The sequence below is a fragment of the Tachyglossus aculeatus genome, chromosome X4, assembly GCF_015852505.1.
Source record: "Tachyglossus aculeatus isolate mTacAcu1 chromosome X4, mTacAcu1.pri, whole genome shotgun sequence".
Taxonomy (NCBI): domain Eukaryota; kingdom Metazoa; phylum Chordata; class Mammalia; order Monotremata; family Tachyglossidae; genus Tachyglossus; species Tachyglossus aculeatus.
Window position 1 is genome coordinate 23,429,866 of NC_052098.1, and position 72,089 is coordinate 23,501,954.

The window sequence follows — 72,089 nt, forward strand, 5'->3', positions numbered from 1 at the left end:
GTGCTTTTTCTATTAGGCCACACTGTTTCTCAGTGTTTCTTCTCAGACTGCCTTTCTCTAGCAGCAATTATTCGATTTTCATCTTGGCACTTCATTGTTATTTGAGCTCTGCCAGAAAAAAAGAATAGGTCATTGAGTCAGTGAGCCCAGAAAAGTAGATTTAAGATATTTCTCGTCATGGAAGGAAAGAGACATCATGGATGTTTTTCCCTGAATTTTGATAACTCGTTCTTGATCACCAAGTCTAGAGTGGAGCAATCATGACAGGATCGTGCAAGTCAAGTTCTGAATAGACTACCATAAAGAATAAAAGCCTGAGAGACTCAGGTTGAGGGTTAGAATGAGGGAACTGCAAAGGTTTTGGAGGGATCACTTAATCATCCCCAAAACATTGAGATGCTGAGCTAGTCTTTAAGTCAAAAAGGGTGATGGACTGGGATATTTTTTGCTACTGGAATTTGACTTGAGGAAGTACAAGCAGTAGTTGTACCACTGGATTACTTCATCCTTTCCCATCATTTATCTTGCCTTTTAAGGTGGGGAGGGAGGAAGGAGAGAGAGACAGAAGATGACACCACTGATGGTTCAGTTTCCTTCCCTCCAGTCAAGTGGGGGGAGCTGCTTTGTCGAATTAGGAACCAAAAATAGCTGCTCCACGCTGTGAAAACATTTGGAACCTTGGGAAGGCTGTGCTCTTTCTGACTGATAGACTCTTGATGGGGCTGCCTCAGAAATGAAAAGCCTGAGAATGACTCTATCCTAATAATGACCCAATTCTAAAAGCCCTCACTTGATCCCATGGCTCCCTCCAGTGATCACCCCATCTCCCTTCTGCGATTCCCCTCCAAGCTCCTTTAAGGGAGGTGTCTACGGCCGCTGTCTCCATTTTCTTTCCTCCAATTCTGTCCTTGATTCCCTCCAATCTGTCTTCTGCCCCCTTCACTCCACAGAGGCTGCCCTCTCAAAGGTCACGAGCAGCCTCTACTCCATCCTAATCCTCCTCAACCTCTCGGCTGCCTTCAACATTGTCAACCACTCCCTTCTCCTGGAAACATTCTCCAACTTTGGATTCATTGACACTGTCCTCTCCTGGATCTCCTCCTATCTCTCTGGCCACTCATTCTCAGTCTCCTTCTTGGACTACTCTGGATCTTACCCCTTAGCTGTGGATTTTCCCTCAAGGTTCAGTTCTGGGTCCTCTTCTATTCTTCCACTCCCATAGGGAACATATTCACTCCCATCACTTCAACTACCATCTCTATGAGGAGAATTCCCAAATCTGCATCTCCATCTCTGATCTCTCTCCTTCTCTGCAGTCTCGTTTCTCCTCCTGCCTTCAGCACATCTCTACTTGGATGTCCTGTCGACATCTCAGATGTACCATATCCAAAACAGAACTCCTCATATTCCCACCCGAACCCTATCCTCCCACTGACATTCCCATAACTGTAGAGAGCACCACCATCCTCCCTGTCTCACAAGCCCATAACCTTGGCATTATCCTGGACTCTTCTCTCTCATTCAACCCACATATTCAATCTATCATCAAATCCTATCGGTCCAGCCTTCACAACATCACTAAAATCTGCCATTTCCCCTCTATCCGAACTGGATTTATCCTATCTCGCCTCGATTACTGAATCAGTCTCCTTGCTGACCTCTCTGCCCCCTGTCTCTTCCCAGTCCAGTCCGTTTTTCACTCTGCTGTCTGGACCATTTTACTGCAAAACCATTCATTCAGCCCACGTTTCCCCATTCCTCAAGAGCCTCCAGTGCCCATCCACTTCGACATCAAACAGAAACTCCTCACCATAGGCTTTAAAACATTTAATCACCTTGACCCCTTCTACATTTACCTCTTTGATTTCATACTACAACTCAGCCCATACCCTTCACTCCTCCAAAGGCAACCTACTCCCTGTACTTCAATCTCATCTGTCTCACTGTTGACCTCTCACCCATTTCCTGCCTCTGTCCTGAAACTCCCTCCGTCTTCATATCCGACAGACGTTCACTCTTCTCACCTTCAAAGTCTTATTAAAAACCCATCTCCTCTGAGAGGTCTTTCAAGGCCAAACCCTCCTTTTCCCCTTTTCTCACTCCCTTCTGCATCACCCTTGCACTAGGATTTTCATGGTTTATTTACCCCTCATATGCATAGCCATATTTTAATTACCTTATCCATAACATCCATCCATCAATCAGTCATATTTATTGAGCACTTACTGTGTATAGAGTACTGTATTAAGTATTTGGGAGAGTACCATACAACAGAGTTGGTAGACATGTTCCCTGCCCACAAAGAGCTTGCAGTCAACTTGTTGCCAACTTGTACTTCCCAAGCGCTTAGTACAGTGCTCTGCACACAGTAAGCGCTTAATAAATACGATTGATTAATGATTAATGATTAAAGGAGAAGACAGGTATTACTATGAATAAATGATTTATGGGTATGTATGCAATTTGGTGGGGCTGAGAGTTGGGTGAATGTCAAGTGCAAAGGTGACACAGATATTGTTTTGCTATTGTTGTCTTTTTTGTGTTATTTTGTTGTATTTATCATATCAGCTGTTGCTTCCCCTCCTTTGCACCACAGTCCCCACATCCTTAGATTGTGAGCCCCTGTGTGTTCATTTGTCCTTTCACCTAGTGCGCAGTACAGTGCTCTGTGTACAACAGGCACTTATTAAATACAATTGAATGGATGGATGAGTAAATGAATGAATTAATGAAAGAATGAACTAATGAATTAATGAAGAAGAGGGCTGCTTTTGTGGGTGGAAAATGTCAATGCTGAATCCACCATTGTGATCCCTCCCATTCATCCACAAAGGGTGCCCTTTGCCATGTGGCATTATCTGCTGTTTTCAGCATCTGGGCTGTTCTCACTCTTGCCTCCATGTGTCATAATCTTCTGGAAACCTTTGCTCAAAAAGAGACCCTTCTTTCAAATTGCAGTGTGCCATGCCGGGCTTTATGTCACAATTATCTACTGCTCTTCAGTTGATATGCCATATCTTTTGAAGCTGTGCTTTATGGGATCCTTAAAATGTTTTCCCTCTGTTTCTCATTTGCAGTTGCCAGTTTTAGCTCACCATTCAGCATCCTTTTAGGTATGCATGTGCCATCCAGTAATGCTGTTTTGAGGTGAGCGTAGCTTCAATGCCAGGAGCCTAATTTTGTTCTAGATTTCATTGGTTTGACTTTGAAAATGGTCCAAAAGTTATGCTGATAAAACTGCTCAAGGATTCAAATGTGATGCCTGTGGGAAATCCACAACTTTTACCCAGAGCAAAGTTTAACAGCACTGCAGTTCTGTAAACCTTCATTTTGTTCTGAAGAGTAAAGTCTTGCTGCCACCATAACTCCTCTGGTGGTCTTCCAAAGGACATGCTGGTTTTGATTTTGCTTCTATTCCCTTCTCTAGCAATCAGTCCATCATATTATTTGAGAGCATGCTATGTGCAGAGCGCTGTACTAAACATTTGGGAGAGTACAGTACAACAGAATTAGCAGACATGGTCCCTGCCCATAATGAGCTAACAATACCACTGCATTATTGATCAATTTGCTGCCTGGGTTTTGGAATTTTGTTGTTGTGTGGCTAGATCCATGTTGTCAATGAAGACCTTTGGTTATATGTAGGATTTCCATGGAGTAAGTTGATTCAGTACTCATTTTTCTTCAGACTTAGTTTCAGTCCATAGTGCTAGAATGATTCCACACAGCAATGGACATTAATTTGCCTATCTTCTTGGATATGTGCCTCTAGAGCACTTTCATCTGCATATAGAAATTCTTGAATGTCTGTGTTTAGGGCGCTGGATGATGCTCATAGCCTGCTGGATGATGCTCATAGCCTGCTGACTTGGAAGAGTTTTAGGGAGGATCATAAGCATATCCTGATGCTTGCATCCAGGTTCCTTGTTGAATCTTCCAGCATAGTTGCATAGGATACATTGAACTGATCCGGGCTTACACATTTCCCTGCCCACCATGAGCTTTTCCCTGGTGAAAAGCCTCTGGTATGGCCCAGAGGAGGAGGCAGTCATTAATGTAAATAAGTAATTGATAATGTATCATTTCAAGATATGTCCATTAGTGCTGTGGGGTTGAGGGTGGGGCAAATATTGAATGCCCAAAGGTCACAGGTCCAAGTGCATAGACGATGCAGAAGGGACGGTGAGCTGGAGAAAGGAGGGGTTAATCAGGGAAGACTGTGAGCCCCACGTGGGACAACCTGATTCCCTTGTATCCCCCCAGTGCTTAGAACAGTGCTTGACACATAGTAAGCGCTTAATGAATACCATCATTATTATTATTATTAGTCTCCAGTTCTGCTTTATCTCCATTAGCTATGAGGAAAGGCTTAGGTAGGGCAACTAGAGCATCCAAATTTAATAAGAAAATGCCAGAGTTTGGATCTGTCTTGGCTTTACTAAAAGTGTCCTCTCCTGGTTCTTCTCTTATCTCCCTGGCCTCTCCTTCTCAGTCTCTTTTGCAGCAGGCCTCTTTCCCTCTAACTTTAGGTATTCCTTAAGGCTCAGTTCTGGGTCCCGTTCTACTTACCATCTACACCCACTGTCTTGGAGAAGCAGCGTGGCTCAGTGGAAAGAGCCCGGGCTTTGGAGTCAGAGGTCATGGGTTCAAATCCCGGCCCCACCAATTGTCAGCTGTGTGGCTTTGGGCAAGTCACTTAACTTCTCTGGGCCTCAGTGCCCTCATTTGTAAAATAGGGATTAAGACTGTGAGCCCCATGTGGGACAACCTGATCACCTTGTATCCCCCCAAGTGCTTAGAACAGTGCTTTGCACATAGTAAGTGCTTAATAAATGCTGTCATCATTATTATTACTGAAGAACATGTTTGCCTCCAAAGTTTCAACTACCATCTCTACATGGGTGATTGCCCCAAACTCTTCAGCCCTGACCTCTCTCCTCCTTTGCAGTCTCACCTTTTCTCCTGCCTTCAGGACATCTATACTTGGATGTCCTACTGACATCTCCAAATGAACCTGTCTACAATAAAACTCATCATCTTCCCACCCAAACCCTGTCTTCCTTACCATCATCCTCCCTTTCTCACAGGCTCATAACCCTGACATTATCCTCGACTCATCTCTCTGATTCAACCCCCATATTCCATCTCCAGAGAGATCAGCAAGGAGACTGATTCAGTAATCGAGGTGAGATAGGATAAATCCAGTTTGGATAGAAGGGAAAGGGCAGGTTTTAGTGATGTTGTGAAGGCTGGACCGATAGGATTTGATGATAGATTGAATATGTGGGTTGAATGGCTGAAATCCTGTCAGTTCTACCTAGAATGCTTCCTTTCCTTCTCCATGTAAACTGCTAGTATGTTAATACAAGCACTTATTACTGGAGCAACCTCCTGGCTGATCTCCCTGACTCCTGTCTTTCCCCACTCCAGTTCATACTTTCACTCTGATGCCAGGATCATTTTTCTACAAAACCGTGCAATTCATATCTCCCCAATCCTGAGAAGCCTCCAACAGTTGCCCATCCATTGCTGCATCAAACAGAAATGCCTTACCATCAACGTTAAGGCACTTAGAGTGCATTCAAGGAAGCAGCATGACCTAGTGGAAAGAGCATGGCCTGTAAGTCAAAACACCTGGGTTCCAATCCCAGCTCTGCCACTTCCCTGCCATGTGACTTTGGGGAAGTCATTTAACTTCATTTTGACTACATTTTTTCATCTGTAAAATGAGAAATAAATCTGCCTCCCTCCAATTTGGAATATGCGCTCTATGTGGGACAACAGCTATGTCCAACCTGATTATCTTGTATCTACCCCAGTGCTTCATACAGTGTCTGGCACATACTAAGTGCTTCACAAGTACTGTAAAACACACAACTCCCCCCCCCCCGAAAAAAAAACAACCCAAACTCAGTCAGCTCTTCCCCTCCTACCTCACCTTGCTCATTGCCTAGTGATAATAATGATAATAATGATGATAATAATAACGATAATAATAAGTGGGACTCTGACTGGTATCTGGCTTAGACATCTCCAGATAGATATTTTGTTAGTTCTGATCTTTAACCTTTCTTCTGGAAGAGAGTGATGAGATGTTTGAGAAAGTTGAGGTTCTATGGCATCATCTCAGTGTTCGTACATTGAGAAGATGTTATGGTTGAGTGAACAGAGGGCAGCTTGCTGCAAAGACTATGTCCACTGTGTCAAGTTGTCTTAGAACAGTGCTTTGCACATAGTAAGTGCTTAACAAATACCATCCTTATTATTATTATCTGAAGTACACTGTTCCTGTTTAGATTATCTAGTCCAAATAGATCAATGCCTTTTATCCATGTTTGGTCATCATTACCACTTTGATCATTAATATAGTTTATAATTGGTTTGTCAGCTGTCAGTACTCCTGTGATGAATATCTGAATATTTGTTGAAATATTCATTTCCTTCTTCAAAGTTTGTCATTGGGTGCCATATGCCACATGGTGACAAAACCATTTTTCATTCAGGAGCAGGTTGTAGCATCATCAGATAGCCACTTATACCTATGGGTAGATTTGGAAGTCCAAACACTAGAGATTGTCTGATCACAAAATCAACCCTTGATAGTTATCATTCTGAAGAGGCTAAGCCAATGAATTCAGTCAATGAATCAATTTTATTTATTCAGAGCTTGCTCTATGCAAAGAACTGTACTAAGTACATGGGAGAGGACAATGGAGATAGTATAAACGATCCTTTTCCTCAAAGAATATATTCCTTACAATATAGTGGGGAAGAAGGGCACTAAAATAAATTACAAGTTAGGGAAAACAATAGAGTACACAGATAAATACATAAGTGCTACTGAGTGGTGGTGCGTACTCAAGGACTTAGGTGATACAGCCAAACCAAAGTAAGTAGATGGGGGGAAAATGGAGTAGGGAGATGCAAATTAATCAGGAAAAGCCTCCTGGAGGAGATGTGATTTCAGGAGGAGTTTGAAGCTAGAGGGAATAGTGGTCTGCCACATGTGAAAGGGAGAGAGCAAGGGGTCAGTGCTGAAAGAGATGATAGCGGGTCACAGTGAGGAATGAAGCATGTAAATTGGTTTGTAGAAGGTGACCGTTGTGAGGTGTCCTTCGTTGGATAGTCTAGTTTCATTTAGAGAAGCAGCGTGGCTTAGTGGAAAAGAGCACAGGCTTGGGAGTCAGAGGTCACGGATTCTAATCCCCGCTCCGCCACATATCAGCTGTGTGACTTTGGACAAGTCACTTAACTTCTCTGTGCCTCAGTTACCTCACCTGAAAAATGGGGATTGAGACTGTGAGCCCCACGTGGGACAACCTCATTGCCTTGTATCTACCCCAGCACTTAGAACAGTGCTTGGCACATAGTAAGCACTTAACAAATACCATCATTATTATTATTACTATTTAGGGAAGCAAAATGGCCTAGTGGAAAGAGCATGGGCCTGGGACTCAGAGGACCTGGGTTCTAATCCCATCTCCACCATGTACCTGTTGTGTGACTTTGGGCAAGTCACTTAACTTCTCTGTGCCTCAGTTCCCTCATCTGCAAAATGGGGATTCAAGCAGCACAGCTTAGTGGAAAGAGCACGGGTTTGGGAGTCAGAGATGGTGAGTTCTAATCCCGCCTCTGCCAGTTGTCAGCTGTGCGACTCTGGGCAAGTCACTTTTAGACTGTGAGCCCACTGTTGGGTAGGGACTGTCTCTACATGTTGCCAACTTGTACTTCCCAAGCGCTTAGTACAGTGCTCTGCACACAGTAAGCGCTCAATAAATACGATTGATTGATTGATTGATTCCCCTCCCCACAGCACCTGTATATATGTATATATGTTTGTACATATTTGTTACTCTATTTTATTTGTACATATTCTATTTATTTTATTTTGTTAATATGTTTTGTTTTGTTCTCTGTCTCCCCCTTCTAGACTGTAAACCCACTGTTGGGTAGGGACCATCTCTATATGTTGCCAATTTGTACTTCCCAAGTGCTTAGTACAGTGCTCTGCACAGTTAAGTGCTCAATAAATACGATTGAATGAATGAATGAATGAATTTGGATACCGCAATTGCTTCCCAGACTGAGCCCCCTTTTTCCTCTCTTCCTCCCCTCTCCATTGCCCCCCCGCCCTACAGCACTTGTATATATTTATACATTTTTATTTGTACATATTTATTACTCTTTATTTTTCTTGCCCATATTTACTGCTCTATTTTATTAATGATGTGCATATAGCCATAATTCTATTTATTCTGATGGTTTTGACACCGGTCTACATGTTTTGTTTTGTTGTCTGTCTCCCCCTTCTCGACTGTGAGCCCGTTGTTGGGTAGGGACCGTCTCTATATGTTGCCGACCTGTACTTCCCAAACGCTTAGTACAGTGCTCTGCACACAGTAAGCGCTCAATAAATACAATTGAATGAATGAATGAATGAACATGGTCCATTACATTGAAAACAATTTCCTTGCTGATTACATCATCCTTTTTATCTGAATACTCAAAATTAACCATTTCTCTGTGCCTGATGTGTCATCCATGTTTATATGTAGCTTCCTAAATTGAAGAGTATAAACCCTAGGTGTTTATATTGAAGCAGTAATTATCACTGATGATACCTAAGCCATTTAAACATACTTCCCCAAAATGCGTGTTTAACATTACATAAAGAGCCAAGCAACATTCTTAGCAAAATGGGGGAAATGTGGTTTACGTCACTAAAAAGTAGGAAAGTAGAAACCAATCACGTGGTAAAGCAGCCAGGTCATCTAAGTGATTTTTTATTAATTCTACTGTGCTTGACATAAATAGGACATAGAGGAGAACATGGATTCTTGAGGTCTTGTTGATGTAATCTGAATTTTACTCTGCACTGCTTATGCACGGTTGCCTGAAGGAATCCTGCAATTCTGAAGTAAACACAGGACCTATACAGACCTATAGAGACAGGACCTGTACAGAAGCAGCGTGGCTCAGTGGGAAGAGCATGGGCTTGGGAGTCAGAGGTCATGGGTTCTAATCCCGGCTCCACCACTTACCGGCTGTGTGACTTAGGGCAAGTTACTTAACTTCTCTGTGCCTCAGTTACCTCATCTGTAAAATGGGGATTAAGATTGTGAGCCCCACATGGGACAACCTGATCACCTTGTATCCCCCCAGTGCTTAGAACAGTGCTTTGCACATAGTAAATGCTTAACAAATGTCATTATTATTATTATTATTACCTGAAAGCTTTATTACCAAAAATTTCTGGAAGCAGCAGAGTCTAGTGGATAAAGCATGGGCCTGGGACTCAAAAGGACTGTGAGCCCCACGTGGGACATGGCTCAGCACTTAGAACAGTGCTTGGCACATAGTAAGCGCTTAACAAATACCATAATTTAAAAAATCCTGATTAATTTGTACATACCCCAGCACTTAGAACAATGCTTATTCATCCCCCCTCCCAGTCCCACAGCAGTTTTGTTCATATCCGTAATTCATTCATTCATATTAATGTCTGTCTCCCCCGCGAGACCATAAACTCATTGTGGGCAGGGCATGTGTTTGTTATATTGTACTCTCCGAAGCACTTGGTACAGTGCTCTGCACACAGTGTTCAATACATACAATTGTGATTCTACCAGTGATCCCTTTTCATTTGCTACCCTGTTTAATCACAAGCATTTTTGTTGTAGCTAGAAATGCTTCATTTTTACACTGCCATCCAGATTACTGAGCCATTTCAAGACTATAAGCCAGATAAGGGAAGAAGGTAAACAATGGAAGTCTTACTTAAATCACCTCAATATGTATCTTACTTTTTAACCACCTGAGTGATAGTCATGGATAAGCTACCCCAAACCAGATATTATTTCTCTCTAGTACAGCTTTTACAAAGGACACTGTGTTAGAACGATTTCTGGCTATACTGCCATCCCCCTGGGCTGTAAACTCATTTTGGGCAGGGAATGTGCCTGCCTACTCTGCTGTATTGGACTCTCCTAAACGCTTAATACTCTGCCGTAGAGGACTCTCAATAAACACTTGAAAGCAGTGTGGTCCAGTGGAAAGAGCATAGGCCTGGGAATCACAGGACTTGGGTTCTAATCCCATTGAATTTTGTGATCAATTTCTTTAGTGCCGATGTCATCCTCTAAACTGTATGCTTGTTGCGGGCAGGGAAATTGTCTGGTGTTATATCGTACTCTCCCAGTGCTTGGCACACAGTAAGTGCTCAGTAAATACGATTGAATGAACTTGAATGGAAATTATGCTGGGCCTAGTGGATAGAGCATGGGCCCGGGAGTCTGAAAGTCCTGGCTTCTAATCTCAGCTCTGGTGCTTGTTTGCTGTGTGACTTTGGGCAAGTCACTTAACTTCTCTGTGCCTCCATTATCTCACCTGTAAAATGGGGATGAAGACTGTGAGGCCCATGTGGGACAGGAACTGTGTCCAACCTGATTAGCCTGTATTAATTCATTCAATGGTATTTATTGAGCGCTTACTGTGTGCAGAGCACTGTACTAAGCATGGCTCAGGGGAAAGAGCCTGGGCTTGGGAGTCAGAAGTCGTGAATTTGAATCCCGGCTCTGCCATTTGCTAGCTGTGTGACTTTGGGCCAGTCACTTCACTTCCCTGTGCCTCAGTTCCCTCATCTGTAAAATGGGGATTAAGTCTGTGAGCCCCACGTGGGACAACATGTTGACCTTGTATCTACCTCAGCGCTTAGAACAGTGCTTGGCACATAGTAAGCGCTTAACAAATGCCATTATTATTATTATTATTATTACTAAGCGCTTGGGAAGTACAAATCGGCAACATATAGAAACGGTCCCTGTTTACTCCCCAGCGCTTAGTAGACTGGTTGGCATGTAGCAAGTGCTTACCACATATCATAAAAAAAAACAAATTAAGCCTGCTTATGGATCCTGAAGTCAGTATTTCTGCCCGATTGAAACAAAATTGCAGGCTTTTTATACTCTAAACTTTCATTGCCCATATGTAGCTCGTACCCAGCGTGGCCCCAGGGCAGTCAGTCCCCAGAGGCCACTAAAATGCTACCCGGATTAAGGAAATGCATCCAAAGCCCAGCACTCCACAGAACCAGTTATCAATCAAGTGAATTCCTGGACCAGTGAGGAGGCAAGCAGTGAAAATGTACATCAACACCCACAGAACAGAATTTTCCAGCCCTCGCCATTTGAATTGCCATAAAACTACAGATTGCCAATCCCCATCTCATTTCTAGTTAGTACCATTAAGGATTATGCAGGTTCCGGGGAAAATTTTTCAAAATGTCAGCAGGATTGCTCCATGCAGATGCATTCTTGGAATCTTATCACAAATTTCATAAATATTTTCACTTGTATAACTGTTTCCATGGCAATAGATTTTCATAAACTCATCCTACAGCTATCTTCTTGTAGAGCTGTTTTTTTAGCTGCTGTGCCTCAGTTTTACAGTTATGATTCTGGCTTCTGTAACTGTTGCACTGAAGTGCATTACTTCTTGAAGGATATCACTTTTCATATTTACTTGTGTTCTTCAAATTCCAAAAAATCTCCCCCACACAGGGACAAATTAAAAAGAAAACCCCATTACTGCAAAACATCAGTTGTCAATTCATATTTAAAGGCAAAACCATCAAAAAATGCAAACACTGACATGTTTATTATGAAGCTCGCTTCCCATATTGCATAGATGTTACAGCATTAAATGCTTTATAAATTTAGACTGATGCACCTATCCTTTGCCATATATATTGCATTACAGCCAACAGTACCCAGCGGTGACACAGACTAACCAGGTCTGCTAGTAATTCAAAATAGCTCCAAAATAGCTGTTTGTTTCAAATCCACCTCATCCAGCTATTATGAAGAGACTTTTCCACACTCCCTTTTACTCCTTTTCTTTGCCTATTCCCTGGGAGTAACTCTAATGTGGCATGCCAAGGCCAAGAGCTATCAACAAGAGGCAGAAAGAAAAAATACAAGGGCCATGGGTAATCCATAAACTATATCATTTGTCTCTGGGTAAGAGAGTGAGGATCAATGAATACTAAATGAGACCTTGACTTATGAATGTCCTGACTGATGTGTTTAACATCAGCTTATTCAGCACTTAATGAGTTCTGTTCTAATTTCACTTTGTGAACTCAAGTGGAGAGAGGGCAAGAAAATCAGTTCTCCCCACTCAGTCATACAGTTATAAGCCCCCACTAGAAGACAGTATCATTTGGGCAATGATCTGGGTGAAAAATGTCTGATGGTAAAACTGTTGCTTAGTAGCAATAGCTCCAGTGCATCTTTGAGCAACTCTGGCATTGTTCCCTCTGGAGAATTTGACCAGGTGCTGAGGGTCAGGGCTGGCTTCAGACATTTAACCACCCTGATCCAGGATAAAAATGACCAGCCTAGCACATTCCCCTGCATGATGACATTATGTTGCTCTGTGTATAACAGGGTGTGGTAATACCATTATGTCACCTTCCACAGGCCGGCGACATAAGTGTAATGACATCATACATGCAACATTTTTCAGGATGTTGTTTCTCTGCCACCAACCCTGGAGCCCTGACATCTCCTGGTCGTCCTTCAACCAGATGCCCCAGACAGCTCAGCTTTGTTACACCAATTTACACCCTGCTTATGGATCCTTTTTTTTAATGGTATTAAGCGCTTACTCTGTACCAGTAACTGTACTAATCACTGGGGTAGATATAAGCTAATCAGGTTGGACACAGTCCATTTCCCAGGTAGGGCTCAGTCTTAATCTCCATTTTACAGATGAGGTAATTGAGGCACAGAGGAGTTAAGTGACTTGTACAAGGTCACACCACAGGGAAGTGGCAGAGCTGGGATTGGAACCCAGCTCCTCTGACTCTCGGTCCTGTGCTCTTTCCACTAAGCCATGCTGCTTCTCACTTCCCACTTCTGCCCCACTGCCATCCCTGAGAAACAGAGAAGCACAGTCATATGGGAGACAGGTTTTGTGGGGCCAACTGGGGAAGAACATGGCTTCCATGGAGGGTCGGTTGATTTCCCTCCCTCCAACCCTAGACTAAGCGTACAGAAAAAGGAGAATCTAGGTCAGGAGATGAAAAATATTGAGGAAAGTTTGTTTTCTTGTGCAAAAAGAAATCTATCAATCAAGTTTTGATTGCATGCCTACTGTTTACAGAACATTTTTCTAAGCATGTTGGAGGTTGAAATTAACTATAACAATGATGGTATGTTGGCCTAAGGTGACCCTTGGGTACCAACCATCTCAAGGTCAACTGCTATCTCGTGGTTGCCAGAGCCGGCAGGCGGAACTTGGAAGGGAGGGTGGGATACCGGCCCCACAATCCAAACTGCTAGATTGGCAGCCCAAATCGGGAATACAGGAGGTGTCCCTCTCCTCGGGAGGAGGGGGAGGGCAGAGATTGGGTAAACAAAGGCCGGAAAGCAGGTGATAAATAGCTGCGGCCTGGTCCTCTAGGCAGGGGAGTGAGGCTGGCAGCGGCTGGCTGCAGGGTGCCTCTGTCCAGAGCGTGGGAAGCCCGCTCTGCCTGCCCCAAGGGAGGAGCCCCGGGATGGGCAAGGGTCCCGTCCCGCTGGACACTCGTGGGGCTGGAAGCCAGGCGCTTCGCCGTGGGTATTTAACGAATGAATGGATTCCTCCCTAATAGAAAATCCTCGTGGATGGGAGCTAGGGGCTTCCCGCATGGGTGTGGAACTCAAGTGGATTCCTCCCGAGTGGGAAGTGCACATGAGTGCAAACAGACTGTAAGGGAATTCAGCCCGGGTGGGACCTGGGGGTTCTGCCACACGCGAGTAATGTATACGTGTGTTCCTCCCATTAGGGAAACTCTAGTATTACTGATTACATTATTTCCCGAAAGAGAAGTTCAATCCATTGCACCTAAAGAATTACATAATTCAATTCACCTCGTGGAATAAATTTTATATAACGCTCAGGCTTTCTGTCCCACGCGCCTCTCTCTCTCTCTCTCTCTCTCTCTCCTCGCCGATTAATCAATCAATCAATGGTATTTATTGAGCGCTTACTGTGTGCAGAGCACTGTACTAAGCACTTGGGAAGTACAAGTTGGCAACATATAGAGACAGTCCCTACCCAACAGTGGGCTCACAGTCTAAAAGGGGGAGACAGAGAACAAAACCAAACATACTAACAAAATAAAATAAAGATTACTGAACGAACCCGTCCCTGGACAACGGGTGACAGGAGCCCAGGCTTGGGAGTCAGAGTTCATGGGTTCTAATCCTGACTCCGCCACTTTTCAGCTCTGTGACTTTGGGCAAGTCACTTCACTTCTCTGGACCTCAGTTACCTCTTCTAAAATGGGAATTAAGACTGTGAGCCCCATGTGGGACAATATGATCACCTTGTATCCACCCCAGCGCTTAGAACAGTGCTTTGCACATAGTAAGCGCTTAACAAATGTCATCATTACAAGTGCTTAGTACAGTGCTCTGCACACAGTAAGCGCTCAATAAATACGATTGAATGAATGAATATGTGTTAAATGCTTACTATGTGCCCGACACTGTACTAAAGCACCCGAGTGGATACAAGTAAATCAAATTGGACTCAGTCTCTGTCCCAAATGGGGCTCACAGTCACAGTTCTTACCCTCAAAAAGCTTCCAGTTCAGTGGGGGAAACTGAATAACACAAGGCAATCGTATAGAGAGAAGGGGAAAGACACAAAAGTTCCACTGTTGATGGAAGGAAGTATAAAAGGTTAAGTAGACAAATAAGTGTAGGTTACTATAAGCCATAATCACGCATCCAGGTTCAGGGTAGATGTATAAACTTAATTGCTAAGGGTAGCTGTTGGATCGACAAAGCCTGAGAAGTTAGTGTTTAATCAGAAAATGTCTTTCAAACATGTTCTGTAGGACAATCATATCATTAACATAATAAGATGCATTACCTTAATTTTTCAAATGAGGGAATTCAGTCATTGAGTAGCCAGTTTACTGCCTTTCCCCAGAGTTGTTCTTACATTCTAAGTCTATAATATTTTGATTTTTTAAATGGTATTTGTTAAGCACTTACTATGTGCCAGGCACTGTTCTAAGCGCTGGGGTAGATACAAGGTAGTCAGGTTGGACACAGTCCATGTCCCACATGGGGCTTCCAGTCTTAATCCCCATTTTACAGATGAGGTAACTGAGGCTTGGAAAAGTTAAGTGGGTTGCCCAAGGTCAAACAGCAGGCAAATGGCGGAGCCAATACTAGAACTCCAGGTCCTTCCAGGCCTGTGCTGCACCCACTAGGCCATGGTCCCTCAAGATTTTTCAAGAATATGCCAACTACAGGAATGGGAGAATGTGGAGGCAGAAGTACCTTTCTAAACAATATGATTAAAATGTCAAAATGTTGTGGTCCATTCGAATTTAAATGCAGCTGGGATAAGCACCCATGAAGTTAGATGGAAGAGAGTGGGGCATAAATCATATTTCTTTCTTCATATCGTCAGGATGGGCCATCTCCTTTGAACAGATTGATGGGGATTAGAAACTGAACAGCTCTGTTCCACCAATTGAGGATTATTTTAAAAATCTAACAAACTTTTGTGGGGTTTTCTCCAAGCTTCATCATTTTTACACCTATTGAGCTATTGGACACTTCAACTCCTGTGAGAGTTTTCTTTACCCCGATGCTTTTAGAGACCCTTTCCTATAATACTCAATATGATTGCAGCCTCTTGACTAGTTTCAGCTAGTTCCTTTCTCTTTGGCACACTTTCTAGAAGGTTTATGCTAATTTTTTTTCCTTACAAAGGAACCACTTTAGCTCTGCCTGCACTAAGGTCTCCCAGAAAGTTGTAAGCAGATCTAAAAATATTGAAGCTGATTAGAGACCTTAAATCAGTTTAACTCACAAACCACCTAGTTATTAATGCATTCAATCATATTTATTTAGCACCTACTGTGTGCAGAGCACTGTACTAAGCGCTTGATCAAATCACTTGCTCAGAATATTATTTGGGTCAAAGCTAAAGTTGCAAATTCCTTTCTTATTTTGCTAAACCATTTAGAATGTGCCACTATTCAAAGGGCTATGAATATTTCATTTACACTCTGCCTTTCTGCTGTCAGGTCTAGTCTTCTCATGATTGTGAGTTAGGCTAAGTGCTCCTCCATGTCATGAGAATATTGTGGTTTTACAACGATATTAATATAATAAAAAGGCTGGCCTATAATTGCCTTTCATCTCAGAACTGGAAGCATTTTATTTCATTGTCATGAGAGTGACATCATTGTGTGCCCTACCTCATAATTCTTGGATAGACACAGACCCGTTCCAATCAAAAGGAGTTTGACTGGCTTGAAGACGGTGAGATCAGGACCTAAGTAGTCTGTTCTATAATAAGAGAAAATAGCAAGATTTATTGGCATCAATTCCAGCGTTCCACTAGTGTGGTGAAATTCAATCTATCTAAAGAGAAAGACATTTACAGATCAGCCTCTTGGCCAGAGATTCTCTTTAACATTTCTGTCCTTCCATATGTCATTCTCTCTTTTAGTTCTTCCCAAAGAAACCACATTCCAACTTCTATCCTTTCTTTCCCTCAGAAAAGCATCTTGAAGAAGTTCAAAAAGTGGTCCTATCACTGTGCTTTTTCCACGTGGCTATTTAGAAAAATAGTATTATCAGAGGAAAAAATTGAAGATGTGGTATTTAGGCTCAATTTCTGGTGTGCTCAGTAACTGACTGGGTGACCCTGAACAATCACCTATTTCAATATCTCACTTTTTTTCAACTACATCTTTTAAAAAAATGACTGAATCTGAATTAGGAAGATATGGAAGGAGTACCTAGTGGAAGCACAGAACTATGGCAAAGGATCTCACTCAGAGTGTAAGTCCAGATTTAGAACAGCCCAGATAATTTCAAATAAAGAAAGGCCTCCAAGAACAGCACTCCTTGACTACCACCAATCTTGACCTCAGCAGTTATTTTGAGGGCTAGTAAATGAATGTTGTTAACTCACAGTGATGGCCTGCTGTGTGGAAATACTGTCATAAGCACTTGGAAGAATACGATTCCTATAGGTTTCACTGTCAAGTCGTTTTAATCCCTTGCTGATTTTCCACTAAGCCTTCTTCAGTTCTATCATATTTGATTTGAAGTAAAGACCTTGAAACTGAACATAACTAGAGCAATTTCCCCCTTGGCCATTTCACCCTTTGTACCACCAGCAGATAGTTTTTTTAATCATACACCTTCAAAAGTGGTTCAAGAGATATGGTCCCTGCCCACAGGGTGTTTGCAATCTGATGACTTGAACTAGTTTGACTCTTGACTGTGAGCCCCACGTGGGACAGGGACTCTCATCCTATCCTGACTGGATTTCGGCATCAGCCTCCTCTCTGATCTCCCATCCTCCTGTCTCTCCCCACTTCAGTCTATACTTCACACTGCTGCCCGGATTATCTTTGTACAGAAACACTCTAGGCATGTCACTCCCCTCCTCAAAAATCTCCAGTGGCTGCCTGTCAACCTACAAATCAAGCAAAAACTCCTCACTCTCGGCTTCAAGACTCTCCATCACCTCGCCCCCCCTACCTCACCTGCCTTCTCTCCTTCTCCAGCCCAGCCTGCACCCTCCACTCCTCTGCCGCCAACCTCCTCACTGTACCTCGTTCTCGCTTTGTCCCGCTGTCGACCCCGAGGCCCATGTCCTCCCCCTGGCCTGGAATGCCCTCCCTCCTCACATCCGCCAAGCTAGCTCTCTTCCTCTCTTCAAAGCCCTACTGAGAGCTCACCTCCTCCAGGAGGCCTTCCCAAACTGAGCCCCTTTTTTCCTTTCCTCCCCATCCCCCCTGCCCTACCTCCTTCCCCTCCCCAGAGCACCTGTATATATGTTTGTACAGATTTATTATTCTATTTATTTTACTTGTACATATTTACTATTCTATTTATTTTGTTAATGATGTGCATCTAGCTTTATTTTTATTTATTCTGGTGAGTTAACACCTGTCCACATGTTTTTTTTGTTGTCTGTCTCCCCCTTCTAGACTGTGAGTCCGTTGTTGGGTAGGGACCGTCTCTATATGTTGCCAAATTGTACTTCCCAAGCGCTTAGTACAGTGCTCTGCACACAGTAAGAGCTCAATAAATACGATTGAATGAATGAATGAATGAATGAATGATTAGCTTGTACCTACCCCGGAACTTAGAATAATGCTTGACACATAATAAACGCTTAAAAGATGCTATTATTATTATTATCATTATTACTACTCAAAGGTCAAGACTGTACGTGCCTTATGGGCAGGGAATGTGTCTGCTAATTCTGTGGTACTCTCCCAAGTGCTTAGTAGAGTCCTTGGCACATAGTAAGCACTTAATAAATGCCATCGATTGATTGATCAGGTTATATTAAGGTAATCTAAACCCTATGACAGTGTATTAGGACTGTAAGATTGAAAAGAAGAGGTAATTCAATCACCTTTGGAACGTTGTGGGCTTGAATTCTAGCCAGTGCATCAGATTTATTAGTTAATTGTAAAAATATATTTCACTGGCCCTAATAATAATAATGGCATTTGTTAAGCACTTACTATGTGCAAAGCACTGTTCTAAGCGCTGGGGGGGATACAAGGTGATCAGGTTGTCCCACGTGGGACTCACACTCTTCATCCCCATTTTACAGATGAGGTAACTGAGGCTCTGAGAAGTTAAGTGACTTGCCCAATGTCACACAGCAGACATGTGGTGGAGCGGGGATTCGAACCCATGACCTCTGACTCCAAAGCCCGTGCTCTTTCCACTGAGCCACGCTGCTTCTCTAATAATAATAGCTAATAATAATAATACTTGGGTGAAAACTGTCTGAAAGTACTTTGGTGTGGCTTAACCAAATTCCTCATTTTCCCTCCCAGATCCTCTCCTCTTCTACCTCCCTTTTTCAACACAGTACCCCCATCCTTCCTGTTTCTGAAATTTTCTCTCTCCTACCTAACCTTGCTCCTGTCCCACTAGAACCCAGGCCATACACTCTTCTAACAACAACCTACTTATTGTACCTCAATCTGTCTCTTTCACTGTTTAGTACTTTGTTCATGGGAACTCTCTTCTTCACAACTGACCACCACTCTCCCCACCTCCAAACACTACTGGAATTATATCTTGTCCAGAAAGCCTTCCTTGATTAATCTTTCATCCCCCCACCCCTCTATTCTCCCTCCCTTTTGCATCACCTATGCACTTGGGTCTGATTTCCCTAAGATCTTTGCTACTCACCCCATCCCCACCCCCACGGCACTTTTGTGTACACTCGGCTGATTTCCTTACTTGCAGTTTACCTCAATGTCTGTCTCCCTCATTAATCAATCAATCAATGGTATTTATTGAGCATGCACTATGTGCAGAACACTGTACCGAGCATTTGGGAGAGCACAATGCAATAGAATTAGCAGACATGTTGCCTTCCCACATTGAGATTACAGTCTAGACGGGGAGACACATAGTAATATAAATAAGTGATTTACAGTACATAATTTAAAGGTATGTACATAAGTGCTGTGGGGTTGAGGGAGGGACTTAGATTTTAAGCGCCTTGAGATTTGGGACTGAGTCTACAAACTCTATTTTATTGTATTCTCCCAAGTACTCAGTACAGTGCTGTGCACACAGAAATAAATACCTAAATAGCGGTGATTGATTAATTGATTGATTTGATGCATTCAGAGTGCTCTGTGACCACTAGCATGGGCCATAACTGAAGCAGGTTGGGAGTCACATTACGACTGCAACCAACCTATTTCAGCTTCCCTGATCTACTTTTGAAGATGGATGAGGAAACCTCCTGCTGTTGGCAAGAAGGGAGAAATGACCAAGGGGTAAATTGGGCTAATTATTTAAAGACATCAAACCCAAAAACTAAATAAAATGTGATGAAGCTGAAGAAGGCTCAGTAGAGAACCACAAAGGAGGGGATTAAAAGTTTGATTCTACCTGGGGGAATCAATCAATCAATCAATGGTATTCCTTGAGTGCTTACTGTGTGCAGAACACTGTAGACATATCCTGAAGAGTGTTTTAGTAATGACAGCACACATGAGGGGCTTCTACCGAGATGTAGAGCATCTGAGTTCTATCTGCACCAGGCACTAAAGCAAAGAAAATGCACTTAAATTGTAGCATGTCATAAATTAGAGAAATAATAAATCATATCAGTGATGTAATCTGAAACAAATGATACTGGAATGTTTAACAGCCGAGGGTGGCTGCTAAATCTTTTTTTTTTCTCCTGAAAATCCTTAAGACACCATACACTCTTATTTTGTTGAGATAGTTTATCTGGTTACTGCCTGAAGTGAAGGGGATGAGCTGCAGAAGTTCTTGGAATGGTGCGGAGTCCTGTACTTGTTGTTTGGAACACAAGATAAAGTAAAAGACAGCGGGTGGGGGGAATCAGAGGGAGGGGACCAGGGTCCCATGAGAGAGCTAAAGTGGAAGAGATAGAAAGTCTGGAGCTGCAGGTGCAGCTGATCTGTAGCCCCAGTGGCATGTGGCTGCTTCCTCTGGCTGCGACTCAGATGCTCCTCGCTGTTGAGGGGAATCCCCAAGTGCCGAGCTGCCATTCTTCTTCTTCAAATGTCATCGAGTCATTTCCAACCCATAGCGACTCCATGGACACACCCTCTTCAGAACATCCCATCTTCAGTTATAAAGTCCTGGTATGTGTATCCATAGAGTTATAATGGAACTGCCGTTAGCGACTCATTAAAGCCTCCATTCACCCACAGGGAAGGGGCGAGCAGCATTAGTTGTTGATGGGCGACTGGACTGAAGCCCCCCAAATCTCTTCCTCTCTGGGCTTTGTCTCCTCCCTCAACTCAAGGTCCCTGGGCAAAAGTGGGCACTTGGAGAACAGGGGAATGTGGCACAATCAGCCCATCAATGGGCAATCATCAAGCTGTCCAAAACACAAAAAAAGTTGATTGCTGGTGTGAGTGAGGCTATTGATACTTAATTGATAATCCCAGGGCTGAAAAGAAGGGGACAGGAATTTGGTTTTAAAGCAAGCTGTTTCAGGCTAAACTAGGTTCAAAGAGGTTTGATTCAATTAATGGGTGAAAAGTTCATAGTATGGTTTTAGAGCGCAATTAGGAATTTAGAGGATAAGTCTGTAATGTGGATGGCAAATAAAAAAAAATGTTCACAGATAAGGACGGCAAAATGAATAAATACAAGGGGAGAACGGGAATATCAACTGGTTATCACGTGGGTGGCAGGATTTCTCGCTGTGATAACTTGGGCAGCACAGGGTCCATTTATTCATTCAATCGTATTGAGTGCTTACTGTGTGCAGAGCACTGTACTAAGTGCTTGGGAAGTACAAGTTGGCAACATATAGAGACGGTCCCTACCCAACGTAAGGGTCACATGCTCAGTCTCAGAATTGGGATTAGAACCCAGGTCCTCTGACTCCCAGCCTGTGCACTTTCCATTAGTCTGCACTGCTTCTTTGGGATGAGGTCGATCTTGATTCTACCACGGAACTGTATACTTCCTCCCACTAGTCATTTTTCTCTCCTTGTCTTGTCTTATGATGTCTAGTCATTTCTGACCCACAGCGACTCCATGGACACATCTCTCCCAGAACACGCCGCTTCCACCTGCAATCGTTCTGGTAGTGAATCCATAGAGTTTTTTTTGGTAAAAGTATGGAAGTGGTTTTCCACTGCCTTCTTCCACAGAGTAAACTTGAGCTTCCGCCCTCATCTCTCTCCCATGCCGCAACTGCCAAGCACAGGTGAGTTTTGATTTGTAGCAGATTGCTTTCCACTCACTAGCCACTGCCCAACCTAGGAATGGAATGGTTATGCCTCTGCTTGACTCTCCCTCCCATGATAGAGTACTGGAAACTCCGGGTGTGATCCTGAGAGGGTTTTTCTCTCCTACAAACTGCGACTAGTCTAATCAATCAATCAATCGTATTTATTGAGCACTTACTGTGTGCAGAGCACTGTACTAAGCGCTTGGGAAGTACAAGTTGGCAACATATAGAGACAGTCCCTACCCAACAGTGGGCTCACAGTCTAAAAGGGGGAGACGGAGAACAAAACCAAACATACTAACAAAATAAAATGAATAGAATAGATATGTACAAGATATGTACTTATCATAAACTTTCTTCTTGTTATGAGTGGGGAACATGTCTACTAATTGTAATTCTTTCCCAAGATTTTAATACAGTGCTCTGCACATAGTGAGTGCTCAATAAATACCATCAATTGATTCCCAAATGTTTATTTCTCATAGGTTTCTTTTTGTACACCAGCTGCAAACAGCTGTTAATTTCACCCTTTCTGTGGGCAGGGAATATGTCTACCGACTCTGTTATATTCTACTGTCCCCATCCCCTAGTGTTATGCACACAGCAAGTGCTCAATAGATATGATTTGATTTCCCTTATGCTGCTGTTAGGGCTACTTTGTCATTGCCTTCCTACCTGTGGATTCCAGTTGGTCGAAAGCATTCTGGAAATGGAAGAAAGGAGGAAGGCAAGCAAGCTAATTCAGGACTTCAAAGGTAGCAAAACTTTTCTCATCAATCACATACAATCAATACATAGAAGACATTTCTTTCTGTCACTACAAAATGATTTTATCCTAAGTTTGAGTCTAATTCCTGGTCTCTCAGGGATGTCTTATGGGTAAATAAAGAAGTATCAAATTCTCACAGAGAATGTACCTAATGTCTTTACTTAGTAGCAATATAAAGAATATTAGCCACTTGTAATTTGTACAGTAGTAATAGGCAATTCATCTATGTGCTGCTGAGGATAGATATAGTAAATACAGTATGAAGTGGATTAATATGCCACAATAGCCTTATAAATTTAAAGGACATTTTAATCTCTTCACTGTTTACTGCATTCAATATTTTGCAGTACTATTTTAAAGGAATACTGTCTTGGACTGAACCTTTAATTTGCTGAAATATTTGCGATAATCCTTTCCAAAAAACATGGGTTAAGCTAATATTTGTTGTGGGCAGGGGATGTATCTACCAACCCTGTTGTATTGTGCTCTCTCAAGCACTTAGTATGGTGCTCTGCACAAAGCACTCAATTGTTTTTTTCATGGTAATTGTTAAGTGCTTACTATGTGCCAGGCACTGTACTAAGTGCTGGGGTTTTTTTTTCATGGTAATTGTTAAGTGCTTACTATGTGCCAGGCACTGTACTAAGTACTGGGGTGAATACAAGGTAATCAATCAATCAATCAATCGTATTTATTGAGCTCTTACTGTGTGCAGATCACTGTACTAAGCGCTTGGGAAGTACAAGTTGGCAACATATAGAGACGGTCCCTACCCCACAGTGGGCTCATAATCATGTTGGACATATCCCTGACTTGCATGGAGCTCACCGTATAAAGGCAAAAAGGTACCAAGGTGCACATAAGTTTAATGACTTTCCTAAGGTCACAGCAAATAAGTGGCTGAGCCAGGATTAGAACACATGTCCACCGACTCCCAGTCCTGTGCTCTTTTCACTAGGCCATGCCGCTTCCCTGATTGTCAAATGCATCTCTCATGATCCTTAGAGGATGGAGGCAATTAACATTATATACTAGGGGTGGCCAGGCTATAGCTCTGAGCCAGCTGCAGCTCACAACCTATCATCAGTTTCTCGGCCATGGTAGGTTGGGTAGATGGCTAGCAGGTCTCTTCCATTACTGTATTCTACAGTGCCCTGGAAAGGGATGTCACTGATCAATTCCTACTGTATGGGTTGTCTGGTTTGGGTTGTGACTGGTGCGGGGAAGAGCACAGATGATTCCATAGTGACTACTTTTCTCTCTTGATTTTTCTTTGCCTCCGAGGAGACAATAGGAAATCTGCCATATCACTAGAGTGGAAAGGAAGATGAGATGTACATTTTCCCCTGCTTTTCATTCTATTAAAAATGGGATATAAACCTTTATCTTCGGGAACACTAGGGGTGAGTCTGTTCCAGATTCTTCATCAGCAGCAGCATTTATCGAGCATCTGCTATGAGTGGAGAACTGTAGTGTGGCCTAGTGGAAAGGGCATGGGCCCGGGAGTCGGAGGACCTGGGTTTTAATCCACTTGTCCGCTGTGTGACCTTGGGCAAGTCACTTGACTTCTATGCCTCAGTTCCCTCATCTGCAAAATGGGGATTCAACAGTTAGACTGCCTCTTCGACTGGGAGTCCCATCTGGTCGTTTCTGCGCTTTAGCCATCACTTTAAAATATTCTTTGAAAAAAAGAATGAGTTGAATTAATATATTTAACATATTCAATTTGGTTTGTCCTCCTGTGACTTTGCCTTAAATGTTTTGTATTAGCCTTTAGTTTAGCTCTAGAGGGTTTGAGAGAGAAAGAGAGAGCTATATGGTGAATATTTTACAGAATGTTTTTTGTGGCATTATAAGTTGAGCACCAATGTTTATCAGATCCCAAATGAAATAGAGCTATCCTGTCAGTGTTGATCATGACAATGATGATTAAGTTTTTTCAGCATATTACAAAGGGATTGCAATTGGGATGCAGGGAACTTATCTAAAACAGTGATAGTTACATGGTATTAGTGTCTAAAATTCTTGCATTGCAGCAGTAATATAATAGAGTGTCCTTGCATTGCTACGGTCTGTAACTTGACTTTGTTTCAAAATGTAAATCTTTAATATTGGATCAATCAAAGGTATTTATTGAGCACTAGTTCTGTACAGAGCACTGTACTAAATCCTTGGGAGAGTACAATACAACAGACCTGGTGGAAATGTTCCCTGCCCACAAGGAGCATTTGTAACGTGAATTCTACATCTTTTGACCCTTTGGTCAAGGATCACTCCAAATGGAAAAAGAATGCTACTAAATGAAAGGGAGATGGAAAGGAGAGATGCATGGAAGCAACAAATTGAGAACCCTGAACCAGCCTCAAGTCTGGGATTAGCCATATTAAGGAAGAGGAAAAAAAATTTTAATTATTAAAAATATAATATTTTAATAGAAATATTAATTATTCTCTTCTGTAAGGAGTGCTGCTGATACTAATTTGAAATATTCAAATAGAATTGTATGTAGATTAGAAAAATGACTTTAAAAGGGGTTTCAAAAGTTTGATGACCTTTCACCCTTGCCCATGGATAATGAGAAACATTTTCACTAACATTATCAACACTTCATAAACCATATACTGCAAGGCAGAAGTGCCATTTTGGGAAAACATGGGTAAGGAAATATCTTTGAAGAATTTGACTCAAATTTAAAATCCGTGATGTGTGAACTTCAAAGCATTTGGAAGTTAAGTAACCTTCTGATAAATCAGGTTGAAAGAAAAACTTCACTCATTTTGAAGTATCTAGCCATCTAGTGCAGTGGCCTAATAGAGGAACCTTTGCTTCATGTTGTGGATTAACAGAGCCATCCGATCAAATAATCCGTGGTATTTATTGTTTAGTCTGTGCAGGACACTGTAATTCCCCCGATTTTACCTCCTTCCCTTCCCCACAGCACCTGTATATATGTATATATGTTTGTACATATTTATTACTCTATTTATTTATTTATTTTACTTGTACATATCTATTCTATTTATTTTATTTTGTTAGTATGTTTGGTTTTGTTCTCTGTCTCCCCCTTTTAGACTGTGAGCCCACTGTTGGGTAGGGACTGTCTCTATATGTTGCCAACTTGTACTTCCCAAGTGCTTAGTACAGTGCTCTGCAAACAGTAAGCACTCAATAAATATGATTGATTGATTTATAATAATGATGATTATGGTATTACTACGTTCCAAGCACTGTTCTAAAATACAAGGTAATCAGGTTGTCCCAAGTGGGGTTCACAGCCTTAATCCCCATTTTACTGATGAGCTAATTTAGGCACAGATAAGTTAAGTGGCTTGCCCAAAGTCACACAGCAGACAAGTGGCAGAGCTGGGATTAGAACCCATGTCCTCTGACTCCCAAGCCCGTGCTCTTTCCACTAAGCTACGCTGCTTCTTTAAGCACTTGGAGAGTATAATTCAACAGAGTTAGACACAATCCTTGCCCACAAGGAGCTTACACTTACCCAGCTGTATGGACACGGAGATTTGTAGCTCTGGGAATCCTATTTATACCCCTACTTCTGCATTAATTGTGGATGGTCCTATTGGTTCGATCATAGCATCCTATCAAAAGAGGAGTGGTTTTAAGTTTGACACTTTGGGAGAGGCATTCTTTTTAGTTCTCCTTTGCTACTGATGGCTATCTTATCAACTTGTACTTAGAGTAGATCATAGAGAGAGGGTGGAAACAGAGAGAGCGAGAACATCAGAGTAGTGAGAAGGGGTAAAGACAGATGCATGTGCCTAGATGAACACACACATACACTCACACACACTGCAGCACTTAGTACAGTGCCTGGCATATAGTAAGTGCTTAACAAATACTACTAAAACACACACAGAGACACACACTCACTCACCAAGCTGATTGCCACTACAATTTCCTCCATTATCTAAAGCCATCTCTCTCACTGCCGCCCAGGTGCTGGTTGTCCTGCGGTTGAAGCTTATCTGAGTCCACGACTGCTAGCAGGGCTATATTTTGGAGATTTCAGCACAGCCAGAAGCATATAATAGTGACCATATGAGAAACTTCTGGTAAATGACTGAGCAGAAATCATGGTAATGGTGAAAGCAGCTGCTGCTGAAAAGAATTAGCAAAGTAGGTCATAGTATGAGGGTCCCTTCCCACCATCCTGGCCAGAAGTAGGACCTTAATAGTTTTACAGGTGGCAGATTGGAACCCCCCAAAATCATGACTGCCCCACCTAATATGAGACATCTGGTCATGTTCAAGGTGTTTTATTTGGTACTTAACTTCTACATTGTTATCCTCACCTGGTATTTATGTTTTCCAAGAGTGAGGCCTCATGGAAAAAATCACAGAACTAGGAGTCAGGCTCTTCACTTTGTCTCCTGTGTAACCTTCAGTGAGTCACATAATAATAATAATAGTTGTTAAGTGCTTACTATGTGCCAAGCACTGTTCTAAGCGCTGGGGTAGATACAAAGAAATCAGATTATCCCATGTGGGGCTCACAGTCTTCATCCCCATTGTACAGATGAGGAAACTGAGGCCCAGAGAAGTTAAGTGACTTGCCCAAGGTCACACAGCTGACAAGTGGCAGAGCCAGGATTAGAACCCACAACCTCTGGCTCCCCAGCCCGTGCTCTTTCCACTGAGCCATGCTATGCCTTGATTTCCTCTGCTGTAAAATGGGATTAAATATATGTTCTCTATCCTTTTAGACTGTGAGCTCCGCATGGGGGACAGGGACTGTGTCTGACCTGATTGCATTTTAGCTACCTCAGCACTTGGTTCTTGATACGTGTGTAACATATCCCATAATCATTACTTCCACAATTGTTATCCAGTGCTTATTCTTTAATTTTCATTTTTCATGGTATGCCATTTATGTAAGAAATGTATTTTGATTAGTTGAGGTAAAAGGAATGATTCTCATAGCTCTTCTTCATATTCTCTAAAGTCTTTAGAATGATATCATGACTTTTGAATTATTTTCACCATCTTAAAGTTAATTCTTCTCCTCTCAGGGTGGCCCCTGAAGAGTTTCCAATACTCTACCAATCTCGGCTGTGGGAGGGAGAGTGAAGCAGAGGCATACCCATTCCATTCCTAGCTTGGTCAGTGGCTAGCGATTGGAAGGCAACCTGCTACAAGTCAAACTCACCCATGCTGGGCAGCAGCGGCGTGGGAGAGAGTCGAGGGTGGAAACTCGAGTTTACTGCGCGGAAGGAGGCAATGGTAAACCACTTATGTATTTTTACCAAGAAAACTCTATGGATATACTACCAGAATGATTACAGGTGTTCTGGGAGTGATGTGTCCGTGGTGTTCCTGTGGGTCGGAAAGGACGCGATGGCATAAGACAAGACCAAGTTAATTCCACCGCCTTTGTTAGGATCTGCATGGTTGTCTTCTCTTGGATATTCCTTAACTCTGATTATAAATGCAGATAATGATGGCTTTCTGTTTTTGGTTTAGATGATTCCCATTTCAACCTCTTTAAACCAACTGGAATAATGTAATTGAGATCCGTAACTATTTTGGGGAACCACATGTTGGCAGTGGTCTCTCAGATGTACCCTAATGAATATTCCATGTCCTGAGAAGGGACAAGGAATTTGAAGAAACTCACTGATTCATTTTTTCACTGGTTTATTTTTAAGGGAAAACAGAAATGTTGAACTGCCCTGACAGTCCTCGGCAGAAATAGTTGCACTTTCATAGAAAGGAACTGAATCATTTATGGATATCAAATACCTACCAACAATACCTTTTAAATGCTAAAATGAAGAAGAAAGTTCTTGGTTTAAAAGGAATAATCTATCTGGAAAACATGTCTGAAAATGCAAATTAGTCTATTACAAATGTACTGAACTCAATAGTTCCGTCATGAAAATTCATTTACTTGCACGATGAAAGAAGAGCACACACACCTGATGTGCTTTTGCTTTCATCTTTGCCAAAGCTGAATATTGTTCAGCTAGTTACCTGTCAAATCCATCACAATTAAAAGGTTCCACATTTCTTTTTAAAGGGCCTCCTGGAATAATTTCAAGAGAACAATAAACTTTGTTTCCCATGTATTTGTCAAACTCTAATGCCTTAGTTATTATTGCCTTTGGAAGAAAGGCATTTGGTTGTCTCAGCTTTAATTTAGCAGACTGAAGATACTGGAGTGTATATAGGTCATAGAGAGTTTGCTTAGAAAAAAAAAATAATATGGGAGACCTATATTGCAGAGCATCCTGAAAAATGCTACACAAAGCTAATCATTATGTTAGGAAGCCTGGCGAAATCAAGGCAGAAGTGAAATGTTGTTAGATTTCAAAAATCCAGTACACATCTTTACTTCAGGAAAAGACATTTGCATTGAAACGTTCTGTCATTTTCTGAGGTTTGTTGTATTTATTGGGCCCATAGAGCTGTAGATACATAAAACATCTAAGACGTTTTACACAATCAGCCTCAAGAACCGATTTAAAATCAGTTGGCTAAATGCAACTGCCTTAATTTTCAAGCCCCGTGACTATCGGGGGAGAGGTTTATGGAAGTTCACTTTTCCCTTTACTCCCCCAACGCAATAACTTTATAAACACTCCTGCCTGTTGAATTCAACCTTATAGAAATCAATCTTGGAGTAGACATAATTGATTTGAAGAAATGAACATAGGAATTTCATGTTCTTACTCAAATCCTCTTCAAAACAGTAGCCAGGATATATTATTTTTTAAATAGTGGGAGACTTTTTCTTGTGCTCTGTTACAGATGAAAATGTTGACTTTATTCAGAAAAGTAAGATTAGAAGCTGCGCTGTTTGGGCTGAGGCATTAAAGCTGAATTTAATCTGAAGGGATTTGAAAGAAATTCTAGTTCAGTAAATTTATTCATGTATTATTTGTTGGGACCCATTTCAAGAATGTGTCCTAATCAGCATATATGTCATGGACCACATAATCGTTTTAAAAATATATTTCACAATGTGAGTTTGTGTCTTCCCTTAAAAAAAAATTCCAAGGGGAGCATTTTTTAAATGTCAAGAGGTGTGTTAGTTTCTGTGTTTTCCGTATCACAGAAAATAGCTACAATTTAGCTGGAGAGATTTGAAAGGAAGTTAGCCGTTAATAATGGGAACATGTTCAAGTGGTATGAGTTTATCACAGATACAGGAATTTTAATTAAAACAGGGAGAATAAAGAGATGCTAATAGGCATTGGATTTTAAAATCAAGATTAATAAATTGCAGGTGTTTGCCTCAACTCTATTTTCTAGCTTTTCCTACAATTGATTGAATTTTAAATTTTCCGGCAAAATTGTACTTTAGAGGTAACTCTCAATTTCTAGTCTATGATTCTTACTCCAAATGAGATGTATATGATTTGGAAACTACTGTATGATCATGGATGCTACTGTAGTTGAAAACATTTGAGTCAAATAGCCATTCGGCCAAGAAAGAGAAAGGCCTATTTTTGTTATGTGATTTTGAAATTATCAAAATACCTCACTGGAATAAATAAAAGAAATTATATAAAAGAGTAACATGTTTATGCTAAGCACAGCATTGTTCAAAAAATATTTTGTAGCTATTTTGGTGACACTACTTTCATCAATTTTTTTGGACTTTTCCAGTGTAAATCATTTGTGCTGATGCTTTAAAGGCTGATATTAATTGGCACAGACATGAGAAAAGATGAATTTATTTCACTGAAAAGAGATGATACTCATCTGAATAATTTTAGTACAATTGACATTTTGAGAAAGCAAAGTAGTTACTATATGAATGTGACCATCTGAGAATGACATTTTTATCTTGAATAAGTAACCTGCATTCCCATTATCATTAATAAAGACAATTCCACCATTCACACTTCTCATTTGTTCGTAATGTGCAACATTTATGTGGGCATATTTGTCCCTAATGTACAGTATTGCATTGAATCTTAAATCAGAGAGACCTTGCAAATTCACCCTGAATTCCCTGCACCCAGGAAATAGTATTTCTAAATCATCCCAGATAAATTGGTATCTACTTTTGCATCCTCTAAGCAAGGAGATGAACAGGGTTTAATTGCCCAATTATTATTTTTTAAATCAAGCGCAAATTTCTCATGTTTCAGTTTTTGCTCATTTCCTTTGGTAGAGTCCTTTTGGTTCCTTAGTTGAAATAGAGATAGGTCTCGAATTCCCCTAAAGCAATTCTTCATTCACTGGAAAAACATTAGTATTACAGTGCACCAACTTGGACATAGTACACTTAGTTCTTCCCAAAGGCATGCTTTCTCTAAGGACTTTGCATAGAATTGCTGGGGAATTACTGAAAATGTGCATCTATCTGAAGAGAATGTGATGTGATGCAGGGAGGAAAATGCAGTGTAAGCATGTTTCAGAAAGGCGAAATGGACAGCAGAATGAAATTCGGGCTGAAGTAGGGAAGGAGGCAGAGAGGTCTGAAAAGAGGTTGATACACTAGTCAAGATGGTATATGAAAAGGGCTTGGAGCAACATCATGGCAATTACAATGCAGAGGAAAGGGCAGACTCTGGAAATGTGTAGAAAAAAGCAGTAGTTGGTGGCAGAATGAATATGGGGATTGAAAGAGAAAGAGGAATCCAGGATAATGCCAAGGTTGTGGGGTTGAAAGATGGGGAAGGATGTTGATACTGTCAAAAATTTTCAAATTAAGCTGCCTATTCCATTCTCCTATTTGGCTCTTTGACACAAACTGTGAGCACAGCTTCCTCTTCTAATATTAATTTATTGTTCATGCTTAATCTCAGTCCAGGTGGTGAATGAGAATCATTTCCTTACCTGTGGTGCTCAATCCCTCGCTCAGGATAGCACTTGGAGAGCTTCCAGTACTCTACCAGTCTTGGCTCCAGGAAGAAGAGTCAAGCAGAGGCATACTTTCATTCATTCATTCATTCATTCATTCATTCATTCATTCATTCAATTGTATTCATTGAGTGCTTACCATGTGCAGAGCACTGTACTAAGCACTTGGAAAGTAGACTTTGACAACAGAGACAATCCCTACCTGACAGGCTCAGTCTAGAAGGTGGGAGACAGACAAAAAAACAAAACAAAGCAAGTGGACAGGCGTCAATAGCATCACTATAAATAGAATTATAGATCTATATGCATCATTAATAAAATAAATGGAATAATAAATATGTACATATATACACAAGTGCTGTGGGGTGGGGAGGAGGTCTAGAGCCGAGGGAGGAAGTAGGGGTGATGGGGAGGGGAGGAGGAGCAAAGGACATATTTACTATTCTATTTCTCTTATTTTGTTAATATGTGTTGATTTGTTGTCTGTCTCCCCCTTCTAGACTGTGAGCCCACTATTGGGTAGGAACCGTCTCTATATGTTACCAACTTGTACTTCCCAAGTGCTTAGTACAGTGCTCTGCACACAGTAAGCGCTCAATAAATATGATGAATGAATGAATGAAAAGGGGGGATCAGTCTGGGAAGGCCCTCTGGAGGAGGTGAGCTTTCAGTAGGGCTTTGAAGGGGGGAAGTGTGCTAGTTTGGTGGATGTGCACAGGAAGGGCATTCCAGGGCAGAGGTAGGATGTGGGCCGGGGGTCGATGGCGGGACAGGCGAGAACGAGGCCCAGTGAGGAGGTGAGTGGCAGAGGAGCGGAATCTGCGCTCTGGGCTGTGGAAGGAGAGAAGGGAGGTGAGGTAGGAGGGGGCGAGGGGATGGAGAGCTTTGAAGCCAATATTGAGGAGTTTTTGCTTGATTTGAAGGTTGATGGGCAACCACTGGAGACTTGAGGAAGGGGGTGACATGCCCAGAGCATTTCTGTAGAAAGATAATCCGGGCAGCAGAATGAAGTATAGATTGAAGGGGGAGAGACAGGAGGTTGGATACCCATTCCATTCCTAGTTTGGGTGGTGGCTAGTGAGTGGAAGGCAATCTGCTACAAGCCAAAACTCACCTGTACTGGGCAGCTGTGGTATGGGAGAGGGTTGAGGGTAGAGACTTGAGTTTACTGCGTGGAAGAAGATGATTGTAAATCACTTCCATATTTTTACCAATCCACTACCAGAACGATGGCAGATGGAAGTGGGGCATTCTGAGAGTTATGTGTCCCAGTTGTGAGTTAGAGAAGCAGCATGGCTTGGGAGTCAGAGGTCATGGGTTCTAATCCCAGTTCCCCCATATGCCTGCTGTGTGACCTTGGGCAAATCACTTAACTTCTCTGAGCCTCAGTTACCTCATCTGTAAAATGGGGATTAAGACTGTGAGCCCCACTTGGGACGACATGATCACTTTGTATCCCCCCAGCACTTAGAACAGTGCTTTGCACATAGTAAGCGCTTAACAAATGCCATCATCATTATTATTATTATGTGTCCATCGAGTTCACTATAGGTTGGGAATAACTCAGCAGCATAAGACAAGACCAGCAAAAAATCAGAGAATCAGTGTGGGTCACACATAGTTGGGCAAAAGGCATCAAACAATGCAAGTCATATGACCCAGGTGGTTGTAACCTGGACGATGCCTGTTCAAAAATAATTAAGCTGTATAGCTCTTTACAGGGCACTTAATCCATCCTTCTTCAGACAAGATGTCTCAGAATACAGTGGCTTGAAAAGTTTAATGGTTAATTGTTCGGATCTAGTTTCTTTTGCCAAACTTTGCTTCAGTAGTTCTTGCTGGAGGATAGATTAATCCTCGAGATCACTTCTTAAGTTTAGCTATGTTCTTATTTTAACTGTCCAACTGGAGAATTAATTTAAGCCTACAGAAATGGTAGTGAGAAGGATCCTCCAGAAAAAAATGCATTGAGACTATTTCCTATCCTGCTCTATGTGATTGTAGTGGCATAGCCTCTGAATATCTTTTCTTCTCTAAAGCAATGTGGTTCATTTAAGTGAACTTGTTTAAAACAAGTTGCCCTTCTCTGTACAAAAATGAGCATTTCCCCTTTCTTTGGAGAACTCTTTATCTGCAGGTCTCAGACTAGGTAACAGAGTTATGTAGGGACATATTTTATATATGTGCTGCTCTAATTATTTCTAGATTAACATTTCATCCCTGAGCAGGACTGTAATAAATTGAATATTTATTTATTTATTTATTTATTTTACTTGTACATATCTATTCTATTTATTTTATTTTGTTAGTATGTTTGGTTTTGTTCTCTGTCTCCCCCTTCTAGACTGTGAGCCCACTGTTGGGTAGAGACTGTCTCTATATGTTGCCAACTTGTACTTCCCAAGCGCTTAGTACAGTGCTCTGCACACAGTAAGCGCTCAATAAATACGATTGATTGATTGTTTGGAGATCTGAGCCAATTGAATGAATGCATTTGTGTAAATCTTTGTATGCATATACATGTCACGTTTCCTTTTTCAGTGTGTTCGGTTCTCTTTTTCTCAAGCCATTTATGAGAACCAACATGAAAGCAAGTCTCCAAATACATCCAAATCTGTAGTACATTTTACCCCGATCCTCATATACTGAATTCATTTAAAATGAAACAAGCACTCAAGTTTGCACCTGGGAATTATCTGATTAGGTAGTTCTGTTTTTAGATATGTTCTCTAAAATCTCAAGTAGTACGAAGATGTATACCAAAACTGAAAAAATAGCCACCTGCCCTATGAATCAGATATGTTATTTGTTGTGCAGATTGTTTTTTTGTTTCACAAATGAGCCTTCTAAGAGGGAAACAAACTTTGATAATTTGAGACAAATTATTTCCTATACCAGAAAATAACTATACCAAAAATTTATCCCCATTAAACCTGTCTCTAACCTGTCTGGATTTCATTTAGACACTTAAAAACTTCTGATGGTTTTAATTTAATCTTGACTTGTTAGTCAGAAAAGTGAAGCTGGACTATATCATTAGCTCCTATCTGAGGAATATATTCTTTGTAGCCCAAAGAGGTAACAAGAGTGAGAACTTGATCTTATATGAGCAGTTAAGGCTCTGCTGTACAAAATTGCACTTTCCCTCCAAGAATCTCAAGATTATTTGATGGGGAAATATTTTTAATTTCTCTTGGCTGCAGGTTCGTTCTGAAATGTATTGGTAATTTCTCCAGGAAATCAATATATATGTAAAACATCAATTAGAAACATGGGGCACTAGAAAAAATAGACTTTGCATTATCTGGTTTGGGATTGCCTGGCATTTTAGTTTTCAAAAAAGAATACATCTGCGTACCTGGGGAATAGCCATTGCTTTGAGATGTGCATTGTTTTGAATAGTAATTCAGGATTATTGATGCTTCAGTGATTATATTCATATAATTTTTACCTCGCTTTCAATTTTTCTCCTTCTTACTCAATGAAATGCCATAAAATACCCTCTTGAGTCACCGAAAATGATCCAAGCTAATTTCATTTTCTAGATTGGTTAAAAGCAGAGCATTTAAAAATGTGTCTTTTTATATGTCATGCAAAACTCTTGATAAATTCTAAACTAATAATAATAGATATGAATACATAAACTACGACAAGTTTTCTATAATGATCTGAGGTTTTGTTCATAGTTACCTAGGAACATTTATGTCACTAGATACATCTATTCTGGGTGAATTCAGCACCAGTTACTTGAATATATATGTGCATGTATGTATGTGTGTGGATATAACTATTCAAGGATGAAGTTATTGATGGTGAGATTTTGTCAGCCTATGGAAGTGTACCTGATGGCATCTCTCCCCACCTCTGTCTTACAGCAACATCATCTTCCTTTTCCAGAAGCCCACAATCGTGGTGTCATCCTCCATTCCTCTTGCTATTTTAGTTCTTATTCAATTCTTTGATAGCGTGGCTCAGTGGAAAGAGCCCGGGCTTTGGAGTCAGAGGTCATGGGTTCAAATCCCCGGTCCGCCAATTGTCAGCTGTGTGACTTTGGGTAAGTCACTTAACTTCTCTGTGCCTCAGTTACCTCAACTGTAAAATGGGGATTAATACTGTGAGCCCCCTGTGGGGCAACCTGATCACCTTTTAACTTCCCCAGCGCTTCGAACAGTGCTTTGCACATAGTAGGCGCTAAATAAATGCCATTATTATTATTATTATTAAATCCTCCACATCATTTCCCAGATCTGCCCTTTGCACTCCACACAAATGGCCCTCACCCTGGTCCTAACTCTTGCCATCTAATAATTATATGACCATATCAGCCTCCTCACTGTTTTTTTTGTTTTAATGGCATTTGTTAAGTGCTTACTCTCTGCCAGGCACTGTTCTAAGGACTGGAGTAGATATACGTTAATAAGGGTGGACACAATCCATGTCCCACGTGGGACTCACTGTATTAATCCCCATTTAGCAGATGTGGTAACTGAGGCCCAGAGAAGTTAAGTGATTTGCCCAAGGTTACACAGCAGACATATGGTAGAACTGCAATTAGAATCCAGGTCCTCTGATTCCCAGGCCTGTGACCTTTCCACTAGGCCGTGTTGCTTCTTACTCATCTCCTAGCTGTCACCCTCCCCTCCCTTCAACACACTCTATTAATTGGACCCCTGCTCTCAGAGTCACACCTGGAGAGTTTCCAGTACTCTGCCAGTCTTGACTATGGGAGGGAGAGTCAAGCAGAGGCATATCCATTCCATTCCTAGCTTGGGCGGTGGTTAGCCAGTGGAAGGCAATCTGCAAAAAGTCAAAACTCACCTGTGCTGGACAGCAGGGGCACGGGAGAGAGTCGAGGTTGGAGACTCAAGTTGTCTGTGCAGAAGAAGGCAACGGTAAACCACTTTCATATTTTTACCAAGAAAACTCTATGGATATACTAGCAGGATGATTGCAGGTGGAGGTGGGGCGTTCTGGGAGAGATGTGCCCATGGAGTCGCTATAGGTCAGAGACGACTCAGCAGCATAAGACAAGACAAGATTTACTGGACCATCTTTGAAAAATAGTTTTCAGAACCCAGCTATCCATTCCTCAAAACCCTTCAAAGGCTGCCTATTCCCTTCTGAATCAAGTAAGAACTTCTCACTGTCACCTTCAAGGCTCTCCACTAGTTTTCTCTGTCTGAAACACTGACTCTCCACCTAGTCCTCTCTAGTGCAAACTCTTCACTTTTCCCAAGCTTCACTTATTACTGAGTCCCACTCAACCTTTCTACCTCTGATCCGCTTTTCATACGGTTCTCCCACCTGGAACACCTTCTCTCTTCAAATCCACTGGATCACAGCTCTCCCCAACTTACAATACCTTCTAAAATCCCACCTTCCCCAGGATACCTTTCCTGATGAATGTTCAACATCACAAATCATATCAACCGAAGAGTCACCCTTAGCTCTTATGGATTTACACTCATCCTCAGAACATTAGGTTAAGGAGGATTAGGACAGTTCCTATGAGTGAAGGTTAAATGAACTGTAGTTATTTCAACTGGAGGAGAGAAAGCTAAAAGGGAACTTAGTAATTGTCTCCATGTATAGGAAGTTTTTTTTTTTCCTTGAGAATGATACTAATTGCTCCAAATAAGATTAAACAGGAGAAATGGACTTAAGACCAGGTAAGATTTCAGTTGGGCATTGGGAAAAATGTAATGTCAGAGTGGTAAACAATGGAAAAGAATAAATAACTCCATAAATTAGATTTAATCATCGTTCTGCTTAGAATAACGGGATTGGACCAGATGATACCTTGAGATGCATGTCAGTACTATAATTTTAGAATTACTTGAAATCAAGACAAATGTTATCCTAAATAAATAGGGAAAATTATTTCAGGTCTGTTACTTGATTTTCAGTACACCTTCTGCCTGAGCTACTTTACACTGACTCTGATTTCCAGTCACAAGGTTCTACTCATATTTTCAAAACTGAACTATCATCATGAGGGCATAATGTGCTAGAATGGCATGAACCATGGCCCATGACACAATAATCTATAGTGATGACCATTGCAATAACCATAATCTATGCAGCTTTAATGGCATGAAACGAAACAGGAGACTGGATATCTAAGGGGAAAAAAAGATAAGAATGCCGATGAGACATCAACTTAACAAAAAGAGTTATACCATTCCATGAATATTTCCTAGAGGTTTTCTGACATTTCTGATGAGTTGAACAGAAATATTTCATTCATTCAGTCGTATTTATTGAGTGCTAACTGTGTGTAGAGCACTGTACTAAGCGCTTAGGAGAGTACAATATAACAATAAATACATTCCCTGCCCACTAGCTAAGGCACAACTTGTATAATTAACTGGTATGCAAACCTCTTATAGAGTTTTAAAAGTATTTAGAGTAGGGGAATAATGTAAATTAATTTAATATACCTATTAGTTCCTGGGAACTATTAGCAATAGTGAGCAGGTGTGATCTTTGTAGGAAATTTGACCAGAGAAAATTAAAATGATATTAAAGACAGTCATTTCTTATGTTTATTATTATGACATAATTTGTTTTTAGCGAATTGTGATTTTGAAAAGCAGCAGAGGAGGTACAAAAAATTAGGAGACATGTCTGTGAAAAAAGGAAACACTTTCAATTTACATATTCATAAGAAAATACTATTCAAACTGTAATATATTTTCTTTATGTAAACAGACCATACAGTTCATCCCTTTCCCCTCCCAACCCCCTTCTCCCCCTGACCCCCACGCCTCTGTGATACGTGGGCTATTGTCCTCAGAAGCAGAAGGTGGAGCATGGATCCTAGGTTTAGTAAGATGAGGTGGTAGCTTTTCTATGAACTAAATCTAGTTGCTAGATCCCCCTCCAATTCACAGCCTGCCCTCCAACAGTCTGTTTCCTTGTCTGTTCCCAGTCCCTGTACAAAATCTGCACTGAACTCAAGAAGTTAGATTTCCCACCCAGACTTCCCTTGCTTCGGCAGACAATGCTGAGAACTGGAGACAAATAGACGCAGCATCGCTCGAGTCCCCGAGACCATAGACCACTGGGGTTCCTGGATGCATATGGATGAATCTGTTAGCTTGCCCACTACCACAGAAGTGAAACTCTGCCCTTTGCAATAGTGAGGGTGAGCAGATGCCAAACAAAACATGACCCCAAGTCCCTACACAGTTATGACTTTAATCCAGATAATGGGCTGGATTGTGTGGAACCTTTGTGTGCAGCCCATGGCCTTGGAATAAGGCAAATTTAATGGCTGAAGGACAACACAGCCAAGGGAGGTAGGGGAGTAGGCAGAGAATGGCTCTGGGCCTTTGTGGCTTTTGAGGGGGTTCTTGAGATGGGAGGCTCCACAAAATCTAATCTCCCCAAGCCCATAGGGAAGTTGACAAGGCTAGTCTGGAGGGAGGTGGGGTGTAGTCTTATGGTAGGAGTCATGCACTATTGGAATGAAGCTCTACTTCTAGCAGGAGCTAAGGGTAGACACAAGTTGTAGTGTGAATCAAAGATGACCCTGCCTGGAGTGGTGAGAAGCCTAAGAGCTATTCCTTCCCATCATTGCTGAAATATTATTTCCACTGTTCTTTCAATATGGCTGCATTTAATGTATATTTTTTTCTCCCTCTTTTGACATTACAAACCCCACTCTAGACTAGTGACAGTGCCTGGATGAATGCCTGTTGTACTCAATCTAGTATTTACCTCCGTGCTTTCCTAAACCAAAACTGCTTAAAACATGGTATGATTGAGTACTGATTGATTGATCACTTTGGGATGGCTGACAATTTGTCAGGGAATTTTAAGTGCACATCTACTGAGCTCTGCCAGAAGCATGTTTTCAATGTGCGTTTTAACCAGAACACAGTGGCAGAATTAGGGAACATTCTTCTGACATTGCATGTCTTTCTGGATGTAGGATAATGTAGTGTCAGAAGAAGTGGACTCATGGTTGTAGAAATAGAATTTTTCAAGTGCTTATTGTGTGCAAGGCACTGTACTAAATGCAGGGACAAAATACAAGGGCAAGAATTAGACATAGGCCTCGGTCCCCCCCTGAGTGGGTTTGCATTCTAAGAATAAAGGAGGAAAGGGGCTTGGATGACCAACTCATGAGGGAAGATGAAATAATACAAATTCAAAACAACTCCACAGACAAAGCCAGTGGTGTTGATGATGACAGCAATAGGGTGCAATGGCCAGAGGATAAGAGGTTCAGACTCCTCATGGCTCAGACCATCAGTTACAACCATCACAGTTGTAGCCACAGCCTACCCCAAATTCTAAAGTGCTTGTATTTTTCTTACCCTTCCTGGGCTGGAGCTGGTGTTGATTTGAAGTCGTGATGGCATTAGGGCTGGGTAGCTTCTTTCTCTCCCAGGCCGTGGGCCAGGGTGGTACAGTGGAGAATCCATCAAACAATAGCATTTATTGAGCTGCTCATGTTATGCAGAGCACTGTTCTAAGTTCTTGGGAGACTACAGTAGCAGAAGAGAACACAATTCTTGCCCTCAAGGAGCTTGAAGGGTTAGTAGGTGCCTCAGAGTAATCCTGGTGTGGGTTTTTTTTTTCCCTTTCCTGGGAAGTACCAAAATGCAAATGTTCCTTACTGAGGGGTTCTAGCAGAGCACAGTTACTATGTTACAGGCAGCCTGGGAGGTTTCATATATTTGAAGTGAACTGTATTAGATCAAATGTTCAGGTTTCTCTAGACTTCATCAGGATTGTGTTCTGTTGAGTGTCCAATTCAGAATGAACAGAGAGACCTTTCAAATAGTCCAGTGAAACCTGGATTAAACATCAAGCATAGTAGGATAAAAAAGAACGACTGCCATGTAGCATGCCCTCCCCCCACCCCTGCAAATCTGAAGCCTTTGTAGCCACATAGAGCAGTATGTATGTATACATATATATGTATACGTATATATTTCCATCCCAATTTATCCTCTTCTTTCTTATGCTATCTTCCCATCTCATAAACTATGCATATGGTAAATAACTGATTTATGCATATGTTTGATGGACATCAAACTGATTTATGCATATGTTTAAGGCAGTATCACAAATGTGACTATAAAGATGCATTATTGCTTTCATAGTTTTTATTGCTTTTGGCAGAATTTTACACAGGATGAGTCTAGGAAGTCAAAATTCTTACCTACATAAGAGGTCTTCTTTAAACAAAATGATGAATAGCTTATTTTAGTGGTTTGCTACATTCGTCTTTATTCAGGTTCTTTATGATATTCTTTTTGACCTCGTTGTGGCTATTTCACCTCCTTCCCCTGCTTGGAAGTTGATGGACCTCTAGTCTAGTCAATAGTTTAATAGTATTCATGGAAAAGCAGAGTGCATTTTTTAAGGCTAATGAGGTGTCAGCTTCCTTAGTGACTCATTTTCTCTTCTATCCCTCAGCATTTTCCAATCTCTGCTTTTGAAATGAAATCAGCTCACCAAAGAATTAGGGACAATTCAGAGGAGAGCATTTGGGAATTTAACCCACTCATTAAAAGTCAGAAAGAAGCTTTAACGTTAATGACTTGAACAACTATTAGATATCTTTATTTTCAAAACATTTGTATAAAAATATATCATATAAAATGATATATTTAAAAGCACATTTTTTAAAAGCTTCTCAATTGTCTTTTAAAACTGCATCTCCTTAGTCCTCCCAAATCCAAGATCAAGGACAAGGAGGAGGCAAGTATTATTGACTAGATTCTTCCCTTATGGGGAATTGTTCAGGGTTTGGAGATTCTTTGAAACTAGAAGTGTTTCCTACAAGCCAGAAGAAATTACTGGAGTTCAGTACAGTGATTTTTTTATGGCATTTATTAAGTGCTTACTATGTGTTGAGCATAGTTCGAAGAGCTGGGATAAACACAAATCCATCATATCCGACACAATTCTTGTTCCAAATCACAATCCAAATAGGAGGGAGAACAGGCATCGAACCCCAATTTACAGTTGAGGAAACTGAGGCCAGAGATGTGATTTACGTTCTAAGTGCTTAATAGCTTAAATAAATACATTAGTCATCAGACATTCCAGATCTTATGGTATAACTGCTGAGATTTGTAAACGTGGATAGGATAGACTACTCTGATATTTACATGGAATATTTTTCTGAACGTATGGATTGCAGAAGATTTCAAAGATGTCACAATCTTCAAGAACAACAGAGGAAAAAAACAACTATGGGACATAATGTGTCATAATGATCATTATTATGATATTTATTAAGCACTTACTATGTGCCAGGCATTGTACTAAGCCCTGGGGTAGATACAAGATAATCACATTGGACAGAGTCCCTGACCTACATGGGGCTCCCAGTCTAAATAACAGAGAGTAGGATCAGTCACTCAGTTATATTTATTGAGCACTTACTCTGTGCACAGCCCTGTACTAAGTGCTTGTGAAAGTACAATATAACAGAATTGGTAAACACTTTCCCGGCCAAAAAGGCACTTATGGTTTAGAGGTGGAGGCAGATGGATATTTACATAAGTGCTGTGGGGCTGAGCGTGGGGTGAATAAAGGGTGTAAATCCAAATGTAAGGGTGACACAGAAGGGAGAGGGAGTAGGAAAAATGAGAGCTCAATCGTGGAAGCCTTACGATTTTAGTAAGGCTTTGAAAGTGGGGAGAGTGATGGTCTGTGGCATATGAAGAGAGAGAGAGTTCCAGGCTACAGGCAGGATGAGGGTGAAGGATCAGTGGTGAGATAGATGAGATTGAGGTACAATGACTAGTTTGGAACTAGAGGAGAAAAGTGGGCAGCTCAGTTTGTAGTAGGAAAGCAGTGAGGTAAGATAGGAGGGGGCAAGGTAATTGAGTGCTTTCAAGCCAATGATAAGGAATTTCTGGTTAATGTGGAGGTAGATGGGCAACCACTGGAGGTTCTTGAGGAGTGGGGCAACATGGGCTGAAGGATTTGATTCCCAGTTGAGAAAACTGAGGCACAGAAAGATTTAAGTGACTTGCCCAAGGTTCCACAACAGACAAGTGGCAGAGCAGAGATTAGAATACACATCCTCGGACTCCTAGGCCCAAGCTCTTTCCATTAAGTCACACTGCTTCCCACATCTTAAGTCTTCTCTATTGCTGACAAAATCCTTTTAGCTTAGATATTAAATATGCATTAATACCATGGAAGGAAGTACAATCACAAGACCTACCCAGAGACCTTCTTCATATCTGCTATGCATGTATAAAATATCAATGCAAATGAAAAGTACTTATCCAAAAGGAAGATGGATTCCCACCACCCCATTTTCCTTTCCCTAATCTTTATTCCCACTCTTAGTGAGAGATAGAAATTCAGAAGCATCACAATTATATTTTAAGACACATCATGAAACTGTGAGACACTTTGGATGTACATCATTTTGGTCATTCTATATGAAGGATTCCTAAATTCTATTACATTTAACAATACGCCTCTCAATCCTGATAAGCATTTTTAAGGAAAAGCCTATGTTTTTAAGTACCCATAAATTGTTACTCTTTAAATATGCTGGAAGGGGATTTTCTATGTAAGTTGTCATTCACAGATTTCTCTTCATTTCTTCTTTATGGATAAGGGGTGAGCAATTGGCCTTTTGCAACAAAACTCTCTTAAAAGGGCCAGTAAGGCTGGGCAATAGTCAGGGATACTAGGTAGATAGAACTTGCTGTCCCCCAAAATGTTGGAAGTTCAGAAACTGGAGGAATTCAATAGACCTAGCTTTTAAATACTAGAGTTCACAGAGGAGCCGGGAGTGGCTGTGAAAAGATACATTGGGCAGGAAGAAGCAAGATTGGTGAAAGAGAGGTTGGAAAATGGTGAGGACAAGGAGGCACAGGTAGGAGTGAAGAATTGGGCAATGTAGATAAAATAGAAAATAATGCAGTCATTTCACAGAGTACCATGACATATGACCACTTAAAGTTAAGATAAAATATCAATAATGAACTTGAATAACTATAAAATACATTTTTTTGCTTAATCAATCACGCAGTGGTACTTGTGAGCCCGTTGTTGGATAGGGACCGTCTCTATATGTTGCTGACTTGTACTTCTCAAGCACTTAGTACGGTGCTCTGCACGCAGCATGGCTCAGTGGAAAGAGCCCAGGCTTGGGAGTCAGAGGTCTTGGGTTCTAATCCCAGCTCCCCCACATGTCTGCTGTGTGACCTTGGGTAAGTCACTTAACTTCTCTGAGCCTCAGTTACCTCATCTGTAAAATGGGGATTAAGACTGTGAGCCCCATGTGGGACAACGTCATCACCTTGTATCCCTCCCCAGCGCATAGAACAGTGCTTTGCACATAGTAAGCGCCTAACAAATGCCATCATTATTAATAAATTCGATTGAATGAATGAATGAATGAATGCAGAGCACTGTAACAAGTGCTATTTCACTAGACCTACAGGGAAGAAGAAAATATGGTGAGAGTGGAGGTCTGAACTTGTGGAAGAGACTAAGCAGAAAATTTAAATTCCAAAGAGGAACGTACAGGAGCATTGTTAGAAAACAGATTATGTCAATTCCATTTGTTTTATTAATGCTTCCTGTACGTTTGCAATTCCATTAACGGACGGTTATCCATTCTACCTGGGAGTGAGGTTGTTTAGATAATCACAAGTTTGGATAACTGAAAAATTAGATCCATTCTTTCCCCTGATTAGGAGAAGATGGAGATGCTTTAAATCTATGGGCTGAACAGGAAGGTGGGAGTGAATGTTTGTCCTCCATTTGCAGTATTTAGTGCTGCATCTTTGAGCAGGTGAATAAACAGTCCTGCTGAGTGCCATTTGAGGGTGAGGAGGAGCAGCAATTGGATGTTTTCAGTGGTTCTGCTAGAAACATTCTTGTTGCTGCTTTCCCTAAGACCCTCTACTTAGTGTGCAATTCCTTGTGGGCAGAAAACAGGTCACTTAACGTTTTTGTACTTTCCAAGTACCTAGTTTGGTACAGTGAACCCAGTGGGCATTCAGTAGATGCTGCTGCTGCTGCTACTACTACTCAGTTCTCTCATCCAAATGTACCTAAAGTTGGTTGGCACTTTTTGTGAGCAGGAATCTTCAATTCCAGGGGCACATTTTTGTAAAGGGAAAACAAATCCACTGGAAGCACTGGAAGCTTTTCACAACAAGAAACAATAAAAATTAGAAGATCAATTAGTGGTATTCATTGAGTGCTTACTATGTGCAGATTACTACTAAACGCTTAAACCTGACTTTCTCTTTAGTGCTTTTATTGCCCAAACACTTTGAGTTAGTTATTTTAATTTGCTCCCCGCAACACCCCTGTGAGGTAGGGTTCAGGTACTATTATCCTTATTTTACAGATGGGGAAAATGAGGCATGAGGCAGTTAAGTGACTTGCCCGAGGTCACATAGTAGAGAGGAGGCAGAGTTGGGACTAGAACCCAGGATCTCCAACTTCCACGGCCACAGCTCTCTAACTACGCCACACTGCCTCCCCAAGACATTTAATAACCTAGGAATTTCATTACTAAACTTCCCTATTTTTCAGCAGTTTGATTTATTACCATGTATTTATTACCATTAACTGTTCAAATGCTCTTAGAACATTAAACTGCATGCCTTACAATTCAGGGTAAAACCCATGATTTTGTTCAGCTTCTGTTACAGTTCTTTGATGTTCATTAGAGAATAGTTTCTGGGACGATTAAAGACGAAGGTCATTATAAAACAATGAATGCCAATGTCATTTATATGTGAAAGATGGTACTGAATGAAATTCCAAAATGAGCCTGATTTCAACATGATATTAATTAAGACTCAGGCAACAAACCTCTGAGTGAGTTCCCACCCTCTAATATGGTATGCAAGATCCTTGACTGGTTAAAGTATACAATTTTAGGGTTCTGCTGGGACCGGGGCAGGCTTCAAATAATTTATACATGCAAACAAAATCTTTCTATCCAGTTACAATCCTCATATTTCTTAAAAACTAAAAATGAATGTGCTTTTCTGATATAAAAAGCATTTAGGAAAATTGTCTTAAAAGATAGAAATGTTCTTGAAAAGAGTATCCAATTCACAGACATCAGACGAGAGATTAAAAAGATGTTGAATAATGAAATCACACTATTACTACTGCTACTGAGCAGTGTGGCCTAATGGAAAGAGCACAGGTATGAGAGTCTGAAGACATGGGTTCTAATACCATTCTACCACATACCTGCTGTGTGACCTTGGGCAGCTCAGTTAACTTCTCTGTGCCTCAGTTCCCTCATCTGGAAAATGGTGATTTAATACCTATTCTCCCTCCTACTTAGGCTGTGAGCCCAGTGTGGGATCTGATTATCTAGTATCTACCCCAGCACTTAGTACGCTGCTTGGCACATAGTAGGTGCTTAACAAATATCAGTTTTTATTATTACTATTCTTACTTTTTCTCTTGAAATACTTCATGTTTGTAGAATAACACTGCCCCATATATTAATCAAGCAACCTTTTTATTCAGTTGTAAATTCCACGGCAAAGTACTTAGTGTGACATATAGTTCAAAATAATTTTAAATAATATGGAAATTGCAAGAGAAGTTTTACTTGTGACATGAAAAGCTCACCAAGGGGTAGCCTTTTGGAACTGGTAAATGTTTGCAACTGTAACTCTGGTCCCAGAGGATCCGCTTTTCACCTGCCTCGATAGGAGGAATTATTTCATAAAATTTCCTCCTACGTAAGATTAGCTGGGTTTTCTTGGGCTCTGGACTCAACTGAAAGCCTAGTAGACCTTCCAAATTTGCCCAGAAGCATGAGAGACTGCCTGATGGTCCCACACAGATATTTGAAGCTAGACCTCTTTGCCATCCATCATCAGGGCATATATCCCCACAATGATAAATGGCTACCAAAAAAAAAAAATGAAGTTCCTACAAACACATACACAGGCTCGTGGCAATGACTCCAATTCCAAAAAAAATAATTGTCCTGGGAGATTCAACTCTTTGGTAGTGATATTGAAACATGGAGAAAATTCATTGAACCATATGAGAGTGGAAATGTTTACAGCAAGCAACTACAGTGAGTGTGATGCTTGACACTATCTTCTTCCTACTGTGTCAAAGATTTTCTAGATGTACCCACAATCTGAGAAAAGCATCTCAAGGATTACATCACAATGTGGTAGAGGGACATGAAGTACATATGAATCACAGAAGCTATGTGCAGTTCTCTTTGCTGGACTGATCGTTGTCTTGTATGCTCCAAACTCCCACTGACAACAAAATAAATGTAGTAGAAAGGGTTCTCCGCTCCAAGACAGTTCAGTACTAGGCTCTTGGAGAAATAAAAACATTTGCAAGGAGCTCTGTAACATTAAAGAACTTTTATTGGAATAAAGTTCAACATTGTGTTTGGGGAATACTTCTGGGAGGAGATGTGATTTTAATAAGGCCTTGAAGAAGGGGAGGGTGGTGATCGGTCATATATGAAGGAGGGAGCAGTTTCAGGGCAGAGAGAGGATGCGGCCAAGGGGTCGGCAGCAGGATAGATGAGATCAAGTTGCAGCGGGTAAGTTGGCAATAGAGGAGTTAAGTGGGTGGATTTGGTTGTAGTAGTAAATCAGAGAAACAAGATAGGAAGGACCAGCCGATTGACTGCTCAATAAATACGATTGAATGAATGTAGTCTCCCCCTCTAGAATGTAAGCTCTTTGTGGGCAGGGAGTGTGTCTGTTTATTGCTATATTGTACTCGCCCAAGCACTTAGTACAGTGCTCTGCACACAGTCAGCATTCAGTAAATATGATTGAATGAAGGACTATAAACTTAGTGTAGGCAATGTTGCCTAATGGATAGGGCATGAGTCTGAGAGTCAGAAAGACCTGGGTTCTAATCCTGGCTCTGACATGTGTCTGCCGTGTGACCTTGGGTAAATCACTTAACCTTTCTATGCCTCAGTTTACCTAGTTTGTAAAATGGGGATTAATACTGTGAGCCCCATGTGGGACATGGACTGTGTTTAACCTGATTAGATTATGTCTACCCCAGTGCCTAGTACAGTGCCTGAAACATAGTAAGCACTTAACAAATACATAAAAACCTGTTATACTCTCCCAAGTGCTTAGAACCGTGCTCTTCACACAGTAAGTGCTCAATAAAGTGCCCTTTTTCCTCTCCTCCTCCCCATCCCCCCCGCCCTACCTCCTTCCCCTCCCCACAGCACCTGTATATATGTTTGTACAGATTTATTACTCTATTTATTTTACTTGTACATATTTACTATTCTATTAATTTTGTTAATGATGTGCATCTAGCTTTAATTTTATTTGTTCTGACGACTTGACACCTGTCCACATGTTTTGTTCTGTTGTCTGTCTCCCCCTTCTAGACTGTGAGCCCATTGTTGGGTAGGGACTGTTGCCAACTTGTACTTCCCAAGCGCTTGGTACAGTGCTCTGCACACAGTAAGCGCTCAGTAAATACGATTGAATGAATGAATGAATAAATGTGTTTCTACCCGTGCTTAACAAATATTACTGTTATTATTATTATCATCAGTATCATTGTTGCCAGAAAGTGATAGGACAGAGTTGGTGAAGTTAAAGTTGAGGCATTGTATGGAGATGAATCAATCCTGTGTCCAGGCTGTCCGGTGTCCACTCAATCCTGTGAGTGGCTAAAGTGCGGTGAAGAGAGGAGGAAATGGAAGCAACTGCCAAGGGGTCAGCTGGATCATTGATGTGGGGATCGAAGTCCCCAAGGATTAGAGAGGGGGAAGGAAGTGAGAACAGATAGGTGAGAAAACATCAGAATCATCAGTCAATTTGTCAGTCATATTTTTTGAGCGCTTACTGGGTGCAGAGCACTGTACTAAGCTCTTGAGAGAGTACAACAGAGCAATAAATGGACACATTCCAAGTTCCCAATAAGCTTACAGCCTAGAGAGAAATGCAGCAGAAGGACTGGGACGGCAGTAGATATGAGCAACTATAGTAGCTGTAGTGGGTAGAAGACAGGTGACATTAGATTCAAAGGAAGAGACAAAGGGAGCCAAATAGTAAAAGGAACATTGAGGTGGTGAGGAGCAGGCTGGCTCTCCCCTCTTTTCCTCTCAAAAGGGAGAGTGGGAGAAGATGAGTTCCCCCTGAGAGAGGACACTGGGGAAGACAGTGGCATAAGATCAGAGACAAGTCCCTGACATGGCGAGCAGGAGAGAGTGAGTCAAGAACAGGCTAAGAATGTTCTGAATAGACTCCTGGAAGCTATTTTCATCCCCACAGTTAATTACAGGCTCAAACAATGCAATGTAACAGGTGGCCTTTAGGAGATCTCTGTAGCAGATGGACCAGCCTGGCAGGCAACACGTCATAGAGCACTATCACTATCATATCACTATCATAGAGCACATCACTATCTTTTGAGCAAAGGCTTTGCAGAGATCTTGATACTAAGAGGGAGGAATGAAAAAGAGAATGGCCTTATATGGGATGAGCCATTTAGTGCAGCAACCCAATACAGAAGGGAGTGGTGGACATACAACCATCTTCAACCACACTCCCATGGAGGGACAAGATCTCCATGGCAGTACAGTCAATTCTTCTAGACTGTGAGCCCACTGTTGGGTAGGGACCATCTCTATATGTTGCCAACTTGTACTTCTCAAGCGCTTAGTACAGTGCTCTGAACACAGTAAGCGCTCAATAAATATGATTGATTGATTGACTGATTTTGAAAACGAAGGGCAGCTTCATCGAAATCAGCCCACATCATGGATTCGACGATTACCTTATCACACAAGAGATGGTAATGAGGATTGAATGAACTCTAGTTGTAGAGACACTTCGAATTAGCTAAGGCATTAAAGGTTAATTGGTCACTGAGTAGAATTCCCCTTTGGGCCCAAATAACTACCCTCCGCTTAGCAATTTGTGCACTCAAGGATGCACGTTAATAGTTTCAGGTTTCCATCGGTGGCCCGAAATACTAATTTCCTCTTCTTAATTACTTGAATTTCTTCAGGGAGTGGATGGGCTTGCATGGGTCAAAAACTTTGTCAATTTATTCATCTCAAAAGCCTTATGCTTTTAAATAATAGATTTAATTTGTAAATGGATAAAATTGTAAAATGTCCCTTTACATATTAAGCTCACCATTGTAACCTTCGTACATCATTACCTCTTAATTTTATTATATGTTTTCAATGCAGATCTTCACCCTCTTGTAAAATCCAACGGAAGGACATTTTGTGCAGTAAATTTCATCACCTATTATCATATTATCGCTGAATAAACACCATCCTCTAAAACAGGGCCAAACCTAGAAAGAAATCTCATAAAGCGTGACAGATCAATTGCAAACGAAAAAATAGGAAAACCCAAAGAGTCAATAATAATGATGATATTTGTTAAGCACTTACTATGTGCCAAGCACTGTTCTAAGCACTGGCGGAGGTAGGGGGGTGGATAGGTAATCAGGTTGTCCCACATGGGGCTTACAACCCTAATTCCCATTTTATAGATGAGGGAACTGAGGCACAGAAAAGTGAAGTGACTTGCCCAAAGTCACACAGCTGACAAGTGGCAGAGCCGGGATTAGAACCCATGACCTCTGTCTCCCAAGCCTGTGCTCTTTCCATTGAGCCACACTGCTTCTCTTAGAATTCCGTTTGTAAGGAACACCAATGATGTACAAATACCACAGTTAATAATAATAATAATAATGGCATTTATTAAGCGCTTACTATGTGCAAAGCACTGTTCTAAGCACTGGGGAGGTTACAGGGTGATCAGGTTGTCCCACGGGGGTTCACAGTCAACCCCCATTTTACAGATGAGGTAACTGAGGTGCAGAGAAGTTAAGTGACTTGCTCAAAGTCACACAGCTGACAATTGGCAGAGCCAGGATTTGAACCCCTGACCACTGACTCCAAAGCCTGTGCTGTTTTCACTGAGCCACCCTGCTTCTCAACACTATTGAGAAACACTATTGGCATGGAAAACATCGCAAAATAAGAGGATATGTGAAACATCTTCACTATTCTACCAAAGCTCCACAGAAAAGAGTAAATAATTCCTCAATTTAGGACTCCTATATTTACCTTTACCCTCCTTCAGATAATAATATCCATTCATATTGCTGCTTTAACAAAACTTGGGTTAACAACACTTAATTTGCTCTATAAAACTGATTACCTGCTTGAGTCCTGCACAATTATTATTATCATGATGATTCTTACTAATCCATAATGAAAATAATAATAACAAATGTCTGTAGCAACAGCAGTGGCATGAGCAGTGAGTTTCCAGCAGTTTCCAGCAGTTGTTGAAAAAATAGAGAATAGAGAGGGAGTGGAAAGACAGGATGGGGACAAGAGAGCCAAGCATTGGGAACAAGTGAGGGCTGGGCTCCGGAAGAGAACAGGGGAGCGGTCAGGATTACTCTCCTGTTGAATCTGTAAATGGAGAAACGCAAACAACAGACACTTGAAAGGAGGTGATTGATGCCAGTGACGTTTCGATAAGCAGTGAAATTCCATCGGCAAGGGGAAGGGATTGCCTAGTGATGTTATATTGCCACCTTCTGTGATATCAGCTTACAGGTGTGTGTGTGTGTGTGTGTGTGTGTGTGTGTGCAGTGTGTGGCAGCCCCTCCCCAGAGGTCTGGAGGAGAGAGAGGGAGAGACTCGATAGCGGGTTAGAATACCCCTTCCCCAAATAGCTTGTGAGCTTTCCCGTGCTTTGTACAGTGCTTTGCACACAGTAAGTGCTCAATAAATATGAATGAATGAAGAAGAGAACCACTGTCTAAGGAGTCCAAGGAAGGAGGCAGACCAGGTCTGCGAAGGAAGACAAACAGATGAGGCAGTTCCTCTCCCATAATTCAGACATAGGAGAGAGAATATCCCTCCACAAAGAAGAGTGGATGGTGACAATCAGAAGTCCTGGAGTGAAAGAGAGTCTGCCCTCCAAAGGGTTATGGGAAGGAAAAGTTGCATTTCTTAGACGAGCCAAGGAGAAAAATCAGTGCACCAGCTCTCCAGGAAGTGCATGGGGAGCACCGTACTGTAGGAGGTGGAGCTGTGAGAAGGGAAAGAGAAGCCTCATGGCCTAGTGGAAAGAACATGCGCCTAGGAGTTCATTCATTCATTCAATCATATTTATTGAGAGCTTACTGTGCGCAGAGCACTGTACGAGTTGGAGGACCTGGGTTACAATCCCAGCTCTGCCACTTTGCTGTGTGACCATGGGCAAATCACTTAACTCCTGTGCCTCAGTTACCTCACCTGTAAAATAGAGAAGAGCACTGTGAGCCCTATGTGGTACATGGACATTGTCTAACCTGACTAGCTTGTATCTGTCCCGGTGCTTAGGACAGTGCCTGGCATGTAGTAAGCACTTCACGGATGCCATTAAAAAAGAAGGAAAACCTGACGAAACAGTGATGTTAACGGAGATGGTGGACCCCCAAAGCGCCAGTGAGAAAAGAAGCGGTGACACCCTCTGAAGAATTAGAGCTACAGGATGCAGACTAACAGACCTTTCTATGAACAGAAACCAGGAAACGTAGTACCTAGCTCCAGAGAATCAAAAATACCAGAGAGCTTCCTTCCCAAAATAGCATGGCAGTACTAAAAGAGCTGGGGATACAGGATGAGGTGCCATTCTCCAAAGAGCCACCCAGGAGAGGAGCCCCAGGTAGTGAGGTAATAGGAAGAAAATCAGAAGATTCTGATCCGGTTCTTCAAGAAGTTAAAGAGTGAGTGGAGATACTTGAAAATCAAATATATTCATTACAGAGGACTGGAAAACCAAATAATAGGGTTGAAGTAAAATTCAAGAGGCACTGAATTGGAGCTTGGGCTTTTTATTACATGGGTTAATTAAACAAAAGGGAACAGTCAAGAGCAGATATTAAAGGGCAGGGACATTCCCTCTAGCAAAGTGGTGTGGGGTTATAATCAGGGCTTTTCTGTTGTTGTTTTTTGCTTTGTTTTTTGTTAAAAAAGGACTAGTTACCTCCTTGTAGCTCCTTGTAGACAGGGAACATGTCTACCAACTCAGTTCTATTGTCATAGCGTACTCTCCCAAGCACTTAGTTCAGTGCTCTGTTCACAGTAAGAGCTCAATAAATTTGATTGATTGACTAATTGATGATCTACCCCAATAGTTAGCATAGTGCTTTAGCACAAAGGTAGCACTTGGTTAGGGAATTAGTGGAATTCCTTGGTGATTAATATATCACATTTGCAATCAAGGATGAAAAAGAAATAATCTAAAGGATCAGTTAATTAGTTGCTTGTTCCTTCAGTGAAGACGTTAGAAAGTTGCCTATTACTAAATTGTTTTTCATAGCAGGCAGATCAGAAATACTGGATTGAACTGAACTAAGTAAACAGGATATCTTAGACCAAATTCATAAGCTAGATGTACATTACTACATAAATCAGCTAGAGTAGAGAGCCTGGGTGTTACAGACTGGTTGACCTCACTTCTAGGCTTTCTAAATGGAAGGATCGTAATGAAGAGGATCAACAAACACTTAAAACAGCATGGCGTAGTGGATAGAGCATGGGCCTGGGATTTAGAAGGTCATGGTTTCTAATTCTGGCTCTGCCACTGTCTGCTGTGTGACCTTGGGGCAAGTCACTTCACTTCTCTGTGCCTCATTTACCTCAGCTGTAAAATGGGGATTGAGACTGTGAGCCCCACTTGGGACAGGGGCTGTGTCCAACCTGATTTGCTTGTATTCACCCCAACCCTTAGTACAGTGTCTGGCACAGAGTAAGCGCTTAACAAATGCCATTAAACCAACACAATATTTTTTGGGAAGGATTGTATGGTTTCTGTAAGAGGAAACCATGCTTCAATTAAGCATGTGGATAAAGGGAAAATCTAATATACTTATATTTTCAAGAGTCCTTTGACAAGGTTCACACCAGTGGCTTTTAAACAACTATTATAGTAATGATGGTATTTGTTAAGCACTTACTGTGTGCTGAGCACTGTTCTAAGCTTAATAATAATTACAATGATAATATTTGTTAAGCATTTAATAGTGTCAAGCGCCGTTCTAAGTGCTGGGGCAGATACAAGGTAATCAGGTTGGATGCATTCCCTGTCCCACATGGGGATCACAGTCTAAGCAGCGGGAAGGACATGCATTGAATCCCCATTTACAGATGAGGGAAATGAGATTCAGAGAAGTTAAGTGATTTGTCCAAGGTCACACAGCAGGGAAATGGCAGAGATGGGATTAGAACCCAAGTCCTCTGACTCCCAAACCAGTGCTTTTTCCATTTGGCCATGCTGCTTCTCAGAAAGGTACTTGTTAGGTCCCTTTTAGGCTTAGAACAACAATAACAATAATGGCATTTGTTAAGCGCTTACTATGTGCCAAGCACTGTTCTAAGCGCTGGGGTAGATACAAAGCAATTAGGTTGTCCCGCATGGAGCTCACAGTCTTAATCCCCATTTTACAGTTGAGGTAACTGAGGCACAGAGGAGTTAAGTGACTTGCCCAGAGGGACGCGGCTGGTAAATGGCAGAGCCAGGATTAGAACCCACAACCTCTGACTCCCAAGCCCTGGGTCTTTCCACTAAACCACACAGCTTCTCAATGTAAGAAATGTGAGGATGGTGAGAGACTGTTCCATTACAGACAGGACAGGTTGTAAACAAAGAGTAAGATATAAAGGAATCACTTTTTCAGAGGTATAGTGAGGTACTCCAAGAATCTGAACTAGGACCAGTTTTATTTGACATTTTCATAACAGAACTGGAGGAAAGAGTGCACAATGCAGTCTACAAGGTTTCAGATATCACTCTTCTAGATGGTTAAATACCATGCTGATGGAGATAAACTACTGGAAGAGCTCATAAAACAGAATGAGTGGGCAGAAATGTGGCAAAAGTGCTTCAGTGTATGCAAGTGTAACTTATTGCACCTAGGGAACAATAAAGCCAACTATGCCTACAGTATGATGGTCTATAAGCTATAAATTACTACTCAGAAAAGAGATCCTGGCGTCATTGTTGACAGGTCCCTAAAATAATTGGTTTGATGTGTGACAGGAGTCACAAATGCCCAGAAATTGCTGGACCTCCTCACTAGGGGTTTGAAAAACAAAACCTAAAACTGTGGTCCATCTGTATCTGGAATACTGGCTAAAGTGCCAGTTGCCACATCTTAAGAAGGGCAGAGTGGAGATAGAAAAGGTACAGAGAAGGGGAATGTAGCAGTAGGAGGAAAGGGATTAGAACTCACCTGTCTGAAGAGATGAGAGGGTGTGTATGATGTGGTCAGAGTGAATAAAAATCCCAGGGTGGTTCCTTGATAGATTGGTGCATTTTGTGCTAAGGAACATCAATCAGGCTAAATCTTTCAAGGTGATCCGATAAATGCATGGTTTATAGTGGCTCCTGATCAATCGTCTTCATGATTTAAATTACAAACTCATCCAATCCTGAGACCACGGGGCAGTGCCAGGGAAAGAAGGAGGTAGGATTTTCCATGACCCAGGATTCTGGAGGAAGGGACTCCGGCCGACCGAGACCTCCCTCGGTATTGGGCAGGCAGATCGGGGGCAGCTTTGAATTGAAGATGGGGGTGGGTGGAGGAACAGCGGAGTATTTAAGAATGATGGTCTTCTCCCATTTTCAATTATTTAGGAAGTAATTAACAGGAAGCTGCCCTCCGTTTGATTCTCTTTCGTATCTCTCCCAGGTCCCTTCTTCTGCAGGTGACCGCATGTGGCAGGGCAGGGGGGCAGAGTCTCTGGCACATGGTTTTGTCCACCAGGGATATGTGTGGATTGCAGGGCAGGGGGGATTGGACCAGGGAGTGGGCCCACAGCTCCAAGAGCACTTTCCTGGGTCTCTACCTTCAGAACTGGACCCTGTGGCAGGGGCAAGTGTCAAAGGCTTCTGAGGCCCTTCCTCAGTGGTCTACACACAGTGATTACTCAATAAATACTGTTGATGGATTGTAAGACGAGGAAAAATTCCTCTTGGGTTAGAAAACTCCTATCAGCTTACCTCCTGGGAACAAAAGGGGTAGGGGACCAAATGACAGGTGCAAAATCATATTCTGGGCAAGGTTTCAAGATGAGGGAAAAGGTAAAGCTAGGTTCTCTGTATTAGCATTTATTTTGAGAAACTTGAGGTTTAGACCCCAGTCCTTTTTGAATACTTGAGGGAGCTCCCAGGAGAAATGATGCATTATATTCCCCCTGCCCCCACAGCCCAAATTGGGCATGGGGGCAGAGTCAGTACAGTATGAGGCGGAGCACGGCCTAGTGGAAAAAACCCGGGCCTGGGAATCAGGAGATGTAGGTTTTAGTTCCCACTCTACCACTTACCTGTTTTGTGAAGTTGGGTAAGACTCTTAACCACTCTGTGCCCCTGTTTCCTCATCTTTAAACTGTGGGATAGGAGCTTGTTTCTGATCTGATTATCTTGTATCTACCCAAGTGCTTGGCACAAAATGAATGCTTAATGTCATCATTATTTTTGGAGGTGAATTCCGAATAAATAAGGCAGGGCTTGCCTTGGAAGCAGTTACCTTGGGGTCTGAGGAATGGCAGGATTTTTAGGGGGTCAAAGAGTGTTGGCTTATAGGCAGAGAACGTCTACCAAATCTAATTTTTGTACTCTACCAGGCTTTATAAATATGATCATCATTCCAACTTCTCCATCCCTCTCTCTCCCTTCCTTTGAAGCCCATATCATCTGCCAATACCATCCACTCCATATACTAGTCATGGTCATCTATTGCTCCCAGGTTCCACCTCCAACTTTTTGGACCATTTTGATCCCTTTTTCACATTCCTTCTCTCTTTCTACATTTCTACATTAATTCTTGGGGACTTCAATATGCACATGGTTGTTCCCGGTGACTCGTCCGCTGGCTGCTTTCCATCACTCCTCAACTCCACTGACCTCCTGCTCCACCCCCACCTCACCCAATAAGCAACATGGACACAAACCTTGATCTCATCATCTCTAGTCACTGTGCAATCTCTATCCTCACCAACTCTGAAATCCCTCTATCCAACCAGAACCTCCTCCTCACCGCTTTCCTTCTCCAAATATCTCCAGATATATTTCCAAATATCTTCTCCCCACAAATCTGTCCTCTTCCTCCACATTGACCCCAACCAGTTTTCTCAAGTCATCATGTCCTTTAATCTCCATACCAAAGCTACCTTCCCTTGACAACCACATTGACACTTTCAACACCACCCTCTCTACTAAATTCACCTCAATCGCTCTCCTATCCCTTCGTGTCAATTTCATAGCACTAGTCCTCCACCCTGTATCACCTCTATAGTCCACTTCCTTTGCTCCCATGCATAAGCTGCATGGCGGAAATCTAGATATTGGTCTGACTTTGTCCACCTCGAGTTTGGAACAGGTTCACCCTTGTCTCCTTTAACTTGGACTGATGTCTGTATTTCCTCCAACAGCACTCTCTGGTTCATGCACAGGAGTGAAAGAAGCATACTCTGCAGGTGATCCAGGTCTGAGATTTAGTACGATATATGAGTTCAGTGAAGGAATAGAAGAGTGAGTGATTTGAGTTCAGTAGAGAGGGTGGTGTTGAGGGTGTCAATTTTGAGGCTATGGAGACTAAATGGGGTATGATGACTTGAGAAAATTGGATGGGGTCAAAAGATTGGAAGTCTGTGTGGGGGAATAAGACAGATTTGTGTGGAGGGGGAGTGTGGGAGAGAAGGCAGGTGAGGAAGTTGTGGTCAGAGGGATTTGGGAGTTGGTGAGAGAAGAGATTGTACAGTGATGAGAGCTGATGAGATCGAGTGTTTGTTAGGGAGTGGGTGAGGTGGGGTGAAGCAAGAGGTCAGTGGAGTTGAGGAGTGATAGCAAATGGGCAGTGGAAGGGTCATCAGGAACATCTATGTGGATATAGAAGTCTCCGAGGAACAGTGCAGAGAAGAAATGTCAGAAAGGGATAGAAATTATTCAGAAAGATGGAGGTGGTGCATGTGGGGGATTGGATGTCAGTGAAATACTCAGACAGTTGCCATATGATGAGCTAAGGTGAGGCAACCCAAAACAAGAGTTCAGAGGAAACATTTTAAAGATGCATCAAAGCCCAGCCTCAGGCAATGTGCCATTGCAGCTAAAAGCCAGGAGACAACTGCCACTGACAGATGGACCTAGAGCATTGCAATCAATAAAAGAATGTTTTTTTGAACAGCCACTTCTAGAGGACTGTGAGACAAAAAGGAAAGCAGAAAAAACAATGCCTGGAGCTGTGAACTTCACATACAACAGGACAACAACAGATGAACTTTGTGTGACCACAATAGTGTCAGTCCTGTATTGGCCTTTTCTTTTTCTTTTCTTTTTTTTTTTGATGGTATTTATTGAATGCTTATTATGTACCGGGCAGTGTACTAAGCGCTGGGGTGGATACAGGCAAACTGAGTTGGACACAGTCCCTGTCCCATGTGCAGCTCACAGTCTCAATCCCCATTTTACACATGAGGTAACTGAGGCACAGAGAAGTGAACTGATTTGCCCAAGGTCACACAGCAGATAAATGTTGGAGCTGGAATTAGAACCCACTGTCTTCTGACTCCCAGTCCATGCTCTATCTCTTCATCATCCTGACCTAAATAGGGAGTTTTAGAAGCCCTACTCTGATTACTAGAGGCCACAGGAAACAGGAGTTCAAATTACTCCCTCTTCCCCTTAGCCTGCCTTCTCCAGCTGTTAGAGCAGGCTTATTTGTTGTAAGTAGAACAGTATAGTATTGCCCATAACATTGCCTGAGAAGCTTCACAGGGCGGCCTAAACCCGGGCGGAGGGAGAGAGAGAAAGAGAGACACCCCATTGCTTTGCTTCCTTTTCTGCTCAACTCGCCTTGTATCTCCATCTGCGTGGAGTGGACAGTCTATCCGTCTCTTGTGATAGATGGTTTGAGAGGCTCGCCACTACATGAATAGGAATTTAATTATTCTGCTGAACAACTCTCAATCTACATTTGCAGCCTTCTGAATTCCCAAAGTGACGGGCAGAGGACATTCTTTATAAAAGCTTTCTTATTTGAAACTGCATTGAGGGCAAGACTATTTTAATCAGTCTTTTTCTGATGGGTCTATTTTATATCATTTATTCAACTGTTCCTTGTTTTGAGGTATATGTGCCCATAGGTCTGGGCATTGAACAGGATTTTATAAATTGAAAAAGCTGAGATAAAAATTCCTGGACATCATCTACATACAGTTCCTTCCTAGGGTACTAAAGCAGTTTCTAAAGGCAAAATTTAACAAAAGATAAATGATGTCTGAATTCAGCATGGAAAAATGATAGTGGAAGGGATATATTTAAAAAAGAATCTGAGAATGCATGAATTGGGTGCTGAAAAACCATTCAATTTTGGTAATTAAACCAAGAGCTAAAAACCTTAATTAGGAGTAGATATTACCTATCTAAACCATGAAAATGTAAACTTATATATTGGCTATTTTCTTGGAGGGGCCCTGTAATCCCCGATCTGGCTGGCTCTCACATTTAGGAGAGGGAGGAAGAAGTCAGGAGTGTCACTCCATGGTGTCCCTCCCTGAGAGAACTGTAAATAATAATAATAATAATAATGATAATAATAATAATAATGACATTTATTAGGCGCTTACTATGTGCAAAGCACTGTTCTAAGTGCTGGGGAGGTTACAAGGTGATCAGGTTGTCCCATGGGGGGCTCACAATCTTTGTCCTCATTTCACAGTTGAGGTCACTGAGGCACAGAGAAGTGAAGTGACTTGCCCAAAGTCACACAGCTGACAACTGGCGGAGCCGGGATTTGAACCCATGGTCTCTGACTCCAAAGCCCGTGCTCTTTCCACTGAGCCATGCTGCTTCTCAATAATAATATAACAATAATGGTATTGGTTAAGCGCTTACTATGTGCCAAGCACTGTTCTAAGCACTGGGGTAGATACAAGGTAATCAGGTTGTCCCACCTGGGGCTCACAGTCTTAATTCCCATTTTACAGATGAGGTAACTCAGGCACAGAGAAGTTAAGTGATTTGCCCAAAGTCACACAGAGGACAAGTGGCGGAGCCAGGATTCATTCATTTATTCAATTGTATTTATTGAGCGCTTACTGTGTGCTAAACACTTGGAAGGTACAATTCAGCAACAGAGACAGTCCCTGCCCACAATGGGCTCACAGTCTAGAAGGGAGGAAACAGGCATCAAAACAAATAAACAGACATCAATAGCATTAATGTAAATAAATAGAATTGTAGGTGTATACACATAATTAATATCAATAAATAGAGTTATAAATATATACACAAGTGCTGTGGGGGGGTAGAGCAAAGGGAGCAAGTTGGGACAATGGGAGGGGGAGCCGAGGAAAAGGGGGGCTTAGTCTGGGAAGGCCTCCTGGAGGAGGTGAGCCTTCAGTAGGGCTTTGAAGGGGGGAAGTGTGATTGGCGGATTTGCGGAGGGGTTGCATTCTAGGCCAGAGGGAGGACGTGATTAGAATTAGATTAGATTAGAACCCATGAACACTGACTCCAAGCCCGTGCTCTTTCCACTAAACCACGCTGCTTCTCTCAAGGATTGAGGAGGAGCAGCGAAGGGGACCAGGTGGTTAAAAGAGATGACCTTTGGCGATCTCAGAAGTGAGGGGTGGTGAGCCGTGTACCTGGGAGAGCAGGATACAGGAACAACGGTTTGTGCTGTGACCCTGAACAGACACAAAGCAGAGGGAGGACTCAGAGAGTATCTTAGATCAGGGTTAGGATACCCTGGAGATTAGGGGATTCAGAGTCAGGACTCTCGAGGAACAAGGGTCCTGCTGCTGAAGGAGCAAATGGACCCTGAAAGACCCCATCATCTGAATGAATTGAAGAGGGTGAAACAAACCTGGCACACCCCGAGAGAAAGGGGTAAGGATCTGAGGAATGTGAGCCCCAAGATACCCACGGGGCTTGGGAGTCAGAGGTCATGGGTTCTAATCCCGGCTCCGCCGCTTGTCAGCTGTGTGACTTTGGGCAAGTTACTTCACTTTTCTGTGCCTCAGTTACCTCATCTGTAAAATGGGGATTAAGACTGTGAGCCCCATGTGGGGAGACCTGATCACCTTGTATCCACCCCAGCGCTTCAGACAGTGCTTTGCACATAGTAAGTGCTTAACAAATGCCGTCGTTATTACTATTATTATTATGAAGTACAGAGAGTCCTGGTGGGAAAAGTACTAGATCTATGGAAAGGCTATTTGAACTAGAATTGTTTGATTTCTACCAACTTAAGAAACTATTAAATACTGTAGTATCTCAGATCTCGGTGTCTGCCTGTAGTAGGACTGCAGGAGAAGCTCCAGATGTTGGGGAAATGTGTAGACTCGGCAAGCTGCAGTAGTGGGAAGGAGTTCTTTCTTCGTGAGCTTCCTGTAGCCAGCCCCAGGATTGGGGTGGTAGACCGTCTCCGATGATCCCTTTGCCTTCAGAAAGATGCCTGAACTTCAGTCAAAGGGTGGTAGCAGTGATAAGGGTGTAGAGACTTGGGGAACAACATCCCCAAGCCGGTGCTAGAAGAATGGAAGAACTGAAGGTCTTTAGGACCCAGGTTCTCCTAAAATGTTATTTATGGCGGAAGATCCCCAGTAATGTCAGAGGACCCTCAGATTTGTGTACAGTGTGAGATATTCTGTGCTTTGAACTGCCAATTGGAAACCTCAAGTATTAGAACTGCAGTAATGATTCTAGATGGCCCCAAATCTTGAGTAGCTATGTCAAGAAAACAAGGAAAGTCTCACACCATCCCTCTTCATGTGTTATCTCTTCTGAAGATGAACAGATGATTTCATTCTCACACTCCATAATCTGCTTCCTTCCACAAGCATTAAATTCACTTTTGTAAAACTCAAGAAAAATTACTTTGGGGAATTCTGTCACAATGAATGAAATGCTGATTTGCTGCCTTGCCATTGGTATGACATTTTACTACTAGTCTTAAAAAAAAGCCCTGAAGGAGTTCATTATTTCTTTTCTTCTCTTAGGAGGCTATTGTAGTTTTAGGACTGTAGTTTTAGGGAACATTTTAATAGACAATTGATAATTTCTCTGACTCATCCATTCTGAATATCATGTTGTGAATGTCACTGTCAGCCAATCAGAATGATTTGGTGGATGGCACACCTGAGATTCATTTTTAGCATGATGGGAAAGATTATAGTTGAAGAAGGAACTCTTCTTCAACTAATGCCAAATTGCCTTAAAATCAAATTCATTCATTCATTCATTCAATCGTATTTATTGAGCACTTACTGTGTGCACAGCACTGTACTAAGCGCTTGGGAATTACAAGTTGGCAACATATAGAGACGGTCCCTACCCAACAGTGGGCTCACAGTCTAGAAGCGGGAGACAGGCAACAAAACAAAACATGTGGACAGGTGTCAAGTCATCAGAATAAATAGAAATAAAGCTAGGTGCACATCATTAAGAAAATAAATAGAATAGTAAATCTGTACAAGTAAAATAGAGTAATAAATCTGTACAAACATATATACAGGTGCTGTGGGAGGGGAAGGAGGTAGGGCGGGGGGATGTGGAGGAGGAGAGGAAAAAGGGGGCTCAGTCTGGGAATGGATCCTGGTGTTGAAGATGACCCCCTAATATTGGTGTCTTAGAAAGAGAAAATGTCATTCATCAATTAACTTTCCTCCAAACATCTGGGGAACATTTTACATTACCTCCTTTATATACCTCCTTATATTACCTCTTGTTCATGTACATATCTATGCTTTATTTATCTTAATGTCGGTCCCCGCCTCTAGACTGTAAACTGGTTGTGGGCAGGGAACCTATCTCCTAACTCTGTTGTATTGTACTCTCCCAAGCATTTAGTACCGTGCTCTGAACACAGTAATCATTCAGTAAATACTGTTGATCGATTGATTCTCCAAGTCATCTTGTTAGCCACTCCTCTATATGTCTTTGTAGTTTTTTGCCTTTATGGCATCACACATATCTTTTGCCTTTTGCTTCCACTTTTTTCTATTAGAGGAAGAAGCAGATGGAAGTATGAGTCAGAAGATTATGAAGAGAAAAAGAGAGAAAGAGTGAGAAAGATAGGAAGAGAAAAATGAGGAGGTAGGGAAATGAGAAAAGAGAAGAGGTAGAGACAGAGATAGACACTAAGAGACAGACATAGGGTCATGTTGACAGAAACATGTACAGAGATAGAGAGACAAGAGGAAAGAAACAGCAGACACTAACCAATATGCCTGAGGAAAGTAAAAAATATCCAGTAACTGAAGACTGTTCTTTTTCCAGCACTTCCTGATGGGATTCTACACCTTTTCTAGCACTTGTTCAAGAGGATTGAGAAAAGAAAAGAAAGGACATAATAGAGGCCAAAGTGTTAGAGGGTAATTACTTCTTTCCTCCCCTTCAGCCCACTCTTGATCACTTTGATCTTTCTCCTTTATGTCTTCTCCACACCTCTATTGAGCTTTAATCAGAATGTGGTGACTAGAACTGAGCACAGTATTCCAAGCTGGCCTTTCATTTTGTTTTCCATGCCTCTCCTGATGGTGTCCAGCATTGAAAATTACCTTTTGACTACCATTACATTGAAACACTGTTTTGAAAGAATTGTCAACAATGATCCCAGTATCTCCTCCTTGTAATTTGTATTGTTTTTCCTTAGGCTCATTACCTGACACTGGCTCACATGGACGCCCACCAGTTTTCTGCCTGGTCAGTTAGTTTTATGAGGTCTTCCTACAGATTACCACCCTTATTTGCATTCCTGTTGCAAGCATTAACCCAAAAGACTGAATATGGTGCATTTCCAATGATCTTAATCATAGCAATGACAGTATATAATTTTGTTCCCCAATATGCATAATTTTAGTGCATTGGCCTTTTAGGGAAAGGACATGTATGATTCAAAATAATTCAAAGTCCCTGTAGCATTGCATGATATGCTGTAAATGGTAAAACAAAAACAGTGAAATGAGGCACCAATTCAATACAGACTATTGAAATGTTCATATGGAAAATCCAACTACCAGACTATATGAGCTATTCCAACCGGAACACAACATAAAACAAAGGAAAATGGCATAACCGTTGATACAGTCTTCTGACCTGTGTTAACAAGAAAGAAATTTATGCTAAATCTTTTTCTTAAAAAATGTCTATAGCCTATAAGTCTGTAGATGACACAGTGCTAATCATTTTAATTCCCCATACTTTGGTCAAAACCTATCCAAGATCTCTCAAGACCCTTGAGTATTTATGCAGAAGTATTCCAGTAGTGTAGTAATTCTTTATAGCATCAACCTTCTAGAGAATAAAATTCCTTAGCTAAAGTTCTTTCCGATATAATGAATGGGTTGCTTTCTGCGCTGCTGATTTGGAAGCTCCTTAAAGAAGCACTTTCTTTAAGCTGCTGCCTAGAAAACTATCTCCAGACAAAAACCATTGACAGAATAGTAGCATTTAGAAAGCTACTGAATTTTAAAATCAAAATGCAAAGAGGGAAAAATAAAAAGAGAAAGCAGTAAAATGCTTGATCTGTTCTCTTCCACTTCCTTATTCTCTGTTTTCATCTGAACTAGTGACAGCTGCTCTGGTTCAAGTTTTAAAACCTTTTTAATCATGCTGTTCCAGAAGAAAGTGTTGACAAATGCATATTGGATACTTGGCCTAACCCCATTAGTGTTTTTCATTTATAAACACTTTCTTTATCCATGATAGACTATGTAAATTCCAGCATTTCTTATTTTCTCTTGGCTAATATTTCCTTTGCCGGCTGAAAATTTTACCCTAAATGCACATTCCCCTGAAAACAAAGCAAAAATTGTCATAGGCAGAAAGGAGTAAATTAAATTTATTTTTAGGTCCACTACACACTTTCTAATAGGGCTGTTTCCTGATTCTCCTTAGTTAGTTATGGTATTCATTAAGTGCTTATTTCATGCCAGGCACTAATGTAGATAGAAGGATCATCAGATCAGAAGCCGAGCCTGTAACACATGGGGCTCACAATCTAAGAAGTAGGGACAGCAGGAATCTTATCCCTATTTTATAGCTGAAGAAACTGAAGCACATTGAAGTTACTTGGTTACTTAAGTGTGGCAGAGCTAGGCTTAAGAACCTAGCTCTTTCCACGACCCCTTTCCACTGCCTAATTCACATTAAACTCCCAGGTTCTTCCCAGTTCAGACATGCAATTCAAGGTGGCCCAAGGGAACTGTGAAATCATATACACACTTTTTACATACTCACTGGGGCGGGACTTCTGGCAAGGGTTTTGGTGCGTGGGATAAGAAAATGGTCTGAAATATAGGATGGACTCTGATTTAGAATTAAGAAGGGGTGATTTGAAGCGTCTTGATGTGCAGATAAGAACAGTATTTTCAGGGAGCTATCAAGGGGCAATAGACATGGTGAGGTGTTAGGGTGAGGCAAAGTGGATCCTTAGGATTTCAGGGTATTTCCTCGAGTAGGTACACCAATTAGATGTCTGGTGCCTGAGGATTCTTTCTCACCTATTCAAATGATAGTTTGGGCACATTGTTTGCAAGTGTTGGGATAATTGACCTTGATCTTACCCATAATATGCTTTGTTGACTGACAGCTTGACTGAGTTTTATCCATATTGTTGCCAACACAGAACTGACTTTTCAAGAGTGTATGATTGAAATAAGCTGGCTAGTTGAAGATATTCAAGATTATACAGGGTAGTATCTACCTGAGATGAGCATGTTTTGTGAAATCAACTTTCCTTTGAAAATACTCTTTGGCCCCAACAAGGCAAGTCCAATACTAAGTGCCTACCTAGCAATCTCAGTACCCATTGTTGTGTGAATAGAACAAATGGTAGTGGTGCAGTTCGCACTACTACTTACTAAATCTTCCTAATTGATAGACATAACATTTGAGTCTTTGCCACTCTTCCAGCCTCATCCCGATCTGGCATGAAGGGCTTCTATAGAATAATAATAATAATGATGGTATTTGTTAAGCGCTTACTATGTGCAAAGCTCTATTCTAAGCGCTGGGTAGTCCCTGGAGTCTAGGCAGGGGTCTCTCCCTGTAGAATATAAATTCCTTGTGGGCGTGGAAAGAGCCCGGGCTTTGGAGTCAGAGGTCATGGGTTCAAATCCCGGCTTCATCACTTGTCAGCTCTGTGACCTTGGGTAAGTCACTTCACTTCTCTGGGCCTCAGTTACCTCATCTGTAAAATGGGGATTAAGATTGTGAGCCCCCCCATGGGACAACCTGATCACCTTGTATCCTCCCCAGCACTTAGAACAGTGCTTTGCACATAGTAAGTGCTTAACAAATAACAAAATTATTATTATTGATTATTATTATGTACTGTTCTTTCCCAAGTGCTTAGTACAGTGCTCTGAACACAGTAAGTGCTCAGTAAATACCATCAATTGATTGATTAGTAATAGTTTCAAGGCCTTCTGAAATTACATCTCCTCCAGGAGGCCTTTGCTCACTAATCTCTTATCTCCCCACCCTCTTTGCCTCTTATATTGCCACTTCAGCATTATGCATCACCTAAGCACTTTGGTAAGCAGTCCTCTCCCAACTCTCACTGCACTTAAATCCAGAGTATTAAACTCTGCTGCTTCCCCCTACCTGTAATTCTTTTAGTACCTGTCTCCCAACTAGATTGTGAACTTTCTGAGGTCAGGAATTGTGTCTGTTAATTGACTGTACACTCCCAAGTACGTAGTAGAGTGCTCAGCATGGAGAAAGCACTCAGTGAATACTACTGATTGATTGATTACTGTTGTATTCTCCCAAGTATTTACTATGTCACTGATTGATTGAGATTGATTGATTGATCATTCCCTTGGGGGGAAATCACAGGAGTACAGGCAGGCTGGCCACTGGGAAAAGGCGAGGGTACTGTGCTTCCTGAACAACCTCCCCAAAGTAGCAGCTGTCAATCATGGGGATTATAAACCAATCAGGATGCATGCATACTGTGCCAAATCCACCTTTCCATGTAGCCATTCAGCCTTTCCATGAAGAAGAGTCTATAACCATTTTTCAACCTCATTTCTGTTTTTTTTTCCCGTTCAGACACTTATCTGACACTCCCAAAGCTGGTTTGCCCCAAGCAAATACTTTGATGAAAGGGGCACTGGGGCGCTCTTCTATATTTCTTCATGCCTTGAGAATACGTGTATACCATAAACTCAGAAAAATTGGACCATATACTAAGAAAGGAGAGTTTACCAAGAATACTTCACACATCTTCAAATTCTCAGGCTCCTTTGAATCAGAGAGATATTGTCTTTGTAAACATAGTGGGCATTCCAACATCCACATTTGGACAAGAACAGTGGACTCAAAATTCTCGTACTAAGCATAAAGAGATGGGAAACTATGTTTGTACCTATCTATTAAGCCAGTTACAAAAAAAAAAAAAAAGATTCCTTACATTTCAAAAGGTGTCTATAATCTTTATTTTACAATGGTCACTGCAGACAATTACTTTCGAGTGTACTGAATGTCTTTCTTTTCAACTGTTGTCTTTTATTTGCCCTAGAAGGACACACCACCTTCTGACTTGAGCCTTGCTATTACTGGAATCGGAACTCGTCTGGGCGCCTTGATTGATCATCTCTCTTACAGAACCTTGAAGTTTCAGAGCAGTGATTGTTTCCTGAGGGGTCTGCTCTTGAGTCACGAGAATGTAAAATAGCCAGCTCAAGAGTTTCTGGGGAAAATCTAAAAGTTCACTTAAAATTTGCCTTGTTCCATTACGGCCAGTCAATGGGGAACGAAAAGGGAGTTGGGGCTGTTCTTGTTGATAAAATATTGTTTTTTTATTTGGTCCCCTGCAATATTTAGAAATGAATTGGAGCTAAAATGAACAAGTAGAAATATGATATTAAGAGAGTTCCCTGAAATAAAAAAGAGGAGTTGTGCCAATGGCTTGGGAGGGAAAGAGGAATTTCAGGGTCAATACATGCTTATTAGGAGTCAGTAAAGTGACTGCAGAAGGAGAGTGATAGAGAGATAAACAAGTACAGGACAATAAAACCTTTTGGTTTGAGAAATATTTCAAGCCAACAAGCCAAAATCACATGAAGCATAAGGTGAAGATCTCTATTTGTCTGATTAATTTGCTCCAGGCAGATCAACAAACCAGATGATTCGGGTGTTAATGTGGATTTCTTCAGGCCTGAATCATCTGGTTTAATTTTCTGAATGTAGCAAATTAATGGAATACTTTGAAAATTAGTTGACCTCACTTTGGACTGGACAAACATACCAGATGTACAACAGTTGGCTTCTTAGCACAGCCCAATCATTAGGGAAGGGTGGGTCCCAAGAGTGGTCAATTGGAAAGCAGTAGTTTCTTTACATTGGCCTGAAAGCCTCAATCATCATGACCTCTCCTATCTTACCTCACTGATTCCCTACTACATACAATCCAGCATGTTCACTTTGCTCCTCTAATACCTACATACTCACTGTACCTCAGTCTTGTCTGTCTTACCACCTTGTCCATGTCCTGCTTATGGCCTGGTACTCCCTCCTCCTTTCTATCCAATAGACAATCACTTTCCCCGCCTACAAAGTCTTACCAAAATCACATCTTCTCCAAGAGGCCTCCCATGACTAAGCCCTCATTTCCCTCATTCTTTCTCCCTTCTGTCTCACTCTTTCACTTGGATTTGTACCCTTTATTCACCCCACCCTTAGCCCAACAGCACTTAAGTACATATCCATGAGTTATTTTAGACCGTAAGCTCCTCATGCACAGGGTATGTGTCAACCAATTCTGTTCATTCATTCATTCAATCGTATTTATTGAGCGCTTACTGTGTGCAGAGCACTGTACTAAGCGCTTGGGAAGTACAAGTTGGTAACACATAGAGATGGTACCTACCCAACAGAGGGCTCATGGTCTAGAAGACTGTTGTAATGTGCTCTCCCAAGCACTTAGTACAGTACTCTGCATGCCATAAGCACTTAATAAATACAATGGATTGATTGAGAGGTGGCTGAGTAGGATAAGAGTGGGTGTGGATGTTGGATGGCTCATGTTGGATGGAGACAAGGAGAGAAACTGAGGGAGACTGATAGTTTCAACTTTAACAGTGAAGTATACGGTAAAGCTGTCAGGGATGGGGAAGCAGAGGTCCTGGAGATTTAAAGATGTAATCGAAAGTCAGAAATAATTTAGGTCAGCAGTGGTCCTGAGAGTTAAAGAGGGAGGAGGAGAAATGGTGCTACTTTTTTTAGGTAGAGTGGAGTGGAAGACACAGAAAATGTTATGTTATGAGAGCAAACTGGATTTAGCAGTCAAAAGTGTTACCTGAATGGCGATGAAGTGGCAATGATGACACCTAGGTTGTGCGCTTCTGGAACGGAAAGGATGGCAGTGTTATAAACAGATACGGGAAAGGGGTCACAAGGAATAGGTTTAGAAGGAAATATGAGTTCCACTTTAGACATGGGGAGTTTGGGTGCCAGCAGAACCTTCAAGTAGAACTATCCTTGGGGAAGAGGCAATGGGGGATTGTAGATTAATTGAATGTTTAGGGATACAGGTGGATTTGGGAGTCATCCACCCATTAGAGCATAAACTTCTTGGGGGCAAGATGTGTGTCTTGGGATTCTGTTGTACTTCTCAAGCTCTTAGTACAGTCTGGTGGTCTAGTGGTTAGGATTCGGCGCTCTCACTGCCGCGGCCCGGGTTCGATTACCGGTCAGGGAAAGAGATTTCTTTTTCTAGACTGTGAGCCCACTTTCTAAACTGTGAGCCCACTGTTGGGTAGGGACCATCTCTATATGTTGCCAACTTGTACTTCCCAAGCGCTTAGCACAGTGCTCTGCACAAAGTAAGCGCTCAATAAATACGATTGATTGATTGATTGATTACAGTCAGTAGGTTCTCAATAAATAGCATTACTACATAACAAACCCATGTGACTGGATGAGCTCCCCAAAGGAGGAAATGTACAGCAAGAAGAGTGATTTCATTTCTAAATTATTTTTACGTTCTTTTCCAAATTTCTCTCAAACATTAACTCTTCCTTTTCTAGTTACCATCATCGTCCTTCTTTTGAAGCAGAAAGATTCATTTTGCATGTAATAAATTCTATAGAAATGAAGAATGACATTTAAACTTCCCTTTGTAGCGTTCTAGTTCAGCTAACCACATTCCACCAATCTGTGTGTAATTTTTCATTTGACTAATCACCATGTTCACTTTTCCTATTTATTGTTCCACTGTCTGCTTCTGGCTGTATAATTTACCTTAATCATTTATTTTGTATTTGGTTTATTGAAACAAATTGTAGAAGAAACACTGTTTAACCTCAGTGGAACAATATGTCAAAATAAAATGGTTTTGCTTTCTCTTTTCTTACTCTTCTCCTGTCCTTGATTTCTATCCACCCCTGTACTCAGTGTATTCTTTATTAGAATTATGATATTGTACATTGACATTGTTATTGTTGTAAAATTTTTACTTCTATCCATTATTCCCCGGGAAATGACAAACAAAACCTTCAGCCTACCCTGGTTTCTAAATGAAAACACCCAGATTCAAATCAGATCATCTGAAATGGCAATCCATTAACGCCTTCTAAAAGAATTATTGCTTACATCATTTGTCGAGCTGAGACAATCCAAACCTCTGATTCCACAGAAGGTCAGTGCAACCTGCTTAAATTACGGTGACTCAAGATGAATGAGTCCTCATTCAGATCGCCCTTGTTCAACAGTTGGTGGCATAATGAAATTTTAACCCTTACTGCATTAAACGAGCATTCACAACAAATATAGGCAGTCCTCTATTTACCATGCTTCAAGTTACAAACAAATGGTCCCTGGAACATTTCTAAATGAACACCCTGTCAGATAGGAGAGTAAGTTAGAGAAGTTTTTCAGTTTGGTGATGCTTGTCTCCTGTCCAGGGGATCCCATCAGAAAGAAATCTACAAGATAATATTACATAGTTCTCCCTAACCAAGCTATATCTGGAGTGAAATGGTAATTAAATATTCGTGAATTTGGTCATGAGCATAAGCGTGGCTAGAGAAGCAGTGTGGCTCAGTGGAAAGAGCCCAGGCTTTCAGAGGTCATGGGTTCAAATCCCGGCTCTGCCAATTGTCAGCTCTGTGACTTAGGGCAAGTCACTTAACTTCTCTGTGCCTCAGTTACCGCATCTGTAAAATGGGGATTAAGACTGTGAGCCCCCTGTGGGACAACCTGATCACCTTGTAACCTCCCCAGCATTTAGAACAGTGTTTTTCACATAGTAAGTGCTTAATAAATGCCATGATTATTATTATTATTATTATTATTATTATTATTATTATTATTATTATTATCTGTGCATTATTTTAGGCTAAAACCTGTTTTCAGATCTCATCTAGCAGGGTTCTGAACCACACATGGCACAACCGTGCAGCCTGGTCATCAAGTCTCTAGTTTGCCTAATGATTTTTAACATTCAGGAGTTATAAATATTATCTTGCAGACCTCTCCTTTAGTATTCTCTGTTTTAATATATATCCATGTGTGTTGTCAATTAAATCCTGATGTAGATGCTGTTTCTTTTGGGAGTTTGTTTAAGTCATGGCTGATGGGGCCTATAGTCATCACTGTCCACTGAATCATGGTCAGAGTTCTTAATCCCACATCTGCCCTGGGTGATGTTGAATTTAGAAATTTAGGACTTTTAGCTGTAACTGGACAGTATGCGGCAGAGTGGCCCCAAATTTGATCTGAAGAGGGAAAACATTCCGTACATTCTAACACAACTTGGCTTCGCCTTCATAGAACATCAGTTTTTATTCTCTGACGCTAACCTCCTTTACAGAACTAGGGTACTGGTACAGAGCAGTATTTCAACAGAATTTCCAGTTGTAAGACATGGGAGTTATGGAGCAGTAGGGAAGCAATTTGGCATTATCCTTGACTCATCTCTCTCATTCAACCCACATATTCAATCTGCCACTAAATCTTGTTGGTTCAACCTTCACAAAATCCACCCTTTCCTCTCCATCTAAACTGCTCACATTTTAATCCAAGCACGTATCCTCCCTAACCTACCTTGATTACTGCATCAGCCTCCTTGCTGACCTCCCTGGTTCCTGTCTCTCCGCACTCCAGTCCATACTTCACACTGCTACCCGGATCATTTTTCTACAAAAATGTTCAGTCCGTGTTTCCCTACTCATTCATTCAGTTGTATTTATTGAATGCTTCCCGTGTGCAAAGCAGAACCTCCAGTTGTTGCCCATCCACCTCATCAAACAGAAACGCCTTGCCGTTGGCTTAAAGCATTGAATCACCTTGCCCCCTCCTACCATTCCTTGTTTTTTTCCTACAACACAGACCACACACTTCACTCCTCTAATGTTAACCTACTCACTTAGCCTCAGTCTCATCCATCTCCCGTATCCTGTCTCTGGCCTAGAACGCTCTTCCTCTTCATATTTGACAGACGATGACTCTCTCCATCTACAAAGCCTTACTGAAGGCACATCTTCTCCAAGAAACCTTCCCTGACTTGGTCCTTATTTCCTCTCTTCTCCCACTCCTTTCTGTGTTGCCCTTGCACTTTGATTTGCACCCTCTATTCACCCCTCCCTCAGCACCACAGTTCTTATGTCCATAACCATAATTTATTTCAATCGATCAATCAAGTTCATTGAACGCTTATTGTGTACAGAACACTGTGCTAAGCA

At 41.6% G+C, this 72,089-nt stretch overlaps 2 non-coding genes across 2 annotated transcripts; both read left to right on the forward strand.

The window, feature by feature from the left end:
- Positions 1-27,575: 27,575 nt before the first annotated feature.
- Positions 27,576-27,713, forward strand: LOC119948526. The gene has a single exon (XR_005456916.1). It is a non-coding gene; the product is annotated as a small nucleolar RNA SNORA7 (small nucleolar RNA).
- Positions 27,714-36,057: 8,344 nt separating this feature from the next.
- Positions 36,058-36,195, forward strand: LOC119948422. The gene has a single exon (XR_005456818.1). It is a non-coding gene; the product is annotated as a small nucleolar RNA SNORA7 (small nucleolar RNA).
- Positions 36,196-72,089: the final 35,894 nt, after the last annotated feature.